Here is a 55,531-nt window from a genome sequence, read left to right as displayed (position 1 = left end):
CCACTTCCTCCCGCTTCATTTGTGCTATTACTGCCATGTTATCTTACATCTTCATATTTGTTGGTGTTGAATAAAGTTACTTTCTGGTGTTTTTATTTCAGCCTGAAGGATTTCTGGTAATATCTCTTCTAGAGCAGACCTGCTAAAAATAAAGTGTCCATGTAAATTTTATATCTGGGAATATCTTTATTTCACTGATATTTTTAAAGAACAATAAGCATACTTAGTTGTATTGTACTTCTCTTTATTGTGTTTGGAGATATTGTGTTTTTACAAATTGAAGGTTTGTAGCAAGCATTTTTGAGGAAATCTATTGTTGCCATTTTTCTGACAGTGTGTGCTCAATTCACATCTCTATGGCACATTTTGGTAATTCTCACAATATTTTAAACTTTTTCATTATTATTGTATCTGTTATGTAGATCTATGATCTGTGAATTTTGATATCACCATTGTAATTGTTTGGGAAGGACCACAAACTGTGTCTGTAATGGTTAGGGTCTGGTATCAGCTTGGCTTAATGATTATCCCCAGCACTTTGCTGCATGGATATTTCATGGCTGATTGATTGAATCATCAACTGATTGCATCTGTGGCTGATTACATCTGTGGTGAACTAAGCATGTCTCCCAAAATGAGATAATCTGATCTGCTGAAGGCTTTTAAGGAAGAAGAGGGACTCTTTTATTGCTTTTCAGCCAGCAAGCCTCTCCTGTGGCTGACATTACTACAATGCCCTGTGATTGAAATCAATGGAAAACTGCAATACCCCAACCTAGATAGGACCACCAGTGGCCCAGGAACTTCAGAAATGAAGGTTTGGGTCACCCCACCCCTGCCCCCACCTGGGCAAAGAACCCTGGCCAGCTTAATTGTATGTTTATTCTTTTGCAGTTGGGTGGAAGGTTTCAAGGTATCAATTAGGTCATATTGTTTGATAGTGTTGTTCAAGTCTTTTATAAACTTGATTTTCTTTCTAAGTGTTGTATCAATTATTGAGATTAGTGTATTGAAGTACCTGAATATAATTATCAAATCATCTGGTTTTCCTTTCAATTCTGTCAGTTTTTGTTTCTGGGACTTTTCTGTTTGTTGCATGTATGTCTAAGCTTTTTCTATCTTGTCCAATTTACCTATTTCAAAGTGATTCTCTTAGTCTCTTATAAAATTTTTGTTCAAGTGCAGTTTCTCTGATATTACTCCAACTCTTTCATGGTCACTCTGCAAGTGTGTCTATTCTTAATTCTTATACACTCCTTTTACTATTTGCATATTTGAATCTAAAGTGTATGTCATGGAGACAACATATAATTGAATGTTTTATTTATTTATTTATTTATTTATTTATTTATTTATTTTGTTTTGGGCGGGCACTGGGAATTGAACGCGGGTCTTGGGCATGGCATGCGAGAACTCTGCTGCTGAGCCACCATGGCCAGCCCAAAATGTTTTATTTTTAACTTGTCTAATAATCTTTTGTTTGTAGTGTTTTATTTATTTGTATGTGCTGTAATTATTGGTGTGGTTTGATTTACATCTACATGTTTGCAATTTAATTTCTACATGTCCTTTAATTTTTTTTGTTCCCTAATTTTTTGTGCCTTTGTTTCTCCTACAATATATATTTTCTGACAGGTAGATATGTTCTAGTGTACTATTCTAATGCCTTTTTTAGTTTTTAAGTATGCTTTTAGAGCTGTTTTCTTTGTGATTGATCTAGGGATTCTAGCATGCATAGTAATTTATCACAGTTTACTTCAGATTACTATTACCTTAATTCCAGTAAAATATATGAACTTTTGCTCTAGCATATCTCCATTTCCTCCAAATTCATTTGTGGTTTTACTGCCATGTTATCTTACATCTTCATGTTTTTTCGTGTTGAATTATTTTCTGGTGCCTTTTCTTTCAACTTGAAGGACTTCCTGATGTATTTCTTATAGAGCAGACCTCCAGCAATGAATTCTCTCCGTATGTATTTATGTGGGAGTATCTTTATTTTACCTTCATTTTAAAGATTACAGACATACCTTGTTTTATTGTGCTTTGCTTTATTCATGCTTTGCAGATATCACTTTTTTACAAATTGAAGACTGTAGCAAGCCTCTGTTGAGCACGTCTATAGGCACCATTTTTCCAGCAGCATATGCTTACTCCATAGCTCTGCATCACATTTTAGCAATTTGCACAATACTTTGAACTTTCTCATTGTTATTAAATCTGTTATGGAGATCATTGGTATGTGATTTTTGAGGTGACTCTTGTAATTGTTTGGGAGCACCATGAACTCTGCCCATATAAGATGGCAAACTTAATCAATAAATACTGGGTTTGTCTGCTGCAACACTGACTGCCCATTCCTCCATTACCTTCTCTATCCTCAGACCTCACTATTACTCATGAAGATACTGTGAACTTTGTTAAAATGACAACAACTGATTTAGAATGTTACATATTCTTTTTGTGAAAGGAAGAGTCGATTGATGTGGCAGAGTTCATTGTTGTCTTATTTTAAAAATTGCCACAGCCACCCCCATCTTCAGCAACCACCACTCTGATCAATCAGTAGCTATTAATATCAAGGCAAGACCCTTTACCAGCAAAAAAGATTATGATTCACTGAAGGCTTAGATAGTGATTAAGTTTTTAAGCAAAGTGTATACATAAATTAAGTATGAACATTTTAAAAAAAATGTAATGCTATTGCACACTTAATGAATTAAAGTATAACATAAACATAACTCTTACATACAATGGGAAACCAGTCTCTTCTGAATCCTCCTTAAAAGTCTTCCAGTGATTAGATTAAGCATCACTCCTTGCAGAAGACACTCCCCTTGGCTGATTACAAATAGAATCAGCTGTGGATGCAGCCAATGTGATCATGATTTAATTCTATGAAATGTCCTCATAGCAACAGACAGGCCAGGACTTGCCCAACCAGACAAACAAGTACCACCACCTGGCCAAGTTGACACATAAACCTGACCATGACACCTGTCAGAGATTTTCACTTTTTGAGAACAAGCTAGATGAGAGATGATATTTCAGTATAGTTCTATTTAACAAATGGAAGTTCTTTTGCATGTAGAGTACCTAGAGATAGACAGAAACTAGAGAGAGGGAGTTGTTACATTACATGTACAGAATTATTAATGAGGATGAAAAATGTTTTGAGAATGGATAGAGGTGATGGTAGCTCATTATTGAGATTATAAATAATAATGCTGTGTTCTGGTGATGTTGATTGAAAGGGATTGTTTAATGTCATGTATGTCACTTATTAATGCTACAAATGTTGCATGAACTACTACAAATGTCTGATACTTATACAAAGAGTTAACTATAGAATGGTATATGGGGAAAATTACCTATTGCAAACTACAAACTATATTTAACGGTAATACCTTAATATTCTTTCATCAACTGTAACAGGCGTACCACAGCAATAGTAGAGGTCCATAACAGAGGGAACAATGGATATAAGGTGTTTAGTGTTTTCCTATTTTGTATTTGTTATTTTTCTCTTTGGAGACATGAAAATAGTGTCTCCAAATTGAGTGTGATGATTGTAAAAATGAAGTGATGATACTGTGAGATACTATATACTTTGGATGGAATACATGTGAATATATCTCAATAAAATCTGCAAATTCTAAAACAAATAAATAAAATTTAATGTGATTTTTTAAAAAGGAAGTACTTAAAATAAAGAATAATCTAGTACTGTTGCCAATGAAATAAAAAATTCTGTTTCTTCTGAGGCAAAAATTATGGACTAATATTTTATTAAAATGAAAAGGGACTGTACAATAATTGGAGATTAGAAAAGAGGCCATAAATGTTCAGGAGATTAAGCAGTCATTAAAGAATGTTATATAAAATCAGAAAACAGATTCATCCAAATGAATTTGTTGATTTCTTAAGAAAGTATAAATTATGAAATTTCCCTAGAAGAGGAAAACTGAAGATGTCAACAACTATGAAAGACATTGGAAGGGAAGTCAAAGGTTTAACCCTATGAAAGTTATAAAGGCACATTCTTATTTATGTACATCTTCCAAACCATCAAAGAACAAATAATACCAGCACAATGACTTCAAAATAGTATAGATTAATTTCACTTTCAAGAATATATGCAAAATCCTAAATTAAAACATTAGTACATCAAATCCAATTTATAATATTTTCATATAATACACCATAATTGAGTAGGGCATATTCTAAGAATGTGAATGTGTTCCATTTGGTGGACTAGTAAAGATGCTTAACATTTATATTAAAAGAGGAATTTAAAATACACTACCATTGCAGAGGATTCGTTACTTTCTGCCAAACTTTTTCATATTTTCCTACTAAGGTACACAATATCACTGATGTTTCAACTCAGTTCTTCTTGAAGTATTTCAGGAATCTTTACATATACAAAAGTTCCCTAACCTATTAGAAGCGCAGTTCAGGTAATTGGCAGCAGGTGAAACACAGGGGAATCTCTCTGGGAGCTGAGGGAAAGCTGGAAGAGGTCTGGCCCTCTGAACTTAAGTCATTCCTTATTCAACAAGCCAGCAAACATATAATGGCAAGAAGTCTCCATGGTACACATCTGTCATCCCATGGTCCTATTTCAACACCCAATCCTGAAAGAAGTGAAGAAAAGATAAAGGAGAAAAGGGTGAAATAGAGAAAAGAAGGAAAGCTGCTTAAGTCAAGATTTGTTTTACCTCTGAAAACAGAGCTCAAAAATATGTATGAATCTGATTCAGCTGTTTTGTAGGAAACTTTCCTTTGAAAGGAACAAAAATTTCAACTTTTTGAAGTCTGCCAATTAATTGAATCAGGTACATTTTATTTATTTTACGTCATCCATTTATTTGCTTCCTTTGCATAAGATTTTCTGTTTGGAAAATGTTAACAAGAACTTTAACTACAGAAAGAGTAACATGGAGAAATGCTTATTATATTTAAACTCATGGTTTTGTACACATAACTTTGTACCCACAAAAAATATTTATATTCATAAATTAGTCTGGTGCATAAAATTTGACTTTGGGTTTGATGGAAAAGAGTTAAAGCATGAATTTCTGTAATATTTGAACTGATGTTTTTTATTCTAAGGTTTTCATTCTGATATGCTGAGTAGATGGGACTCTATCAAAGCATAGTAATGGTCATTGTAGCCCAGCCCAGCAATCGGACAGAAATGGCATTCAGCTGAAATGTGAATGGCATTCACTGTGAGGGTTTCTGAAGTTTTTCTTTCTCCTCCCCCCACACTCCACTAATTTCACTTTTACTTTCACTAAAACACAGTCTTCATTTCCTAAGTGATCAGCCAGGCCAAGAAGAGTTCTATTCTCAATGTTTTAAAACATATGCTTGCTTCTATTGGATGAAAATGTGTGGCCCTACAAGAGAATGCTACAGGAGTGATTCCACCTCAAACCCCAAGTGACAAGGTTTGTATTAAATTTCCTTTCGAATAGTTTATCCTTAGTTATTTTTTCAAGGCATGAAATGTTCACTCATTGTTTTTTTTTTTGTTTTTGTTTTTGTTTTTGCATAGGCAGGCACTGGGAATCGACCTTGTTCTCTCATATGGCAGATGAGAATTCTGCCACTGAGCCACCATTGCACCACCCCTCCCTGATTTTTTTTATGGTCAGTATTTGGAATGGTCTTTGTAAAGCATAATGTAGCAAAAGCCCATTTAGCAGACATTATCAAAGAATAAAGTTTTCCAGCCTAAGATGTCATAAGCTAAAATTTTTTATTTCAAGCAGGATTATTTAATCATTTTAGAAAACCAAATATACATCACCTCATATGTTTTAAAATAGAGATGGTGATTATCACATAGTTCATTTATACTACATTTAGTAATATTTAATGGGGCTTTACATTAACTCCCTAAATTAAACTCTTATTTCCCAATCTGGGTGATTTGTTTAGTGTTATGCTCTATTAAGCCATACCTAAAAGATTCCTTTAGAGACTCCACTTCAGGGCAATGAAAAGAGTCCTGAAGACATGGGATGACATTCTGAATCTGTTACTTGCTGATTGCATAATCTTGAACATATTAGTTAAACCTTCTGCATCTCAATTTCATTATATGTCAAATGGAGAAAATAATTATTCCTCAGAAGATTGTTCTAAAAAAGTTAACGTCCAAATATTGTCTGTAAACGCACCTTAAAGATAAACAGTTTTGCTGAACAATACAATCTTTTTTTCCACCAAATTTTACAAAGTGACACCTATCACCGTTAATTATACCATAGAAAATAAAGAGTGTGAATCTTCTTTCTTAAAAAAAGAAACCAAAAAACTAGCAAACAAACTGCCTTCTTTTCAGATAAGAGATTCTTGTACTTTTGAACACATCTCTGATGAATACTCAAATCAAAATCTCTTTCCGTGGAAGGTTTTACTGTACTGCTCCAAAGAAGCTGCAAAGAAAACACAGGTATGATGAATTATTTTGCAACCTATTGACAAATTGTTTATTGTAACAATTTTTGCTTAAGGAGAAAGCATCATGTTGCTGGATAATTCTGAAAACTCTACCGTATTTTACTCTGCTAGAGAAATCCTAGTCAAAGCCTATAGATTCTATATCCTGGATATAATTGTTTTGTAAGTTTCTGTGCTAATCAATGAAATGTAACAGTGAGTCCTCGAATGATCTACTTTTCAACAACATTGAAATTGGATTTTTGTCTCATGACTATTATCACCTCACCAATAGATATCTGTAATGACATGTTGGTCATCACATTTTTCTAATTCTCATATAGTTTAATGTCAAAACAGCCTTCACTACTTCAGATACAATATGGATTAATTAGACTGCTTTACTGGTTGTAGTTGTGGGGGTTAAGTAATAGACAAAGACAGAGGCAAGAGGAGAGAGAACATAGCAAAAAACCTCAAGGGAAAATTAGGTCTTACCCTTGTAAGTACAGCCTCCTGGGACAGTCTCTAAGAACAGAAGCTGCTTGTAAATGAATGGTTTATGAAAACTGCAAGGCAAAGAATGCAGTACAAGAATCTGGATACCTTAGCACCTCCTCATGACTGGAGTCTTTGCAATGTTGACTTATTATTTGTTTAACTTTGTTACCTTCAAGAAGGTCAGATTTAAGCCACCTCTATATAAAATGGAGTTGCTGATTTTCTACATTTGCATCTCATATCTTTCCTTCATTAGCAAGGATAATTCAGAGAATATATTAGTCAAAATTACAGGTAAGGGCAGGCCCCGGTGGCTGAGCAGGCAGAGTTCTCGCCTGCCATGCTGGAGACCCGGGTTCATTTCCCAGTGCCTGCCCATGTGAAAAACAGAAAGAAAAAATTACAGGTAAAAAAATTCAAATTGGGAAAAATCCTAGAATATTTCAAATTGATATTGATAAGGAACCTTCAGAATTGTGGTCTATTCATCTTACTCTTAATAATAATCAATTAATATATCTCTTTGCAGGTAATTTTCTTATTGTATGAGACCATGGACCAGGAAAATTATTCTAGGGTGGCTGAGTTTGTGTTGCTGGGACTCTCCAATTCCTGGGAGTTCCAGTATTTCCTTTTTGCTTTTTTTAACATCTTGTACATAGCCATTGTGTTAGGGAATCTCCTCATTGTCCTAACAGTGATTTCTGAACCTGCCTTGCACACACCCATGTACATCATGCTCAGTAACCTTTCTATCCTTGATGTATTTCTGGCCACTTATGACACCCCCAAGATGATCCATGATTTCCTTCATGAACCCAAGACCATATCCTTTGAAGGTTGCATGGCCCAGATATTCTTGCTCCATGTTTTTGCAGGTGGTGAGATGGTACTCCTTGTAGTCATGGCTTATGACAGGTATGTAGCCATATGCAAACCTCTCCATTATGCAACCATCATGAACTTGTGCAAGTGCATGGGTTTGATTATTGGCTCTTGGGTCATTGGTGTCATGCACTCCCTGAGCCAGGTGCAGTGCCTGCTGATGCTTGTCCTTGTTTAATAACACTGGTCTCTGAAATCCACCTGCAAGACCAACGAAATTCTTTTCACCACTCTTTCACTGAGGTCCTTCTGGGTAACGTAATTTGTGATTTTTTTTTAACCAGAGACTAAAATTCACTTCTTGTTGTGTGCATTTATTTGGGTTTTGAAGATACTTAGTCATATGTTTACCATGATAGAGTTCCAAATGGAGCAGTTCTATCCCCCAGAAATGTTCCTGACACTGTTCCTATACAGACAAGTTCTCCCCCTTTCCCACAATCTCTGGCAAGCTCTCATCTGTTTTCCCTTCTGCAATTCTGCCTTTTCCAAACTATCACAAAAATGGAATCAACTGCACTTAAAATTTATCCATGTTATTGCCTGATTCAGTACTTCATTCCTCTTTTTGATTAATAGTTTTCCTTTGTATTGGTATACCACAGCTTATTTGTCCATTCTTCTACTTATAGACATTTGAATTGTGACCATATTTCTGGTATTATAAATACAGCTACTATGAATATTTGTGTACAAGTCTTTGCTGCCTTCTTATCTTTTTAGGCCAGAAGAATGGAAGGACTAGATCACATTATAGGTGTTTGTTTAACTTTTTAGGAAACTGGCAAACTGTTTTCCGAAGTGGTTTTATCATTTTACCTTCCCTCATTCCCATGAGAGTTCCAGTTCTTCCACATCTTCACCAAAACTTGATCATAATTAGTCTTTAATTTTAGCCTTTCTGTTTGGTGTGAGGTTGTGTCTCATTGTAGCTTTAGTTAGTGTTCCCCTAATCACTAATTTTGTTGAACATCTTTTCACGAGGTTTTTTTTATTGAAATCTTTATGTATCTTTGGCCAAATGTCTCTTGATATCTTTTGCTCATCTCTTTTATTGGATTGCTTTCTTTATTATTATTGAGTTTCCATAATTCTTTATATTCTGGATACAAGTCCTTTCTCATATATTCTTTGTAAAGATTTTCTCCCTATTTTTGGCTTGATTTTTTATTCAAATAATGTCTTTTGAGAAGCAGAGCATTTACTTTCCAAGAAATTAAATATATCAATTTGTTCTATGGATAGTGAATTTCATGTTGTATTTAAGAAATCCTTGTCTAACTCATTGCCACAAAGCTGTGTTCCTTTATTTTCTTCTGGAAGGTTTATAGAGTTAGGTTTATTGTTAAGTTCATTATGCATCTTTGAATTATTTTTTTGCATATGATGTTAGGTATCAAATAATTTCTTGTGTTTTCCTCTTTTCATGTTTTTTCTGTTGAATATCAAATTGTTCTGGCACCATTTGTAGGAAATAATGTTCTTTCTCTCCTGACTCTTATTTGCATCTATCACTAAAATAAATTGTCCAGATAAAATTATATGGTTCCTGGACTTTATTAAGTTACATTGAATTATTTATCTATTTTTACACCAATATCATACTGTTTTGTTTTACTGTAACTTTGTAGTAAGTAATAAAATCGAATAGTATCGGCCCTCTAAATTTCTTCTCTATATCAAAGTTGCAGCCCCTCTGTGTTCTTCATACCTCCATATGATTTTTAGAATCAGCTTTTCAACTTCTAAGATAAAAAAAGCTTACTCGGATACAGATTAGTATTGTGTTGAAGCTATGGATCAATTTGGAATTAACTGACCTGTTAATAATCATGCATGTTTCAACACATGAATAAGATATATCTTCCCTTTCAGTTACACTCTAATTTCTCTTCTCAATATTTTATAGTTTCTGGTGTACAATTCTTTTACTTCTTTGGTCAGACTTATCCCCAAGTATTTCTCTCTCTCTCTCTCTTTTTTGGTGGTACTTAAATGATATTGTTTCAAAATTCTGGAAATACTGTTGGTTTTTCTATGTTGACATTACACCCTATGACCTTGTTAAAGTCATTTGTTTGTTCTGAGAGCTGTCACAATTTTCCATGTAGACAAGGGATTGGCAAATTCTTTCTGTAGGGTTCAGATAATAAATATAGCTCTAGGCTTTAAAAGCCATACTCAACACAACAAGCAAACTCACTGTCCTCCCCCTGTCTACGTGGGACATGACTCCCAGGGGTGTGGACCTTCCTGGCAACGTGGGACAGAAATACTAGAATGAGCTGAGACTCAGCATCAAGGAATTGAGAAAACCCTTAGAATGAGCTGAGACTCAGAATCAAGGGATTGGGAAAACTTCGACCAAAAAAGGGGAAGAGTGAAATGAGACAAAATAAAGTGTTAGTGGCTGAGAGATTCCAGAGTCGAGAGGCAATCCTGGAGGTTATTCTTACACATTAAACAGATACCACCTTGTTAGTCAAGATGTAGTGGAGAGGCTGGAGGGAACTGCCTGAAAATATAGAGCTGTGTTCCAGTAGCCATGTTTCTTGAAGATGATTGTATAATGATATAGCTTTCACAATGTGACTGTGTCATTGTGAAAACCTTGTGTCTGTTGCTTCTTTTATCTACCTTATCAACAGATGAATAAAACATATGGAATAAAAATAAATAATAGGGGGAACAAATGTTAAACTTAGATTGAAATGCTAGTGATCAATGAAAGGGAGGGGTAAGGGGTATGGTATGTATGAATTTTTTTATGTTGTCTTTTTATTTCTTTTTCTGAATTGATGCAAATGTTCTAAGAAATGATCATGATGATGAATATGCAATTATGTGATGATACTGTGCATTACTGATTATGCATGTAGAATGGAAAGGATCATATGTTAAGAATGTGTTTCTTTCTTGTCATACTTTTAAAAAATTAAAAATTAATAGGAAAATTAAAAAAAGCAGGCAGCTAACAATAGCACAGCCAGAAAACTCAGAGTTTTCTGATTTCAAAGCATCCATTCTTCCCAGCACTTTTATCTTCTTGCATTGATAATTATCACTGTTCTCATTAACAGTTCCACATTGAGAAAATACTTTATCTTACAGAAGAGGAATTACATGGCTTCAGTATAATGTATGTGTGTGTGTATATATATATGTATGTTATATATTTGAGGAAAAAACAAAGACGTCAGAGTGGCATAACCCAAATATACCTAAAGATTGGGTGAAGGATCAATGGGAAGGAGGAGTTATAATAGAGAAGTTAAGATTTAAGAAATGAGTATGACAACTGAATCATTATATTTCTTTTTAGTCTCTAATGTCTGGAAGCAGCTAGCAAAACATATAAAATTGTGGAACTGTAATCCATACGAAAATTTGAAATTTGTTGTATAAATATGTCTTGCAATGTACTTTGAAATTTATTACTTTTTTGCATATATATCATATTTCACAACAAAAAATGTTTTAAGAAATCTTAAAACAAAACAAAAAAAGCCATACTCTGTTTGTGAGTACTATTTACCTCTACTGTTGTTGTACAAAACTGCCATAGACAGTATATAGCAAGTTGTTGTGGTTTTGCTCCAATAGAACTTTATATGTAAAACCATGTGCAGGGCCAGATTTGCACCAAGGACTGAATTTGCCAACCCCTGACATAAATAATCTTCTTGTCACTAAACAGAATTAGCTCAATGTCTTTGTTTCTTCCTGTAGGCCTTTTTCTTTGTTTGCTTTGCCTTATTGCATTGGGTAGGGCTTTCTGGATGCTGTTGGATAAAAGTGTTGTTTTCTTTCTGATCTTAGAAGAAGCCTTCAATCTTTTACCATTATGAGCTGCAGGTTTTTTTAAGTATCTTTTATAAGATTAAGGGATTTCCCTTTTATTCCTAGTTTGTTGAGAATCTTTATCATGAATAGATGTTGAATTTTGTCCAGTGTTTTACTTCTTTTTTTGTGCAGCTATTGAGATAATCATGCTGTGGACCAGCCTTGCTTTCTTCAGATAAATGGAACTTTATCATGATGTATTATTATGTTTATATGTTGCTGAACTATATTTAGTAATATTTTGTTACAGATGCTTGCATATTGATAGCTGGATAAATAGAAAATGCACAATATAATCCTTTAGCTAAAAATGCTGAGAATAGTCTTCAGTAGCTAGAAAAAACCTTTTTTTAATTATCACTTCACTTAAGCAGCCTTGAAGTCATTTTAAGTATAAAAAGCCTTTGTTGAAATAGTTTGCTGTTGGTCTTATCTCAAAAACATACTCCCCTAACCAGAAACTTCCCTTGCTCTTCTTCCAAGAATAAAACATCATATGAACTACTATCAGCACCTTTTTCCCTGATGAAGGACAAGCTAAAAAACCCAAATAGCCAGTAACTAGAGGGTCCTACAGGATAACAGGATATTTAACCAAGCTGTTTTTCCTTTTCTATTTTTTTTCTCTTTTGCTTTCTTCTGGATCCTGGCCATTTCTTTGTCTGTTTGGGGTTATAAAAACCCAAACCACCCTACCCACTCAAAACTAGTCTTCAAAAGTTTTTCTCCTAGTTCCTTAATAATGTATCTTCTATAAACTCCCCTTCTCACCAAATTAAGAGACTTCTTTCTCTAACTGATGCAAAATCAGGTGGACCTAACTATTTAGGACCAGGTTTTCTGATGGTAGCAATGTGTGTTCATGAGGTTTAGTGATCTGTGGTTTACTTTTTTTGTAATGTACTTGTCTTGTTTTTGTGTTGTAATCTTGCCTAATAAAATGAATTGAGAAATGTTCTATCATCTATTCATCATTTGATAATATTTATTAATTCTGCAAATATATTTAGTGGTTTCTGTGTACCAAACACTTGAGTTAAAGAGTTGGTTTACACAGCCCATACCTGAAGGGGATCCCAGGCCATTGAATTATATTTCCTCCTAAACTTTCTCCAAAGTGCCAGAAGATTTTTATTAAAATTAATTCTGTTAAATACCTGGCAAAATCACTTCATGGCACTGATGATGACTTTAAATTGATTAATAGATGAAAAATCAGTACAATATATTAGGGTTTGCTGATTTTTTTTTTCAGAGAGAAAAAGTTTATTATGATGTGAGTGGTAAGAGAGCACATGGTCTAGGGCCCCAAAATCTGTCTCTCCAAATTTAAGGGGTTCAAAGTTTTTAAGGATTTTAGCAAGGTTAGATGAGGTCATTTAGAATACCAATTGCAAAGCAGAAAAAGAGAAAGTGTTATTGTCATTTCAATGGGAGAATAGAAGTTGAAAGGAGGGGAGGCAAAGCTGTCACTTCATAACTAAAAGTGTAAACCAAAAGGAAGGAAGACAAATTATCTTGCAATAGCAGAATCTAGCTGTTACAATTTACAAACATCTGTGACTGATGCTAGTTTATGGCTGACTTTATTAGTATTAGAGCCTTTGCCCTATAAGAAAATGACCACATAAGTAATAGCGCTAATAGTCACAAAGGCACAAGATAAGGGCTTTTACAATCACTTCAGATATCAGGACAGCTTAATTATAGTTTAGGGCTTTCAGGTATACCCTCTGTCTACTCCAACATCCCACAAAGCGAAAAAGAACATCTATATAATGATTCAATAATCAAAATCATCTTTTAAATCCTGATTTCTCAGCTATAATTCCTCCCTCTTGTTTGATGATTATCTCTCAATCATGAGGGATATCTGGGTGATTACTCTTCTAACTGCTTCAAGGCTGAAAAGGAGCATTGTTATTAAGATATAAAGGGATGAACTGATGAAACCAGTTGCTATTCTTGAAGGGTCTGGCATCTCTGGGTTTGAGAGCATCTCTGGCATTGAAGCAATCTGTAGGTTTCAAGTATCTGAAAAACAAACTGAAGAAGTAAAATTTTATAGAGCACAGGATATCTTTTAGGGTTTCCAGGAACACTGTTGGTAGATGTTTACCATATGTGGCATTTTGCAATATCTGGCTGAAACGTCCATAAGAGTGACCTCCAGAATGATCTCTTTACTCGATTTGAAATCTTTTAGCCATTGAAATGCTATTTCTTTTCTCCCTTTTGGTCAGTTCATCCATGATATCAAGGTCAACCTCATCCTTTGAACTTATGTCTGACAATGCCAGGGCCAGTTATGTCCTACAATACCACAGCAAGTTATGTCCCATGATGCCAGTTCCAGACTTATACCCCTGGAGATTATGTCCTACACTGTGGGGGAAGTTGAGAGTTTAGCTTAGAGAGAGACCACATTTGAGCAATTGCAGAGATTTTCTGGAGATGGCTCTTAGGGACTAATCCTAAGTAGATTCAGTTATCTGTTACAGAAATAAGTTTCATAAGGGCAAGCCTCAAAATTGAGGCTGTGGCTTATTAAATTGGGAGCCTCTCTTGCTTAAGAAAAATGTAAGGAATTCCCCAGATGGGGAAGCTTAATAGTTTTATCTTTCCCAGTCATTCAAGGGACTTTGAAAACACTTTTTCAGATTCTGCCCCAAATCCTCTGAAATGCAACATTGTATAACATTATCTTGTATAGAATATTGAGATTTTGTTCCTCATTCCAGGTTCCATATCAAATAAAGCCGAATTAAGTTGTTTAACTGACTAGACACATTAAATTAGGTAGTGCAAATTTTGGACAAAATAACCATTTTTCTTTTATCTCACATGAAACTTAAAGCTTTAAAATATAGACAATATTATTCTTTACCTTGTATAGTTATTTACCTTAGTTTTAACCAGATCAGTTTTATCACATCTTTAATTGGAGTTTGATGTCTTTCAGTTTGTTTGTTTGTTTTCTTAACCATTTCTTTGTGGACCCATGCTCACTTTCAGAGCTGGAGAACCAAAGCTGAGTTTCAGGTGTCAGGGAACTACTGGGCTATACAAAGAGTAAATCACCTCAGAATTTAAAGATAACAGTAAATGCTTGCAATTTGAGCTTTAATTTTTATAAGCATTTTTAAATGAAGCTTCTTTCAGAAATAAAAACATTGGACAGTTCTTTTATATTAATAAGCCATAACAGATGTTTTGTTCTATTTCACTGTTACACATTTACCAGAGTTAAGTTATTTAACAGGTAAAATATAACATGTATATTTGTTCTGCCTTTCCTTTAAAGTTTTTCCTTCTTACAAATAGAGCTCTGACCTGTAGCTGACCACATACACTTTTGAAGAGGTATTAGAGCAAAGCAGTGCAACTGACAATTTGGCTATTTCTATGATCTTTAGTCTTCTAAGAATATCTAAAACCATGACTAACAACTCCAGACTATTGCTTAACATTGCACAGATTAGTATCAGGATATAACATGGACAGTGAGAACATTGTAATATTTTTAGGTATTTGTACAATCTCTAAATATATGAATAATATTTTACCTATGCAAATTTAACCAGCAACAGGATAGAAAATCCCTTTTAACCACTGTAATATTTCCCAAACACCTCTTATGCAATAGGTTAAACTATTTTAACACCTTACTTATACAAGGTGAAAAAACAAAGAAAGTAACAGTTTTTCCTTTAATTGTGAGAACACATGACTTCTGTAATAATGGATAATGCCAACATAAACATTAATAAGCATATTATTCTGATGTCTATGTTATTTTTAACAGGGATAAAACTAAACCTTAGTTTTGTATGAATATTCATCTTAACAACAAAAAGCTTTCTTTTTTTAAAAATATGTGATACACAAAGCTTTTGAACTTGCATACTTCATTCCAATAGCAATATTCATAAAGGGGAGAAAGGGACAGAGATATACAAAATAATGGAAGAAGGAAGAAATATATACTTGGGTTTAGAACACATCCAGGCATCTATATATTTTATACTCAGAACGTACAATGGTTACTTTATCATATGTCTAAAATCTCTCAGTCTATTTCAGCACTACATTCAGAAATCAGAAAAGCCCTGTATATTTCATATAAGTGTAATCAGCTTTCTTTTTATATTTAAGAGATTTATATCCAGGAAAAACCTCAAATTTTTCTCAACATTATTCACAACTCCTAAATAATGCCAGGAATGTGTAGTGCACAAAATTAAGTTATGGCTTTTAAAAACTACTTCAGATATCTAATTGTTTAAATGCTACTTTCTTATTTAAATGTCTTACATGTGTCATCTCTTCTATGAGGACCTCTTAGGTCATTCTTTATCTATCCACTTTTTAAATTCTTCCAGCATTTCTATTCCTTTGTTACTAACGTCTTACACTATGCCTGAGTACATGTATATTCTAAGTAGAATATAAACTCTTTGATGCTAAGACTCATGACATTTTTATTCATTATAGACTGATATTAACAAAGCCACTACAAATTCAAATTCTTACACAGACTGAGGCAACAAATGGCCAAGTAACAAAAAGATTCTTTGAAATGTAGGTAATCAACGCTATAAAAAAATCCATTTATATTTCTTACTGAACTTAACTAAATTCTTAAATAGGATATAGTTGAAGCATCAGCATAATTTAAAATTTATTATACTTTATATAATGTTATTACCAGGTACATTGCTCAGTTTATGTAACTTAACCTAAATCTAGTTAGGTTATTTTAAGAGGAATTTTGAGAATGTATTTATAATATTAGGTAATTTTTTAGTAAGCTTATACGGATTTAGGGATAACACAATCAAGCAGAATAAAATTGCACTTGCTCAATTCAAAATTTATCATAAAATTACTTTTATCTGAGGTTGAAAAAAAGCTCTTTGTTTTAATAATATCTTAAAATACAAACAATTTTAAAAGTACATTGACTATCAAGTTCTGGAAATAAACTGCAATTGTTCAATTTTTCCCAAGTCTAAATTCAGGAAAAGCTTTTCCATGTCTCTCAAAGATCTTTCATTTTATGTATTTTATTCAGTTAGTCTTATCCCATCTATTTATATTTTAATAATAATCCACTTACTACAGTTACCATTGCAAATGTATTTTTGGAAAAAATAATATTAATAAACATAGCCTATTCTGTAACATTTCTTTAAACATTGTTTCAAATATTAACTTCATTGATGTATATATTTTTAAGTATACATGTGGATAACTTGACAAATCTATACTCTTAAGTAAGAACCCTGTCAGGAACATTTCCATCCCGCCACAAAGTTTTCTTGTGCCCTGTTGCAGTCAACGCCACTGCACTTAATTTTTTCTATGTACCTCATTGGTTCTCTTTTTGTTTAATTTTTTAATTTTATAAAAATACAACAACAAACACAAACATTCTTACATATGAGCATTCCATTCTACATATATAATCAGTAATTCACAATTTCATCACATAGTTGTATATTCATCATCATAACTATTTCTTAGAACATTTGCATCAATTCAGAAAAAGAAATAAAAATACAACAGAAAAAAATTCATACATACCATACCCCTTACCCCTCCCTTTCATTATCACTAACATTTAAATTACTAAATTTATTTTAATAATACTTCCCCCTGTTATTTATTTTCATTCCATATGTTTTACTCATCTGTCAATAAGGTAGATAAAAGGAACATCAGACACAAGGTTTTCACAATCACACAGTCATATTGCGTAAGTTATATCATTATACAAACATCTTCAAGAAACATGGCTACTGGAACACAGCTCTACATTTTCAGGCAATTCCCTCCAGCCTCTCCATTACGTCTTAATTAGCAAGGTGATATCTATTTAATGCATAAGAGTAACCTCCAAGATAACATCTCGACTTTGTTTGAAATCTCATAGCTATTGACATTTTATTTTGTCTCATTACAATCTTCCCCCTTTGGTTGAGAAGGTTTTCTCAATCCCTTGATGCTGAGTCTCAGCTCATTCTAGGATTTCTGTCCCATGTTGCCAGGAAGGTCCACACCCCTGAGAGTCATGTTGCATGTGGACAGGGGTAGGGCAGTGAGTTTGCTTGTTGTGTTGGCTGGGAGAGAGAGAGAGGCCATATCTGAGCAATAAAAGAGGTTCTCTTAGGGGTGACTCTTAGACCTAATTTCAAGTAGGCTTAATCTATCCTTTGGGGTGTTAAGTTTCATGTGAACAAATCCCAAGATTGGTGACTCAGCCTATTGCTTTGGTTGTCCCCAATGCTTGTGAGAATATCAAGAATTCTCCACTTGAGGAAGTTGAATTTCCCCCCTTTTCACCATTACCACAAGGGGACTTTGCAAATACTTTTTACTTCACTGTTCAAATTACTCTGTGATTTATTGGGGCATCACTCTGGACAAACGTACAAAGTCTTATGCCCTACTCAAGGTTTCATGTATTTATGGTGTTCAGTGAAACTGTCCACATTAGTTATATTAGGAAATGCACAAGTCAAAATATAAATTTTGTACCAAATAAAAATTTTTGCTTTAGTGTCTTTCACGCATAAGTTAAAATTTTAAAATATTAATTACCATCTATTTTCAACACCCTGCAGTATTGACATTCCTTTGTTCTTCATCACACAAGAACATTTTTAAATTTGTACATTTAGTCACTATCATTATATACTCTAGGCATTCCTAGATTATACTATCTTAGTCTTTATTGTTTATCTTTCTTTCTGATTTCATTTGTGCCTCCAGTCCTCCTCCCTCTATCATTCTCACATTCAGCTTCATTCAGTGTTCTAACATTATTGTATTTCAGTTAGGTAATATTGTTTTATCCATTTCTGAATTTTTACAATCAGTCCTGTTGCACAATCTTCATCTCTTCAGCTCCAATTACCCAATATCTTACCCTATTTCTATCTCCTGATGTTCTCTGTGTAACATTCTTTAAGCTTAGTATTTCTAATCTCCAGGCCCAGTAAAAGGAAAAGGAATTCTAAACCACATATCCCCATGTCTTTCTGTGCCCAGCCCTCACCCACACCTGCTTTAGGTGTTGGTGGTTGGGCCTTAAAGCAGGAATTGGTTGCACAGACACAAAGACATCAGACTTTCTGGGCTTGAAAGTTTTAGGTGAGGACCATGGAATTTTGAGAGTTCCTATCTCTTCTATGAACAATTTCCAATTATTAGATCTATTTTACTAAAAGCTGTGACCATGAACATTGGAAAAGGTCTTTGCTTTTTGCAGAGGCTTCCCTTTGGCCATTTTTGACTGCCTTAAGGAAATTCCAGGGACAGTTTCTTTCTAATGCCCTGGTTTGTTCATAGTAATTACAAAGCTAAGGTTTTGAATCTTGCCATTCACAGAAGTTTTAGTTTTCTCTTTTCACTCTTTTACTTCAGAAGTGTCAATTTGTATATTTATATCAGGCATCTACTTATTTTAAGCAGTTCAAATAGAGCTCATTAACAATTTTCCTATTAATTTGCTATTACCATCTGGAGGTATGAGCATATACAGTGAAAAGGCATACAGACAAATAGAAAAGTAGTTACTCAAAAAACAAAAATAGAAATGCTTTTGAGAGGGGCAAAAAAAAGATTGCATATATTATCTTATCCAGTTTCTGCCTTTTTTGCCAAACAATTCAAATTGTAACTTTAACTATCACTATAATGGTAGTATTTTCATTTTAAGTCATGTTGAGGCCGGATGATGTTACAGAAATAAAATGTTTTTATAGACTCATAACCAAAATCTTTTCTGTTTTCAATACAGTCCAAAGTCTCCCTTTTTAAAAGAATTTCTGTATTCAGAAACCAGTTAGTACCACTTGATCAACACAAATGCAGGAACACACCAATTAATAACTAGACTGATCACACCAGCTAACAAACAGGCATTAAACATTTAACACACTGATTAACAATTAATCAAACATCCACTTTTACTGTACCCAGGTAACACACTGACAAGCATTTAAGCAGGCTTACTTAACTTCTTTAAAGACAAATTAATTGCTGGATAACTCATTTTTTAGAAGTATAGTCAACAGACAATTTTAGACCAGGGCCTCAAACCCTGTACAGAATATACACTGAATACATCAATTAACAATTAAACACATATAAAACACTTATCATACCAATTTAACAATTAACTGATATCTAGGTAACACACTGGCTAACATTCAAATAGCCCATTCAATTTCATTATATACCACTTAGGTCAGGGCTTCAAACCCTGTACATATGGTACCCCGAATCAGAAAGTGTAGAGGTCAGAACAAAGGGGTCATTGTGGAAGCGTGACCCTGGCCTAGGTCAAGGGGGTTGAACCTCCCATTTACTCCCTGATCCATTTCTACCCTGATGACCCACTCACCTGGTCAGATGTCTAGACATGGAACTGGAAACAGTTTCTCTCTTTGAAGCTTTCTTAAGGCACCAAAAGTCTCTGGAGTGCCAGCAGAACATAGAAACCCGGCTGTCAACCTTCTAGACTAAATTCAGTCCAGTGGCCACAGAAGGCTCGGTTACCTGGCTCACCTGCTCTGCTGGGGCGCCAGAGATCCAGGCATTCATCCCCTCTGGATTGCAAGTCGTTACTGGGCAAAGGCTTTGCCTTCTTTTGCCCAACATGCTTGATAACCAATTCCTGAGACACCGGGGTTTAAAAGAGAGAAAGAGTTTGTTGCAATGTACATAGTAGGAGAGCACATGGCCTAGCAGCAGAAAATCTGTCTCTGCTGATTTTTATTTTAAATTTATTTCTGACGTCCACAAAGACGTCAAACCCCAGGTCCTCGGGCATGGCAGGCAAGCACTCTTACCTGCTGAACCACCGTGGCCCACCTATTTCTCAGTCCTCTTGTTACTTAACCTGTCAGTAGTAACTATGATACAGCTGATCACATGCTCCTTCCTTAAACACTCTTCTTCATTTGCTCTTTGAACACTGGTTGCTTCTGGCTTCATTTATATCATTCTGATGATTCCTCCTCAGTCTCTTTTGTAGTCCTGCCTCCTCTCTCTGACCTTTTTTTTTTTGGCTTTTAAAAAGTGGATCTTTTTAATAAGATGCTAGTTTACAATTTTAAGGCTGAGAAAATGCCCCAATTAAAGCAAGTTTATAGAAATGTCCAATCTAAGACATCCAGCGAAAGATACCTTGGTTCAAGAAGGCTGATGACGTTCAACATTTCTCTGTCAGCTGAAAGGGCACATGGCGAACATGGTGGCATCTGCTGGCTTCCTCTCCAGGCCTCTGGTCTCAAGACGCTCCCCAGGAGGTGTTCTCTTTCTTCATCTCCAAAAGTTGCTGGCTGGTAGAGTCTCTGCATCATAGTTCTGCAGTGTTCTGAAGCTTTCTCCAAAATACTTCTTCTTTTACAGGATTCTAGTCAAGACCACATAGAATGGGTGGAGATGTGTCTTCCTCTAATTAAGTTTAATACCCACAACTGATCGAGCCCCATCTCTGTGGAGATGACCTAATCAAGTTTCCAACCTGTAGCACTGAACAGGAATTAGAAGAAACACTTGCTCCCACAAGACTGATTTGGATTAAAATATGGCTTTTCTAGAGTACACAAATCCTTTCAACCCATTACAACATCATAAAATCCACCATTTTAAGGGTACAGTTCAATGGTATCTTGTAAATTATCCAAGTTGTGTAAGCATCATCACAAATCATTTTCCATCACCCCCCAAAATAAACTTCCTGCCCAATTGCAGGCACTCTCTGTTTTCACCTACTGCCCTAAGAAACTGCTAATCTACTTTCCATCTCTATAGTTATGCTTGTTCTGGACATTTCATATAAATGGAATCAAATGATATGTGACCTTTTGTGTCTCCCTTTTTTCACTTAGCATAATGTTTTGGGATGCATAATATTGTACCAGGTTATCAGTACCTTTTTTTTATTAATTAAACAAAAAAAGAAATTAACACAACATTTAGAAATCATTCCATTCTACATATGCAATCAGTAATTCTTAACATCATCACATAGATGCATGATCATCATTTCTTAGTAATTTGCATCGATTTAGGAAAAGAACTAACAAAACAACAGAAAAAGACATAGAATGTTAATATAGAGAAAAAAATTTAAAAAATAATAATAGTAAAAAAAAGAAAAGGAAAAAGAAAAAAAGACACAAGCAAACAAACAAGCAAACAGACAAACAAAAAAAAACCTATAGCTCAGATGCAGATTCATTCAGTGTTTTAACATGATTACTTTACAATTAGGTATTATTGTGCTGTCCATTTTTTAGTTTTTGTATCTAGTCCTGTTGCACAGTCTGTATCCCTTCAGCTCCAATTACCCATTATCTTACCCTGTTTCTAACTCCTGCTGGTCTCTGTTACCAATGACATATTCCAAGTTTATTCTCGAATGTCGGTTCACATCAGTGGGACCATACAGTATTTGTCCTTTAGTTTTTGGCTAGACTCAATCAGCATAATGTTCTCTAGGTCCATCCATGTTATTACATGCTTCATAAGTTTATTCTGTCTTAAAGCTGCATAATATTCCATTGTATGTATATACCACAGTTTGTTTAGCCACTCGTCTGTTGATGGACATTTTGGCTGTTTCCATCTCTTTGCAATTGTAAATAACGCTGCTATAAGCATTGGTGTGCAAATGTCCATTTGTGTCTTTGCCCTTAAGTCCTTTGAGTAGATACCTAGCAATGGTATTGCTGGGTCAAATGGCAATTCTATATTCAGTTTTTTGAGGAATCGCCAAACTGCCTTCCACATCTCTCTGACCTCTTAATGTTAAAGGTCCCCAGGGCTCATCCTTGGGACTCTTATTACTTATCCTTCTCCACTGGTGATCTCCTTTAACTTCATGGCTTTAAATTCTATTCATATTTCAATAGTATTGTAACCTAGATTTATATTTTCAACAGGGCCTTTCCTTTGAACTCCAAACCTCAGTACCTGTCATTACTCAAATTTGTTACTCAATTCATCCTTAACGTGTCAAAAATTGAACTCCTGAGAGGTGTTCAAAAATGTTCCTGCTGTTAATGGAAACTTCCTCAGTTAATGGAAACTTTATCTTCCTAATTGATCAAGTCAAAACCTTGAAGTCAAAATTGATACTTTTTCTTGCACCACTCATTAAATATTTCAGCAAATCTCACTGAATCTATCTGGAAAATACCCTTAGGGTCAGACCACTTGTCATGATCCCTACCACAATGACCTCTATGGAAGCCGTCTATGGGATTTTAACAACAGCCTCCTAATAGGTTTCCTTGCCCAAAATCTTCCAGGTACTTTATCCATTACAAGCACCATAAACTAAAGTCAATATAATGACCTACAATCTCCAACACCTTCTATCCAGAGTCTCCATATCTGATCTCATCTCCAACATTTCCTACCCTTGTTCACCTTGTTCCAGCCATCATGAATTGTTACTGTTACTAGACAGCAATTGTTAAATAGATACTAAAAAAGTCTTGTATATGCAGGCATTTGTCCTATTATGTTGGTATAAAGAAAGACAAAAGAAAATCTAAACACCTTCTCAAATGTTTGCAGCCCTTATCAATGATTGCAAATTTAAAAAATTATTCTGGAAGAGTAGTGATATCCTTGTTCTTTTATGGAGGAAAATTACTTATATTTAAAAAGTGACCACCAATTTTTTTTTTTTTTTTTGCTTTTTAGCTTTTGTTTGTTTGTTTGCTTGTTTTTGCAAGGGAAGGCACCAGGAATCGAACCCAGGTCTCTGGCATGGCAGGCAAGAACTCTGCCTACTGAGCCATGATGGCCCACCCACCACCATTATTTTTTTATACTGCTGCTGGTTGTATAAATCAATCCACTGTGGTGGAAAGGATTGGGCTAACAGTCAGGAGACCCTGGTTGTGTTAAAAAATGTGCTGCAATTTATGGAATCTTCCAGAATGTATTCAACTTCCTTGAATTCCAACTCCACGTGTGTAGAAGAAGGTGTCTGAGATGAATAGTTATTTCTCAAACAAGAAAAAAATAATCACTGGAACACTTTCTAAAGTATGAAATTACCTGAGTAACTATATAAACAGATAAGTGGAAAGCTGCCCTGATGACAGCAGATTGGAGGTGGCTCATTAGGAGACCTCACTTACTTTTAGGAGAATGAGGGGAAGATAAACAACACTTTCAGTACAAATGGATCAAGATTTGAAATTCCCTCTGTTCCTTACCATATCTTTTATATTCTGATTTTCTTGCCTCTTCTTGCCCCTTGCTTGCAATCAGCTGAGTCTGAATTTCTTATCCCTGAAATGTTTACACTTTTATCCCTTCTTTGTCTCTGCTCATCTCATGACTTCAGTTGGTATATAGGGAGCATCTTCAGTAGCCTTCAATTGTATCTGCTCACCTGTAAACTTTCCCAGCTCTAGTCAATTCCACACCACTGTTAGTTACTTATTCCTAAACCATATTCTCTTGCACTGAAACTGTGAATAGCATTCCATGTTCCTACTGATAAAGACAAAATTCCAAGGCCTGTACTTGAGGTCTTTCAAAATACAGTACAATAAAATTTTCTGGCATATAGTCTCTCTAGCCAAGCTGGAGCAGTTATTCTTGGATCACTTCCAATTTTTTTCACTCATACATTTCTTTATTGATCTATATGCACCATGTAAATTTCCTTCACTCATTCTTCTTTTCAAATATCACATCACAGTTAATACTGCTTTTTATCCTCTTCTTTTTCCTTTCTGTTTACATCCTTCTTCATTGTTCTTCCATCTTTCCTGACCAAAAAAATTACCTTTCTTAGCAAACATCACTTGAATGCCTACATCATTTTGTTTGTGCTTCTCATAACACAAATATTATTCTATTTTTCATTGGGTTTCAGCTTATTTTCTTTAATTTGTCTTTGTAAATTACAGACTACTTAAAGATAAGCACTTTGTCCTACCTGTTCCTTGAATTCTTATTCAGTGGTATTGCATATATTAAATACTTAATTTTCAATATTTCTTGAATTAAATTTAATTTGGGAGCTGTAGAAAAACTAGGGCATTTCCTCTTTTGCCAGCTAATTTATAATTTATTATATTGTAATATTTTACTACATCTATATTACAATATTTCTAATGTGGCACAAAACAATGTTTTTCACTGATAATGTTAATGGTAGTGGTTGGGACAGAAATGATCCTGTGGGGAGAATAAAAGATGCTTCATGAGAATTTAATTACAACTCTTGAAAATTACCCATGAATAAATATTTACAGAAATCGAATTCCACATTAACAATACACTTTCAAAATAACAAATGTACAGATAAATTGGAAACCTGATTTTTCCTTGGATGGAAATAATATTTTCTAGGTTATGACTTAAAGGGCTTGTTAGCAATGGTCCCACTGGGACAATATTTACCAATAATGAGAAATTCATCTCCAACTCTACCTCCTAGTATATAACATGCTAAAGTACAAGGAGAAACAAATTGCAAACAAAAAGAATTTGTGCAATCATCATGATGCATCAGACTATTCATGTGGAATCACTGAAATAAAAACAGTAGATGTACATAGTGAGTCTATATGGCATCCCAGCTCTGACTCATGTAAGTTTTAATACTTCTGCAACTTCAAGTAGTTTGCTGTAAGTAGCCTATATTGATATAATTTCTTATTACTAAAATTATGTTTATGATATAGAATTTCATTCACTGTGTTGGGCTCCCATTTAATGTTCTGCAATGAAGTATTTTATTTTCCATATGCCACTAAACTTCCTACCTGTAACAGTGCATTTCTCTTCTACAGACTCAGCCACCTGGATGTTTGAGCTTATATTTACAGTCATATATCATAAATGTAGCACTAAAGTACATTGGCAAATATTTGCTTAAATTAAATTGCATCTTTAGACATGTGGACACATGTATTTTTAATAGCTGCACTTGACTTTGATGCATCTTTTATGCCAACACATTATTTTATAATGATTAGCATATCATTTTTAAAAAGAAATTACAGTTCTGTCACTTATTTGCCATATGGTTTAGGTCAATTACTTAACTTCACTGAGATACTGTAATATAAGCATAATTCTATAGTTTAAGAGTTACCATAAACATTTTAGATTACACGCACACAGACACACATTCACACACACCCTTGCATAATGTCACTTTTAAGTCATTGGATGAAACTAAAGGAGGTTTTCTAAGTAGGCAAATTAGTGAATGAAAAATATCATCCTGTCAAGTTATTTTAGTTGTTTTAATGGCCTTTTGATTATTCTAATAAATTTTTTGATGATCAATTTATGGCTTTTATGGTTCACTATGTCATTCTTAGTTCATAGTGATTTAGAGACATAATTTTTCATTTCATAATTTGAAAGACTTCATGTTATTTGTGCATGGACTTCACAAATGCCTTGCTCTCACTGTTTGGTGGGTGGTATGACCATAATTTAGTGTCAGATAATGTCCCATAGATAAAAAAATCTCAATTTAGCTCTTGCACCTTCGTCCTGTACGTATGAAGGTCTATCTTCAATTTTGCATATGCCTTTCAGTTTGTCTCTTATGAAGTTTTTTGTCCTTCATGTTTCATTTATTTATTTTTGTTCATTGTTCCATTAATATACCTCTATAATACTTTTGGGACAGAAGAACTGTCATTTGAAGTTCCATGATTCATGTTTATTTTATAGGGTGTGGGGCTAATGGAATAATTCAAAATTGAATAGTCAGTGACAGAGATGTAGATTATAATTTGGTTACTGATAACTAGTTTTCTGCCCTAAGTTTTGCATGTCTCCCTGAATAATTATGGGTCTGGATGATCTAGAAATTATTTTTATTAAAATGCTATCTTTTCCCACTTTATTTATAAGTTTACCCAAATTAATAGAATGCAATAATTTTGTGGTATTTTGAGAAATTTCTTTAGAATGGATTCTAAAGTAAAACGTTCTAGGTCCTAATTTTCAGTATCTCTTTTCTGATTTTTAACATATCTCTATTTTATATTTAATGTTACATGATTTCTCATATACATCACAGGAAAATATGTTGATGAATGTTCAGAAAAATGAGTCAATAGAGGTTGGTCTCTATGTTGGAGCATCGAGAACTTTACCAATGCTCAGTAAATTAGTAGAAATTTACTTGCATGTAAGTAATACAATCAGTCTAATGATGTTTATTTTAGAAAATTAATGTATGAGATAATATATTTCCAATATAAAGGGACAAAAATATCAGTTAGAAGAAATAGAAATTTTGTGGTGTGATTTCAGAGTTCATACGAATGTTGCAACACCTTTCTTTATTCTAGTTCAGCACTTAGTTGGTAGTTTTAATATCTATGAGAACTTAATGTTCTTTGGCATTGGGTTTTGGCTTCCAAAGAAATCCCATCTTTCATATTCACCACTTCCCCAGCATTCCCCTTTGTTCAACAGAGGTAGCATGTGAGGATGAAATGTCTCAAACTTTCACTCCCAAGAATTCACTAAATATATTTTTTCATAGACACCATTGCTTAAAAGTTCCATCTCAAACCAGATTTATTAATTAATAAGCCTTTCTCTACACTTTTTGAAATAACACAAACATATTGTTTGTAAAAAGGATTTTTATGTAGAATGACAAAAGCAGAAATCATTTTGGAAAATTATAGATCTGAATTTATTAAGATATTTTAAGCTGTTTCATAGAAAATATAAATAAGATTACGAGGAAAAGAGCAAGCTAAAATATTTGTGGAATACCTGAGAAAAGATTAATACCTTATATGTAAGGTATTCTTATAGCAAATAATAAAAAAAGTGAAGAGCCCAAGAGAAATATGGGCAAAGGTCATGGAAAGGCAATTAATGAGGGAAAAAAATACAAATGGCCATATCATATATGAATAAATTGTCAGCCCCACTAAAAATTATGAAATCCATTAAAACATCAGTAAGGTACATTTTCATATAAGAAGTAAGTAAAGATACTATTGTCAAGCAAGGGTGAAGAAAAAAATGGGCATACTCATGCCTCATTTCAGGTAGATGAGCTTTGGTATAATGAACCAAACATTTCTGAAGTGTGTAATTATCATTCTGAATCCTAGATAAATATTTTGTATACACATAACATTTTAGCTAAAAGTAAATTTATCATAGAACCATTAATATTAAGGAAAACTGAAACCACCCCTATAATAAAATATGAATATTTGTGATATATTGTTAAATAAATTATAAACAATAAGGCATGTACACTTTTAATTAGGAATAGTACATACTTTGATATTTTGTAAACCATGTTAATTTGCATTTGCAAATGTTTAATGGTAGAGGGAACAAAGGCATAAGACTTATCATTATAACCTCTACTGAACACCAACCAATGCCCGGTATGTTATGTTTTATAGTTCTTTTAATCTTTATAACATTCCTATGAGATATAATCCATTATTTCCCCCAATATATGGATCCAAATTGACCCAGAAGAAGTTTAATTTGCCTAGGGTCACAGCACTAAGAATTATAAAATAAAGAATTCAAAATCTGTCAGTCTGACTCTAGAGCTTATCTGTCCTATTTATCTACTTTGGTAAGAATTTTTTTTTATATTTAACGTAATTTTGTTGAGATATATTCACACACAAAACAGTTCATCTAAGGTATGCAATCAATGGTTCACAGTAGCTTACATATTTGTGTAGTCATCAGCATGACATTTTCATAATCTCGTAAAAGGTTTAAAAAGAAAAAAACAAACCAAGTATCCCATTCCACTTACCCCTCCTTATTACTGATGACTAGTATTGCATTGTACACACTTTTAACTCGATTGTTAAATAGAGGTAGGTTAACTAAGATAGTTTAGTATTGACTATAGATTTAGATATAGATACAGATCAGTGGAACAAAACAAAACACTCAGAAGAAGGCCCTTTTTTTAAGAATCTAATTTTACAGTCATTATCAATGATAAGTAATATGAGATTGCAGTGTTTTGACTATTCTTAAACAAAATGTAGTAGAAATATATTTGCATTTTTAAAAATGCTTTTTATTGCTGAATATAGCATATGCACAAAGAAAAGAAAGGAAAAGCAATGATTTTGAAAGCACTTCAACAGTTAGTTACAGAACGAATTTCAGAATTTTTTTATGGATTACCATTCCACTATTTCAGATGTTTCATTTTAGCTGCTCCAAAACACTAGAGTAAATATAGAAATTTTTTCTTTTTTTTGTGAAAAGTAGCATATACAAAAAAGCAATAAATTTCAAAGCACATTGCAACAAGTAGTTGTAGAACAGATTTTAGAGTTTGGTATGGGCTACAATTACACAATTTAAGTTTTCACTTCTAGCTGCCCTGAGATACTGGATACTAAAAAAGATCAATATAAATAATTCATCAATCATACTCATTTGTTAAACCCTGCCTTCCATGTATAACTCCACCATCACATTTGACCTTATTTCCCACTCTTTAGGGTTATTTGGGCTATGAGCATTTTCATTTTTCACATTGGAAGGGGCTGTGGTAATATGGGATACAGGGATGGAACTAGTTGATGTTCTGAAAAGGCTGGCCCCTCTGCATTTCAGGACTGATCTGGTTCTGGGACCCATCTGGAGGCTGTAGGTTTCTGAAAAGTTACCCTAGTGCATGGAACCTTTTAGAGTCTCATATAATGCTTTAGGTTTTCTTTAGGATTGAGAGGAATGGTTTTGGCTGGGGTTTAGCAAGTTATGATAGGTAGCAATGTCTAACTGAAGCTTGCATGAGAATGATCTCCAGAGAAGTCTCTCAATGCTATTTAAACTGTCTCAGTCAATGACACCTTATTTGTTATACTTCTTTTCTCATTTTGGTCAGGATGTTATTGTGGATCCAATGGTGCCAGGGTCAGACTCATCCTTGGGAGCCATCTCCACATCACCAGGATGTCATGTCCCATGTAGTGAGGAGGTCAATGATTTCATATGAAGAGCTGGGCTTAGAGAGAAAGAGGCTACAACTGAGCAATAAAAGAGGACTTCCAGAAGTAATTCTTAGGCATACCCATAGATAGGCTAAGCTTTTCTACTACATAAGCTTCACAAGAGCAAGCTTCAAGATCGAGGGCTTGACCTATTGATTTAGGTGGTCCTTATGTTTGATACAGAATCAGAGGTTTCCCAATGGTAAAGTTTAATATTTCCATATTTTTTCACCATCCCTCAAAGGAGTTTGCCAATACTTCTTGATTACCTGCTTAATATATTCTGAGATGTATCTTAATATTACATTAAACTATTTGGAATTAAAGACCCTCATTCTTATTCTGGGGCCCCTGTGTTTGGATTGCTAGTAGGAATTTTAAAGTGGTTGAGATAAGGGCTAACATATTTTTATAATATAGTTGTCATGCTTTGATGCAAACATGAAAGCGAAGGTTATATAGTAAATGTAAAACAAATGACCACATTCATTGTGTGTTTGGTGTTTAAGAGAATAAAAAACATAAACATATTAAGTGGAATTTGATGAGTGACATTGTTGTACTCATTTAGTCTCACAGCCTCTGATCTTATTTCCATTTCCATTTTACTTATAGGAAAATTTCTGAACCAGAATCAGAAATTGGAAATCATGGAACAAGGAAATAACTCAGGAGTGACTGAATTTGAATTGCATGGTCTTTCAGGTCCTCGAGAGCTTCAACTTTTTTATTTTGCTTTTTTTGCACTTTTCTATTTATCCATTGTGCTGGGGAACCTCCTCATTGTGCTCACAATCATCTCTGACCCTGTGCTACACACACCCATGTACTTCCTCCTCAGTAATCTCTCCCTCATTGACGTGTGTCTGTCCACTTTTGCCACCCCCAAAATGATTGTTGACTTCCTCATGGAGCACAAGACCATCTCTTTTGAGGGATGCATGGCCCAGATATTCTTTCTGCATGTCTTTGCCTGTGGAGAAATGATGCTGTTGGTAGCCATGGCATATGATAGATATGTAGCCATATGTCGACCCCTGCACTATGCAGCCATCATGAGTGTGCACAAGTGCACAGGATTCGTGGTGGGCTCCTGGGTCATTGGGGTTCTGCACTCAGTCAGTCAGCTGGTCTTCACAGTAAACCTTCCATTCTGTGGACCCAATAAAGTGGACAGCTTTTTCTGTGACCTTCCCCTAGTTATCAAACTTGCCTGCACTGACACATATGTCCTCCAGATTCTAATGCTTGCAGACAGTGGTTTAATTGCCATGAGCTCATTTGTGCTGTTGCTGATCTCCTACTCAGTCATCCTGATCACCGTGCGACGTCGTTCCTCTGCTGGCATGGCCAAGGCACGGGCCACCCTGACTGCCCATGTCACAGTGGTGATCCTCTTCTTTGGGCCCTGTATTTTCATTTATGCCTGGCCATTTGGGAACTTCCCAGCAGATAAGGTGCTGTCAATATTCTATACTGTTTTCACCCCTCTCTTAAACCCCTTGATCTATGCTTTAAGAAATAAGGAAGTAATATCAGCAATGAGAAAACTGAGGATTCGACACATCAGTTCTTGACAGTCTGCCAGCTTTCTGTTGGGGTAAATAACAACTTATAATAAAAGCCAGGTTACTGTAACCTCCTTTATGAAGTACTGTTTGTCTGTAATATCATAGGACGCATTTTCTTAGTTTTTGTAACAGAAACAAACCAAGTTAAATAAAAGAGTATGGGACATTTTATCTTCTGCTTTTGAAATTGTCATTGTTTGATTCAGACTAAAATTAATTTTAATAATAAAATTCTTCTTTTTCTGTAAAAATTAGCATTCTAATCGAATTTTCTCTTCTTCCACTCACCTTGAAAATTATAACCATATGGCAGATACTAATGTAAGATATTTAAATTGTATTTTTAAGGTTTCAGAATACTATTTAATTTGCAGATTTTTCTAGTCATTCCATTTGGTGACAGATAATATAAATTATAATGCTTTTTTATGTTGCTCCATTCTCATGATGTTTAGATTGCACAATGCATCTAATTACAGTTCCAAATTTTCCCTTCTTCCTCTGTGTATTTACAAACACACCTACTTCTTTCAACCAAGGATCTAAATGCATTGAGATAATCTTTAATATATATATAGAAATAGTATTTATTGCACCCACATTCTTACTACAAATTATGCAAATTTAAGGATCAAGTAGTGAATAAATTTGTTTGCTGAACTCATTAGATGAGCTCAGAAGGAAAATGGATCTGTATTTTCTATTAACTGTGCTTAAATGGTTGCCCTGTGTCCAAAATTAATATACTTCTGTCTCAGTGAATTAAACAGAAGTTTATAATTTCCACTCAAAGTTAGTGGCTCAATGACTACAGAACAAATGGACATTCTCAACACTACTAAATATGTCTTTTCTCTCTATGTGCCCATACCTATCTCCAGTCTGTGCCCTTTAATTACACCAACCTTTAAATCATAATTGAGAATGCACATTTTTCAGTGCTCTCCAAAGTTCTATTCCTTTGGATTTTCAAAAGAAATCTATATTTTCAAACTTTAGTTTAATAGTTAATAATCACTATTAGTCTAATTCCTGTTTACCAGTTAGGAAACTAAGAGTCAAACAAGTGAGTTGATCACATTCACAATCATCAAGTAAAAAACACAAGGCAAGTATTTTCATCTTCTGACTTCTAGTGTTTGAGAGAGAAAACCTACTATAATCCAAGTTACCCATTTGAAATAGAGTGTATGGAAGAAATGATTGTATGGAATAGAATTAATACCATTAATTATGTTTTCTCCTTCATAATGTCACCATTCTGCAATGTGTGTTGCTTCCTCTCTGAAATATGGAATTAAAAATAACATAATATATGGCTGTTTCATATGATGATGGCAATATGGCCAAACTTATATTCAGTGCTCATTATAGAGTTTAAAAATGTGTCTTCATATAATACTCATTTGCTCTGCACACAATGCCTGTGGATTAAAAAAAAACTTCTATTTCTGAAAGTATTGAGATTCAGATAATCTGAAACCCTTGCAGAAACATATCTACAAATTCTGGTGAATTCTTTAAAATAAAATATGACTTCATGGATGCTCTTGCAGAAGAAAGGGGTTGGCAAGTGACATCAGGTAATGAAAATGATTGGCAATCCAGGTCCATGGAAGAAATTTTGTTTGTCAAGTGTGTGGGGTAGAATTAGAGTCTTCACACCTGGAACCCACATAGCCTATGTCCATAGTGATGCTGTGGACTAGAAGAGTGTCTTCAGAGCACAAAGGATTTTAACCTGGAAAGTCAATATGAAGTATGACCCATACTAGTAATCAGTGAAACTCTTGAATCATTTGGCAAAGGAAAGATTAAAACCTCACTAGAAGGATCTAATATGTTTCCTTTAGAAATTAAGTTGTCTGTCAAATCACAAAACCTAAGATGAGCCTATCCATAATGTACAAGAGTCATATAATCCAGCAGGTAGAAAGAAAAACAATGCTAAAGACATAGCATACAAACATCACTCAAAGAAAGTAAAAGTATAAATCCAGCAGCAGCATACATAAAGGATTATAACCATGATCAACTGGGATTTATCCCAAGAATAACGTGTTTAAAAATACAAAAAATATATCAATAGAATTTGTGAAAAATAAATGATACAGTCAATTGATGTAGAAAAAAATGGACAATTTCTCACATCCATTCATGATAAAATCACATAGCAAACAAAAAAGAGCAACAGAATTGGAGAACTTAAACCTATTGATTTCAAGATTCACCATAAAACTACAGTAATCAAAGAGAGTGGATTCAATTGTGGAAAGAATAGTCTCTTCAACAGATGTTTCTGGAACAACTTGATAAACATCTATACAAGAATGGAGTTGGACCTATGCCACACCACATCTAAAATGAGTTTAGAATGATTCAAGGACCTAACATAAGAGCTAAAACCATAAGAGTCTAAGAAGAAGGCATAAAGGAGAATCTTTGCAGACCTTAGATTTGGTAATGATTTCCTAGAGATGACAACAAAGTATGAGCAATAAAAGAAAACAACACATGACAACAGAAAGGATTGCAATATAAAACCAGATGCATTCATTATGTTGACAGGAAGGTAGACTTGTGGAAATGAGCTTTTTCTTCCATAGAATATTTTTTTAAATATTTTTTCTTTGATACAAGCTTCCAGCTATCAATTTAATGGATGTCGCCCATAGGTCAACTATGTCTTAGTTTCTTTTGCTAGGATTCTTCACTTCCTGGGAGCTGCACTGCCCTGTTCTTGATCTTTTCATTATTCTTTGTGACAACTCTAGTGGGGAATAGTGTGCTAGTCATTGCAATTATAGCTGATTCTCCCCTGCCCTCCCCTATGTATTTTCTGCTCAGCAAAGTTCCCATCATTTATTTGTCTCTTGTTTCCTTTGTCACCACCAAGGTGATTAAAGACTACCTCACTGGAAACAAAACCATCTCTATTTTAATATATTTTTATTGAGAAACATCAACATGCATACAGTCAACCATATTAAACAATCAGTGGTTCACAATATCATCACATAGTTGCATATTCATCATCATAATCATTTCTTAGAACATTTGCATTAATTCAGTAAAAGAAATAAAAAGAAAACAGAAAAAAATCCTACATACCATACCCTTTACCCTTCCCTTTCATTGATCACTAGCATTTCAATCTATTAAATTTATTTTGACATTTGTTCCACCTATTATTTATTTTTATTCCATATGTTTTACTCATCTGTCAATAAGGTAGATAAAAGGAAAATCAGACACAAGGTTTTCACAATCACACAGTCACATTGTGAAAGTTATATCATTATACAACACCATTCATTATACAAGAAACATGGCTACTGGAACACAGCTTTACATTTTCAGGCATTTCCCTCCAACCTCTCTGTTATATCTTAATTAGCAAGATGATATCTATTTAATGCATAAGAATAACCTCCAAGATAATCTCTTGACTCTGCTTGAAATCTCTCAGCTATTGACACTTTATTATGTCTCATTTCACTCTTCCCCCTTTTGGTCAATAAGGTTTTCTCTATCCCTTGATGCTGAGTCCCAGCTCATTCTAGTACTTCTGTCCCATGTTGCCAGGAAGGTCTACAATGCTGGGAGTCATGTTGCATGTAGAGAGGGGGAGGGCAGTGAGTTTGCTGGTTGTGTTGGCTGGGAGAGAGAGAGGCCACATCTGAGCAACAAAAGAGGTTCTCATTCGGGTGACTCTTAGATCTAATTTTAAGTAGGCTTAACCTATCCTTTGGGGGTTAAGTTTCATATGAACAAACCCCAAAATTGTGGGCTCAGCCTATTGCTTTGGTTGTCCCCACTGCTTGTGAGAATATCAAGAATTCTCCACTTGAGGAAGTTGAGTTTTCCCCATTTTTCACCATTCCCCCAAGGGGACTTTGCAAATAATTTTTTATTCATTGTTCAAATCACTCTGGGATTTATTGGGGCATTACTCTGTACAAACATACAAAATCTTATGCCCTACTCATGGTTTCATGTATTTATGGTGTTCAGTTAAGCTGTCCACATAAGTTATATTAGGAAATGCACAAGTCAAAATATAAATTTTGTACCAAATAAACATTTTTTGCTTTAGTGTCTTTCACACATAGGCTAAAATTTAAAAAACATTAATTACCATCTATTTTCAACACCCTGCAGTATTGACATTCCTTTGTTCTTCATCACGCAAGAACATTTTTAAATTTGTACATTTAGTCACTATCATTATATACTCTAGGCATTCCTAGATTATACCATCTTAGTCTTTATTGTCTATCTTTCTTTCTGATTTCATTTGTGCTTCCAGTCCTCCTCCCTCTATCATTCTCACATTCAGCTTCATTCAGTGTTCTAACATTATTATATTACAGTTAGATAGTATTGTCCTATCCACTTCTGAATTTTTACAATCAGTCTTGCTGCACAGTCTGTATCTCTTCAGCTCCGATTACCCAATTTCTTACCGTATTTCTGTCTCCTGATGCTCTCTGTGTAACATTCTTTATGCTTAGCATTTCCAATCTCCAGACCCAGTAAAAAGAAAAGGAATTCTAAACCACATATCCCCATGTTTTTCTGTGCCTAGCCCTCACCCACACCTGCTTTAGGTGGTTGGGCCTTAAAGCAGGAATTGGTTGCACAGACACAAAGACATCAGACTTGCTGTATTTGAAAGTTTTAGGTGAGGACCATGGAATTTTGATAATTCCTATCTCTTCTTTGAACAATTTCCAATTATTAGATTTATTTTACTAAAAGCTGTGACCGTGAACATTGGAAAAGTTCTTTGTTTTTTTCAGAGGCATCTCTTTGGCCATTTTCGACTGCCTCAAGGAAATTCCAGAGACAGATGTTTTCTAATGCTCTGGTTTGTTTACAGTAATTACAAAGCTAAGGCTTTGAATCTTGCCATTCAGAGAAGTTTTAGTTTTCTCTTTTTACTCTTTTACTTCAGAAGTATCAATTTGTATATTTATATCAAGCATCTACTTATTTTAAGCAGTTCAAATAGAGCTCATTAAGAATTTTCTTATTGATTTGCTATTACCAACTGGAGGTATGAGAATATACAATGAAAAGGCATACAGCCAAATAGAAAAGTAGTTACTCAAAAAACAAAAACAGAAATGCTTTTGAGAGGGACCAAAAAAAAGGTTGCATATATTATCTTATCCAGTTTCTGCCTTTTTTGTCAAACAATTTCAACTGTAACTTCAATTATCTCTATAATGGTAGTATTTTCATTTTAAGTCTTATTGAGGCCATATGATGTTACAGAAATAAAATGTTTATAGACTCATGAGCAAAATCTTTTCAATTTTCAATACAGTCCAAAGTTTCCCTTTTTAAAAGAATTTTTGTATTCAGTAACCAGTTAGTACCATTTGATCAACACAAATTCAGGAACACACCAATTAATAACTAGACTGAACACACCAGCTAACAAACAGGCATTAAACATTTAACACACTGATTAACAATTAATCAAACATCAACTTTTACTATACCCAGGTAACACACTGACAAGCACTTAAACAGGCTTACTTAACTTCATTAAAGAGAAATTAATTGCTGAATTACTCATTTTTCAGGAGTATAGTTGTCGCTGATAGCTTCAGCCGGGCCGCGCGACCGGTACACTGGGTGGGTTTGGGGCGAGCTCACGGAAATTAACCTGGGTAAGCCGAAGCCGGCGCTTTCCCCAGCCGGTGGTCACGAGAAAAGTCTTCACTGAGGCCAGATTTAGGTTAACGCTTTTATTGATACACACCAGGATGGGCCACCTGGGAACCCGAGGAGTGAGACGTCTGGGGTCCGAAGACCCCGGGGCTCGGACGACCCAGAGCTCGGAAAGCGCAGGGCTTAAGTACATTCGGGGAAGGGGTGGAGTTTCGGGCTCACACATCAGGAGGTGACAGCCAATCACACAAGCTAGGAGGCAGTTGCTAAGCTTCAGGCAGGTGTGGAGCTAGAATTAGGGGTAGAGAAGGGAGGAGAAAAACAGGAAGGGTTGTGGGTTTGTGGTGAGCTACAGAAATGGGCGGTCTACAACAAGAGGGGGAAGTGGGGAACAGAGAGGGGGGTTACAGGTACGGAGGGCAGAGAGTGAATGTAGAGAGGGAGAGAAGGATTAAAAAATTTTAAGCATGGCTAGGCTCCAGTCCCTGAGAAATATGCCACAGTTCCTCTCCTTTTTCTTTTAAAAGAGCACACTTGTGTGACAAGTGGCGGGCGTGAACCTTTGCTGGGAGGGGTAGGGATGAGATTCCCCTTGCACTTGAGGCTCAGAATTTCAGGGGAAGGGTGTGTGCTGAGCCGACCCTTATGCAAATCTCATGTGCCCCAGAAGAGCCAGAGGAGGCCTGATAGATTGGCCCTCTTCTGCGACTACTTTGTGTTGCACCCAGCGGTGCCCATCTGGTAGCCGTATGGCGGCCCCAGATGCACGTACTCTGGTAACGTGCAGCCCCCGTAGGGGAATGGAGGGAACACAGAAGTGGCGGAAACACACGGTAAGCATGGCCAGAGCTACAACAGCATGATGCAGGCTCCACAAGAGGACCAGTCCTGGGAGCAGCACCAAGACCCCAGGGTGGTCAGTCCTGGGGGTGAGCCACACTGGCCCGCCAAACCTGCACCTGCCGATGGTTGTCCGCATCGGCGAAGGGATTTTGGAGTTTTAGAGCAGCCAAGGCGAGAAGTTGAGTTTGTTGATGTTGTTTAGAGAGACGCTGACATAGACATTTGAGTATGATGAAAAGGAGGATGATAGCTAGAAGCACTATACCGTAGGAAATGAGATTGGAAGGTTTGAAGAAAGAAGTAAACTTGGATAGAAGGTCATTTAAAAGAGAGGCAGAGAGTTTAGGGACCACTGTGCTTTGGAGATTTAGAATGTGAGCTTGAAGCTGGTGTGTATGATTTCAATAGGAGTCATTAAAGGCAGTGAAAATCCACTCACACAGGTTAAGGTGGGGTTGGGAGTGATTGACAGGAACAGGAGTTACGTCTCTTTGCTGCTGCAGATTGAAGACAGCTGCATGCAGAAGATGAATGATGTTTTCTTGGGCGCCGGCTACTTTGGCTGTTGTTTGGGATACTTTGAGAAGGACTTTAGCTGTGGTGGAGGTTTGAGTGAGAGCGATGGCTGCTACTGTACTGGCGGCGACTGCAGCGACGATGGCGGCGGCAATAGCAGCAGAAATGCCGAAGTCGCGTCTGGATCGGTGGTGGGTTTCTGTCCCTAGCGTATAAGGGGTGTAAGGAAGTTGGGGGGCCACCCAGGTGATGGCGTTGACTGGAATCCACAGTAACCTAGGCTGAAGCACAATAAATGCATAGGGAAGAAATATGGGGGTTTGAGAAAAAGGTAGGTAGTTATATTGATGCATTGCTCAATTTTGGGCTCTGGTCGATGGCTGAAAGAGTACTTGGAAGTTTCATTACAGAGACTGCAGTCTTGAAGACAGACTAGAGGGCGGAGATTTAGACATCTATGTTTGCTGCAAGCGAGGTAGGAGGAGAATAGAGGGGTTCTGAAATAAACGTCAGCTGTGGGGCGAGGAGAAGAATGAGAGGCGTCAGACGGGAAATAAGCGCATAATAAGGTGTAACTCGGAGCGGCTTAGGACGATGGCATTTATGCCAGTGAAGTTTTAGAGGAAGCGACTTGGGTTTTCTGACTTTAGCTGGGTGAGGGGAACTACAAGGGGATCCGGGGGGAGAGGAAGGTGTGACATTAGGGGAGGTAGCGTTAGGAGGGACAGGCCACCAGGCGGATTTTAGAAAGATGCCCGGGAGGTTAGTATTGCTTGAGGTACCGTAATTGGAGGAATCTTTCATGTAAAGGTCAGAGCCATTATTAAAGGGAGGAGGACAGGCGGCGGGAGGAGGGGCGGAAGGAATGGGGGAGGGTTTAGGATGTTTTGCCTCCGCGCCCTTAGGGAGGGCGGGGTAAAGGTTGTGACTCTTTTCCGGTCTGGGTAGTGGGGAAGAAGGCGGAAGGGTGGAGTTGGTCTTTCCGCCATTAGCCTCTCCCCCATAGTCCTGTAAGGGCGGGTGCCTCTCGAGTCGCTCTTAGATGGGGCTGCCATTAACTTAAGGGAGAGGCTTCCACAGTGGCTGCATTTACAGGCTTGGATCGGCCGTCTGTGGGAGGCAATGAGCCTTGAAGGCAGGAACGGATGGTGATGAGGGTGGGGAGAAGCCCCGGAGGGAAATGCTTGCCCTCATGCTCCATTCCGTTTGTCACTCTGGCAATAAGCTGGTCATAAGTGGCGGGAGTCCATAAGGGACTCGTCAGCAGCCAGGGGTTAAAGGGCAGCAGAAGGTCCCAATATACTTGAAGCTGCCGGGCAGAAACTTTACATTTATGAGTATCCAACAGGGCGGCTAGGGTGCGAACCTGAGGGACTTGACTCTTAGAGAGGGTGTGACCCATGATAAAATTTGGAGGGGACTACTCACTGCTTGTAAAGACTAGGACTGCGTTTATTTAAGCAGGAGAGTCTAGTAGGCTTACCTTGGTTCAGAAGAGAGGTCCTAGTGTCTCCAGTGTCCAGTCGGGGATGGAAGGTCCCTGTTCGGGCGCCACTTGCCGCTGATAGCTTCAGCCGGGCCGTGCAGCCGGTACACTGGGTGGGTTTGGGGCGAGCTCGCAGGGAATTAACCTGGGTAAGCTGAAGCCGGCGCTTTCCCCAGCCGGCGGTCGCGAGAAAAGTCTTCACTGAGGCCAGATTCGGGTTAACGCTTTTATTGATACACACCGGGATGGGCCACCCGGGAACCTGAGGAGTGAGACGTCTGGGGTCCGAAGACCCCGGGGCTCAGACGACCCAGAGTGGGGTAAGCGTGGGGCTTAAGTACTCTCGGGGAGGGGTGGAGTCTTGGGCGCACACGTCAAGAGGAGGCAGCCACTCACACAAGCTTAGCGGCAGTTGCTAGGCAGAAGGGTATGTTTTGGGGATAGGGAAGTATAGAGAATAACAGGAAGGCCTGTTGTTTTGTGGTGGGCTATGGAAATGGGCGGTCTACGACAAGAGGGGGAAGGGGGGAACAGTGAGCTAGGTTACAGATATGGGGGCAGAGAGTGAACCTAGAGAGGGAGAGAAACATTAAAAAATTTTAAGTTTGGCTAGGCTCCAGTCCCTGAGAAATACGCCACATATAGTCAACAACAATTTTAGACCAGGGCCTCAAACCTGTACAGAACACACCCTGACTACATCAATTAACAATTAAACACATATAAAACACTTATCATATCAATTTAACAAAACCAATACCTAGGTAACACACTGGCTAACACTCAAACAGGCCCATTTAGTTTCATTAAATACAACTTAATTGTTGGGTTAGGTCAGGGCTTCAAACCTTGTGCATATGGTTCCCCAAATCAGAAAGTGTAGAGGTCATAGCAAAGGGGTCATTGTGGAAGCATGAACCTGGCCTAGGTCAAGGGGACTTGAACCTCCCAATTACTCCCTGATCCACTACTACCCTGATGGCCCATTCACCTGGTCAGATTTCTAGACATGGAACTGGAAACAGTTTCTCTCTTTGAAGCTTTCTTAAGGCACCAAAAGTCTCTGGAGTGCCAGCAGAACATAGAAACCCGGCTGTCAACCCTCTAGACTAAATTCAGTCCAGTAGCCACAGAAGGCTCAGTTACCTGGCTCACCTGCTCTGCTGGGGCTCCAGAGATACAGACATTCATCCCTTCTTGGTTGCCAGTTGTTACTGGGTGAGGGCTTTGCATTCTTTTGCCTGACATGCTCAATATCCAATTCCTGAGACACCAAGGTTTAAAAGAGATTGAGAGTTTATTACTGTATGTGTAGTAGGAGAGTGTATGGCCTAGCAGCCCAAAAACTGTCTCTGTTGATTTTTATTTTGAATTTATTTCTGATCTCTTTGTGGACTTTAATTTTCAATTATTTCTTTCCTCTGTCTATAGAGTCAATTTTACTCTTTCCTTTGGATCTTTCTCAGTAGTTTTACCACTAAAAGAGCAACTTTAAAGGTCACCAGTGCCCTGCATATTGTTAAATCCTGAAGTCATTTCTCAGCTCTCTTGCTGCTTAACCTGTCAGTAGTAACTATGATATAGCTGATCGTGCATTCCTACCTGAAGCACTCTTCTTCATTTTGTTTTTAGAATACTGGTTGCTTCTGGCTTCATTTATATCATTCTGGTGATTCCTCCTCAATCTTTTGTAGTCCTGTCTCCTCTCTCTGACCCCTTAATATTAGAGAGTTGCCAATGCTCAGTCCTTGGGACTCTTATTACCTGTCCTTCTCCACTGGTGATCTCCTTTAACTGCAAGGCTTTAAATTGTAATTATATTTCAATAGTATTGAGACATAGATTTTCAACAGGGCCTTTCCTTTCAACTCCAAACATCAGTACCCATCATCACTCAAATTTGTTACTCAATTCATACTTAACATGTCCAAAATTCAACTCCTGAGAGGACTTCAAAAATGTCCCTCAGTTAATGGAATCTTCCTCAGTTGATGGAATCTTTATCTTCCTAATTGATCAGGTCAAAAACTTGAAGTCAAAATTGATAGTTTTTATTACACCACTCATTAAATATTTCAGCAAATCTCACTGACTCTATCTTGGAAATACCCTCAGAGTCGAACCACTTGTCATGATACCTGCCACAATGAGCTCTATGGAAGCCCTCTATGGGATTTTAACAACAGCCTCCTAATATGTTTCCCTCCCCAAACTCTTCCAGGTACATCATCCATTACAAGCACCATAAATTAAAGTCAATATAATGATCTACAAGCTCCAACACCTTCTCTCCAGAGTCTCCATATCTGATCTCATGTCCAGCATTTGTTACCCTTGTTCACCTTGTTCCAGCCATCGTGGATTGTTACTGTTACTAGACAGCAATTGTTAAACCGATGCTAAAAACATCTTGTATATGCAGGTATTTATCCTACTATGTTGGTATAAAGAAAGACAAAAGAAAATCTAAAACCTCCCCAAATGTTTGCAGCCATTTTCAATGATTGCAAATTAAAAAAACATATTCTGGAAGAGTAGTGATATACTTGTTCTTTTATGGAGAAAATTAATTATATTTAAAAAGGGGCCACCGTTTTTTTTGTGTGTGTGTGTGTTAGCTTTTGTTTGTTTGTTTGCTTGTTTTTGCATTGTCGGGCACCAGAAATTGAACCCAGGTCTCTGGCATGGCAGGCAAGAACTTTGCCTACTGAGCCATGATGGCCCACCCACCACCATTATTTTTTATACTGCTGCTGGTTGTATAAATCAATCCACTGTGGTGGAAAGGATCGGACTATCAGTCAGGAGACCCTGGTCATATTCAGAACTGTGCCACAGTTTATGGTATCTTCAGGAATGTATTCCACTTCCTTGAATTCCAACTCCACATGTGTAGAAGAAGGGACTGAGCTGAATAGTTATTTCTCAAACAAGATAAAAATAATCACTGGAACACTTTCTAAAGTATGAAATTACCTGAGTAACTATATAAACAGATAAGTGGAAAGCTGCCCTGATGACAGCAGATTGGAGGTGGGTCATTTGGAACCCTCGCTTACCTTTAGGAGCATGAGGGGCAACTATCAACACTTCCAGTGCAAATGGATCAAGGTTTGAAATTCCCTCTGTTCCTTACCATACCTTATATATTCTGATTTTCTTGCCTCTTCTTGCCCCTTGCTTTCAATCAGTTGATTCTGAATTTCCTATCCCTGAAGTGTTTATACTTTTATCTCTTCTTTGTCTCTGCTCATCTCATGACTTCAGTTGGTTTATAGGGAGGATCTTCAGTAGCTTTCAATAGTATCTGCTCACCTGTAACCTTTCCCAGCTCTAGTCAATTCCACACCACTGTCAGTTACTTATTCCTAAACCATATTCTCTTGCACTGAAACTGTGAATAGTATTCCATGTTCCTACAGATTAAGATGAAATTCCAAGGCCTGTACTTGAGGTCTTTCAAAATATAGTACAATAAAACTTTCTGGCATATACACTCTCTAGACAAGCTGGAGCAGTTACTCTTGGATCACTTCCAATTTTTTTCACTCATACATTACTTTACTTTTATCTATATGTGCCATGTAAATTTCCTTCACTCATTCTTCCTTTCAAATATCACATCTCAGTTAATACTACTTTATATCCTCTTCCTTTTCATTTCTGCTTACCTCCTTCTTCATTGTTCTTCCATCTTTCCTGATTAAAAAAGTTATCTTTCTTAACATACATCACTTGAATGCCTACATCATTTTGTTTGTGCTTCTCATAATACAAATATTATTCTATTTTTCACTGGGTTTCAGCTTATATCTTTAATTGGTCTTTGTAAATTACAGACTACTTAAAGATAAGCACTTTGTACTACCCATTCCTTGAATTCTTATTCAGTGGTATTGCATATAGTAAATACTTAATTTTCAAAATTTTTTGAATTAAATTTAATTTGGGAGCTGTAGAAACACTAGGGCATTTTCTCTTTTGCCAAATGATTTATAATTTATTATATTGTAATATTTTACTACATCCACATTACAATATTTATAATGTGGCGTGAAACAATGTTTTTCACTGGTAATGTTAATGGTAGTGGTTGGGACTAAACTGATCCTATAGAGAGAATAAAAGATGTTTCATGAGAATTCAATTACAACTCTTGAAAATTACTCAAGAATAAATATTTATAGAAAATGAATTCCACATTTAACAATACACTTTCAAAATAACAAATGTACAGATAAATTGGAAATCTGATTTTTCCTTAGATGGAAATAATATTTTCTAGATTATGACTTAAGGGGCTTATTAGCAATGGTCCCACTGGGACAACATTTACCAACAATGAGAGATTCATCTCCAACTCTACCTCCTAATATATAGCATGCATAAAGTTCAAGGAGAAGCAAATTGCAAACAAAAAAGAAGAAACATTTGTGCTATCATCATGATACATCAGATTTTTGTGTGGAATTACTGAAATAAAAACAGCAGGCAACTTTCACCTCACAAGGGATTCTTTATGGCATCCCAGCTCTGACTCATGTAAGTTTTAATACTTCTGCAACTTCAAATAGTTTCACGTGAGTAAGCTACATTGATATAATTTTCTGTTACTCAGATTATGTTAATTACATCGATATTCTTTTGCTGTTTTGAACTCCCATTTAATGTTCTGCAATGAAGTATTTTATTTCCATATGCCACTAAACTTCCTACCTGTAACAGTGCATTTCTCTTCTACAGACTCAGCCACCTGGATGTTTGAGTTTATATTTACAGTTATATAATATAAATGCAGCACTAAAGTAAATGGGCATATATTTACTTAAATTAAATTGCATTTTTAGACATGTTGACACATGAGTTTTTAGTAGTTGCACTTGACCTTGATGCATCTTTTATGCCAACATATTATTTTACAATGATTAGCATATCATTTTAAAAAAGAAATTAGAGTTCTGTCACTTATTTGCCATATGGTTTAGGTCAATTATTTAACTTCACTGAGATACTGTAATATAAGGATAATTCTATACTTTAAGGGTTACCATAAGCATTCTAGATTACACACACACACACACACACACACACACACACACACAACCATGCATCATATCACTTCAAAGTCATTGGATGAAACTAAATGAGGTTTTCTACATAAGCAAATTAGTGAATAAAAAATATTATCCTGTCAAGTTATTTTAGTTGTTTTAATGACCTTTTTGATTATTCTAATAAATTTTTGATGAACAATTTATGGCATTTATGGTCCACTATGTCATTCTTAGTTCATTGTGTTTTGGAGACATAATTTTTCATTTCAGAATTTGAAAGGCTCCATGTTATTTGTGTATGGGCTTCACAAATGTCTTGCTCCCACTACCTGGGGGGTGATGTGTCCAGGAGCATAGAGAACTTTACCAATGCTCAGTAAATTAGTAGAAATACAAGTAAGTAATATAATCAGTCTAATGATGTTTATTTTAGAAAATTAATGTGAGATAATATATTTCCAATATAAAGGGACAAAAGTATCAGCCATTGAATTATATTTCCTCCTAAACTTTCTCCAAAGAGCCAGAAGATTTTTATTAAAATTAATTCTGTTAAATAGTTGGCAGAATCACTTCATGGCACTAATGATGGTGTTAAATTGATGAATAGATGAAAAATCAGTTCAATATGTTAGGGTGGTGCTGATTTTTTTTCTAAGAGAGAGAGTTTATTACTACATGAGTGGTCAGAGTGCACATGGCCTTAGAGCCCAAAATCTGCCTCTTTGAGTTTAAGGGATTCAAAGTTTTTAAGGATTTTAGCAAGGTTAGATGAGGTCACTTAGAATACCAATTTCAAAGCAGAAGAAGAGAAACTGTTATCATTGTCATTTCAATAGGAGAACAGAAGTTGAAAGGAGGGGAGGCAAAGATATCACTTCAGAACTAAAGGTGTAAACCAAAAGGAAGGAAGACAAATTATCTTGCAATAGCAGAATCTAGCTGTTATGATTTACAAATGTCTGGCTCTGATGCTAGTTTATGGCTGACTTCATTAGCATTAGGGCCTTTGCCCTATAAGAAAATGACCACATAAGTAACAGCTCTAATAGCCACAAATGCACAAGTAAGGATTTTTACAATCACTTCAGATATCAGGGCAGCTTAATTATGGTTTAGGGCTTTCAGGTATTCCCCTCTGTCTACTCCAATATCCCAGAAAGCAAAAAAGAACCCCTAAATAGTGATTCAGTAATCAAAATCATCCCTTAAATCCTGATTTCTCAGCTATAATTCCTCCTTCTTGTTTGATAATTATCTCTCAATCTTGAGGGATATCTGGGTGATGACTCTTCTAACTGCTTCAGGGCTGAAAAGGGGCATTGATATCAAGAGGCAAAGAGATGGACTAATGAAACCAGTTGTTATTCTTGAAGGGTCTGGCATCTCTGGGTTTGAGAGCTTCTCTGGCATTGAAGCAATCTATAGGTTTCAAGTATCTGAAAAACAAACTGAAGAAGTAAAATTTTATAGAGCACAGGATATCTTTTAGGGTTTCCAGGAACACTGTTGGTAGATGTTTACCATATGTGGCATTTTGCAATATCTGGCTGAAACGTCCATAAGAGTGACCTCCAGAATGATCTCTTTACTTGATTTGAAATCTTTTAGCCATTGAAATGCTATTTCTTTTCTCCCTTTTGGTCAGTTCATCCATGATGTCTAGGTCAACCCCATCATTGAACTTATGTCTCACAATGCCAGGGCCAGTTATGTCCTACGATGTCATAGCAAGTTATGCCCCCTAGAGCCAGGCTTATACCCCTGGAAATTATGTCCTACACTGGGGGGAAGTTCAGAGTTTAGCTTAATGACTAGAGACCACATTTGAGCAACAGCAGAGATTTTCTAGAGATGGCTCTTAGGCACTAATCCTAAGTAGATTCAGTTATCTGTTACAGAAATAAGTTTCATAAGGGCAAGCCTCAAAATTGAGGCTGGAAAAGGGGTCAATATGGCAGCTTAGTAAGGTACGCGTGTCTTAGTTCCTCCTCCAGAGCAACTACTAGGTGACCAGAAACAGTGCAGAACAGCTCCCGGGGCCATGGCAGGGACTGGGCACACAGCGTACCCCAGTCTGGACTGGCTGAACCATCTGTGAGACTCTGCTCTGGTGAGCTCCCTGAGTGGCACACGCTTCCCCGGGCCACGGCGGCTGGTGGCCGGCACCACTCCCTCCCTCCTTCCAGGAACAGCTGAGAATCCCAAAGAGGCAAGTCTCCCAAGCCATGGTGGCCCATGCCCCTCCTCGTGGGGGGCTTCCCTGACCAGCTACGAGTCTTGGATCAGCGGGCTCCCCAAGCCACGGCGTCTGGTGACCGGTGCCCCTCCCCGTGGGTGGCTGCCTGGAGGGAGAAGAGGGAGTTTCCAACAGTGGCAGGGACTGGGTCCAACCAAACACCAATAGTGGCATTAATAAAGGAGACACAACATCTGTTGCTGGTAGGACCCACAGGCAGACAAGTGCCACATACTGGGCAGGATAAAAAAAACAGCTCAGAGACTTCACAGGAAAATCTTATAACCTGCTGGGTCTCACACTTAGGGAAATCTGATTAAACGTCCAGATGCGAGCAAAAAAATAACAAATCACACCAGGAAAATTGAAGATATGGCCCAGTGAAAGAAACAAACCAATAGTTCAAATGAGATACAGGAGCTGAGACGGCTAATTCTGAATATACGAACAGAAATGAAAAATCTCTTCAAAAACCAAATCAATAAATTGAGGGAGGACATGGAGAAGGCAAAGGATGAACAAAAAGAAGAAATGGAAAGTCTGAAAAAACAAATCACAGAACTTATGGGAATGAAACAGTAGAAGAGATGAAAAAAACAATGGAAACCTACAATGGTAGATTTCAAGACACAGAGGTTAGAATTAGTGAACTGGAGAATGGAACATCTGAAATCCAAAAATAAACAGATACTATAGGGAAAAGAATGGAAAAATTTGAGCAGGGGCTCAGGGAATTGAATGATAATATGAAGCGCCCAAATATACATGTTGTGGGTGTCCCAGAAGGAGAAGAGAAGGGAAAAGGAGGAGAAAAACTAATGGAAGAAATTATTACTGAAAATTTCCCAACTCTTATGAAAGATCTAAAATTACAGATCCAAGAAGTGCAGCGGACCGCAAATAGAATAGATCCAAATAGACATTCTCCAAGACACTTCCTAGTTAGAATGTCAGAGGTCAAAGAGAAAGAGAGGATCTTGAAAGCAGAAAGAGAAAAACAATCCGTCACATACAAGGGAAACCCAATAAGACTATGTGTAGATTTCTCAGCACAAACCATGGAAGCAAGAAGACAGTGAGATGATATATTTAAATTACTAAAAGAGAAAAACTGCCAACCAAGAATTCTATATCCAGCAAAGTTGTCCTTCAAAAATGAGGGACAAATTAAAACATTTTCAGACAAAAAGTCACTGAGAGAATTTGTGACCAAGATAACACTTCTGCAAGAAATACTAAAGGGAACACTAGAGTCAGATATGAAAAGACAGAAGAGAGAGGTGTGGAGAAGAGTGTAGAAAGAAGGAAAATTAGATATGATACATATAATACAAAAGGCAAATAGGTAGGGGAAAGTATTACCCAAACAGTAATAACACTAAATGTTAATGGACTGAATTCCCCAATCAAAAGACATAGACTGGCAGAATGGATTAAAAACCAGGATCCTTCTATATGCTGTCTACAGGAAACACATCTTAGACCCAAAGATAAACATAGGTTGAAAATGAAAGGTTGGGAAAAGATATTTCATGCAAATAACAACCAGAACAGAGCAGGAATAGCTATACTAATATACAACAAATTAGACTTCAAATGTAAAGCAGTTAAAAGAGACAAAGAAGTATACTATCTACTAATAAGAGGAACAATTAAACAAGAAAACATAACAATCATAAATATTTATGCACTGAAACAGAATACCCCAAAATACGTGAAGAATACACTGCAAATACTGAAAAGGGAAATAGACCCATCTACCATAATAGTTGGAGACTTCAATTCCTCACTCTCATCAATGGACAGAACATCTAGACAGAGCATCAATAAAGAAACAGAGAACTTGAATATTACAATAAATGAGCTAGACTTAACAGACATTTATAGAACATTACACCCCACAACAGCAGGATACACCTTTTTCTCAAGTGCTCACGGATCATTCTCAAAGATAGACCATATCCTGGGTCACAAAGCAAGTCTCAACAAATTTTAAAAGATTAAAATCATACACAATACTTTCTCAGATCATAAAGGAATGAAGTTGGAAATCAATAATAGGCAGAGTGCCCGAAACTTCACAAGTATGTGGAGGCTCAACAACACACTCTTAAACAACCAGTGGGTCAAGGAAGAAATTACAAGAGAAATTAGTAAATATCTCAAGGTGAATGAAAATGAAAACACAACATATCAAAACCTATGGGACGCAGCAAAGGCAGTGCTAAGAGGGAAATTTATTGCCCTAAATGCCTATATCAGAAAAGAAGAAAAGGCAAAAATTCAGGAATTAACTGTCCATTTGGAAGAACTGGAAAAGAACAGCAAACTGACCCCAAAGCAAGCAAAAGGAAAGAAATAACAAATATTAGAGCACAAATAAATGAAATTGAGAACATGAAAACAATAGAGAGAACCAATAAGACCAGAAGTTGGTTCTATGAGAAAATCAACAAGATTGATGGGCCCTTAGCAAGATTGACAAAAAGAAGAAGAGAGAGGATGCAAATAAATAAGATCAGAAATGGAAGAGGAGACATAACCACTGACCCCGCAGAAATAAAGGAGGTAATAACAGGATACTATGAACAACTTTATGCTAATAAATACAACAATGTAGATGAAATGTACAAGTTCCTAGAAAGGCATGAACAACCAACTTTGATTCAAGAAGAAATAGATGACCTCAACAAACCAATCACAAGTAAAGAAATTGAATCAGTCATTCAAATCTTCGCCAAAAATAAAAGTAGAGGACCAGATGGCTTCACTTGTGAATTCTACCAAACATTCCAGAATGAATTAGTACCAACTCTCCTCAAACTCTTCAAAAGAATTGAAGTGGAGGGAAAGCTACCTAATTCATTCTATGAAGCCAACATCACCCTCATACCAAAACCAGGCAAAGATATTACAAAAAAAGAAAACTACAGACCAATCTCTCCAATGAATATAGATGCAAAACTCCTCAACAAAATTCTAGCAAATCGAATCCAGCAACACATTAAAAGAATTATACATCATGACCAAGTAGGATTCATCCCAGGCATGCAAGGATGGTTCAACATAAGAAAATCAATTAATGTAATGCACCATATCAACAAATCAAAGCAGAAAAATCACACAATCATCTCCATTGATGCAGAGAAGGCATTTGACAAGATTCAACATCCTTTCCTGTTGAAAAACACTTCAAAGGATAGGAATACAAGGGAACCTCCTTAAAATGATAGAGGGAATATATGAAAAACCCACAGCTAATATCATCCTCAATGGGGAAAAATTGAAATCTTTCCCCCTAAGATCAGGAACAAGACAAGGATGTCCATTATCACCACTGTTATTCAACATCATGTTGGAGGTTCTAGCCAGAGCAATTAGACAAGAAAAAGAAATACAAGGCATCAAAATTGGAAAGGAAGAAGTAAAACTATCACTGTTTGCAGATGATATGATACTATACATCAAAAACCCGGAAAAATCCACAGCAAAACTACTAGAGCTAATAAATGAGTACAGCAAAGTAGCAGGTTACAAGATCAACATTCAAAAATCTGTAGTGTTCCAATACACTAGCAATGAACAAGCTGAGGGGGAAATCAAGAAAAGAATTCCATTTACAATTGCAACTAAAAGAATAAAATACTTAGGAATAAATTTAACTAAAGAGACAAAAGACCTATGCAAAGAAAGCTACAAAAAACTGTTAAAAGAAATCACAGAAAACCTAAATAGATGGAAGGGCATACTGTGTTCATGGATTGGAAGACTAAATATAGTTAAGATGTCAATTCTACCTAAATTGATTTACAGATTCAATGCAATACCAATCAAAATCCCAACAACTTATTTTTCAGAAATAGAAAAACCAATAAGCAAATTTATCTGGAAGGGCAGGGTGACCCGAATTGCTAAAAACATCTTGAGGAAAAAAAACGAAGCTGGAGGTCTTGCACTGCCTGACTTTAAGGCATATTATGAAGCCACAGTGGTCAAAACAGCATGGTACTGGCTTAAAGATTGATATATCGACCAATGGAATCGAATAGAGTGCTCAGATATAGACCCTCTCATCTATGGACATTTGATCTTTGATAAGGCAGTCAAGCCAACTCACCTGGGACAGAACAGTCTCTTCAATAAATGGTGCCTAGAGAACTGGATATCCATATGCAAAAGAATGAAAGAGGACCCGTATCTCACACCCTACACAAAAGTTAACTCAAAATGGATCAAAGATCTAAACATTAGGTCTAAGACCATAAAACAGTTAGAGGAAAATGTAGGGAGATATCTTATGAAACTTACAATTGAAGGCGGTTTTATGGACCTTAAGCCTAAAGCAAGAGCACTGAAGAAATAAATAAATAAATGGGAGCTCCTCAAAATTAAACACTTTTATGCATCAAAGAACATCATCAAGAAAGTAGAAAGACAGCCTACACAATGGGAGATAATATTTGGAAACGACATATCAGATAAAGGTCTAGTATCCAGAATTTATAATGAGATTGTTCAACTCAACAACAAAAAGACAGCCAACCCAATTACAAAATGTGAAAAAGACTTGAACAGACACCTCTCAGAAGAGGAAATACAAATGGACAAAAGGCACATGAAGAGATGCTCAATGTCCCTGGCCATTAGAGAAATGCAAATCAAAAACACAATGAGATATCATCGCACACCCACCAGAATGGCCATTATCAACAAAACAGAAAATGACAAGTGCTGGAGAGGAAGGGGAGAAAGAGGCACACTTATCCACTGTTGGTGGGAATGTCAAATGGTGCAACCACTGTGGAAGGCAGTTTGGCGGTTCCTCAAAACCTGAATATAGAATTGCCATACGACCTAGCAATACTACTGCTAGGTATCTACTCAGAGGACTTAAGGGCAAAGACACAAACAGACATTTGCACATCAATGTTTATAGCAGCATTATTTACAATTGCAAAGAGATGGAAACAGCCAAAATGTCCATCAACAGACGAGTGGCTAAACAAACTGTGGTATATACATACGATGGAATATTATGAAGCTTTAAGACAGAATAAACTTATGAAGTATGTAATAACATGGATGGACCTAGAGAACATTATGCTGAGTGAGACTAGCCAAAAACTAAAGGACAAATACTGTATGGTCCCACTGATGTGAACCGACATTAGAGAATAAACTTGGAATATGCCATTGGTAACAGAGACCACCAGGAGATAGAAATAGGGTAAGATAAGAGGTAATTGGAGCTGAAGGGATACAGACTGTGCAACAGGACTGGATACAAAAACTCAGAAATGGACAGCACAATACTACCTGATTGTAATGTAATTATGTTAAAACACTGAATGAAGCTGCATCTGAGGTATAGTTAATTTTTTTATTTATTTTTATTTTTTTCTCTCTATTATCATTTTATTTCTTTTTCTGTTGTCTTTCCATTTTTTTCTAAATCGATGCAAATGTACTAAGAAACGATGAATATGTACCTATGTGATGATATTAAGAATTACTGATTGTATATGTAGAATGGAATGATTTCTAAATGTTTTGTTAGTTAATTTTTTTAATTAATTAAAAAAAAGAAAAAAAATTGAGGCTGTGCCTTTTTAAATTGGGAGCCTCTTTTGCTTAAGAAAAATGTAAGGAATTCCCCAGATGGGGAAGCTTAATAGTTTTATCTTTCCCAGTCCTTCAAGGGACTTTGAAAGCACTTTTTCATATTCTGCCCCAAATCCTCTGAAATGCATCATTTTTATAACATTAATTTGTACAGAACATTAAGACTTTGTTCTTTATTCCAGGTTCCATATCATATAAAACTGAATTAGGTTGTTTAACTGACTAGATACATTAAATTAGATAGTGCAAAATTTGGACAAAATAATCATTTTTCTTTTATCTCACACAAAAGTTAAAGCTTTAAAATATAGACATATTATTCTTTACCTTGTATAGCTATTTACCTTAGATTTAACCAGATCAGTTTCATTATATCTTTAATTGGAGTTTGATATCTTTCAGGTTTTTGGTTTGTTTGTTTGTTTTCTTAAACCACCGCTGTGTGGACCCATGCTCACTTTCAGAGATGGAGAACCAAATCTGAGTTTCAGGTGTCGGGGAACTACTGGGCTATGCAAAGCATAACTCACCTCAGAATTTAATGATAACAGTTAATGCTTACAATCTGAGCTTTGATTTATGTAAGCATTTTTAAATGAAGCTTATTTCAGAAATAAAAACATTAGACAGTTCTTTTATATTAAGAATCCATGGCAGATGTTTTGTTCTGTATCACTTTGACACATTTACCAAAGTTAAGTTATTTAACAGGTAAAATATTACATGTATATTTGTTATGTCTTTCTTTTAAAGTTTTTCCTTGTTACAAATAGAGTTGTGACCTTAGCTGACCACATATCACTTTTAGAGAGGTATTAGAGCAAAGCCGTGCAATTGACAATCTGGCTATTTCAGTGATCTGTAGCCTTCTAAGAATAACTAAAACCATGACTAACAACTCCAGACCATTGCTTAACATTGCACAGATTAGTATCAGGATATAATGTGGATAGAGAAAATATTATAATATTTTAAGGAATTTATACAATCTCTAAATATATAAATAGTATTTTACCTATACAAATTTAACCAGCAATAGGATAAAAAATCCCTTTTAACCTTTTTGGGAAGGTGTTTGATACTTCCCAAAAACCTCTTACGTGATAGGTTAAACTCTTTTAGAAACATAGTTATACAAGGTGAAAGAACAAAGAAAGTAACAGCTTTTCCTTTAACAATAAGAACACGTGTCTTCTGTAATAAAGGATAATGGCAACATAAACATTAATAAGAATATTATTCTGATGTCTACTTTATTTTAACAGGGAGAAACCAAAACTTTAATTTTGAATGAATATTCACCTTAACAATAAAAATCTTTCTTTTTTAAAAATATGTGATACACAAAGCTTTTGAACTTGCATTCTTCCTTTCAATAGCAGTATTCATGAAAAGGGAAAGGGATAGAGATATACAAAATAATGGAAGAAGGAAGAAATATATACTTGGGTTTAGAACATATCCAGGCATCTATATACTTTATACTCAGAATGCACAAATGGTTACTTTATAATATATCTAAAATCCCTCAGTCTATTTCAGCAGTACCTTCAGAAGCCATGAAAGCCCTTTATATTTCACATAAGTATAATCAGCTTTTTTTATATTTAAGGGATTTATATCCAGAAAAAAACCTCAGATTTTTCTCAACATTATTCCCAACTCTTAAATAATGTCAGCAATGTGTTAGTGCACAAAATTAAGTTATGGTTTTTAAAAACTACTTCAGAGTGCTAATTGTTTAAATGCTACTTTCTTATTTATGATCTTACATGTGTCATCTGTTCTATGAGGACTTCTTAGGTCATTCTTTATCTATCTGCTTTTTAAATTCTTCCAGCATTTTTTTCCCTTTGTTACTAATACTTTATACTGTGCCTTAGTACATATATATTCTAACTAGAATATAAACTCTTTGAGGCTAAGACTTATGTCATTTTTTATTCCAGGCAAACTGGCATTAACAAAGCCACTACAAATTCAAATTCTTTCACATACTGAGGTAATAATGTCCAAGTAACAAAAAGATTCTTTGAAATTTAGGTAATCAAGTTTATAAAAAATCCACTTATATTTCTTACTAAACTTAACTGATTTCTTAAATAGGGCATAGTTGAAGCATCAGCATAATTTAAATTTTATTATACTTTATGTGATGTTATTACCAGGTACATTGCTCAGTTTATGTAACTTAACCTGCATCTACTTAGGTTATTTTAAGAGGAATTTTGAGAATGTTTTTATAATATTATCTGATTTTTTTAGCTGGCTTATATGGATTTAAGGAGAACACACCCAAGCAGAATAAAATTGCATTAGTTCAATTCAAAATTTGTCATAAAATTCCTTTTATCTGAGATTGAAAAACAGCTCCTTGTTTTAATAATATCTTGAAATACAAACAATTTTAAAATTACATTGACTATAAAGTTCTGGAAAATAAACTGCAATTGTTTAATTTTTCCCAAGTCTAAATTCAGGAAAATCTTTTCCATTTCTCTCAAAGATCTCTCATTTTATGTATTGAAATTTGATAATTGTATTTATTCAGTTAGTCTTGTTCCAAGCCTATTTATATTTTAATAATAATCTACTTACTTACTACAGTTACCACTGCAAATGCATTTTTGGAAAAAATAATATTAATAAACATGGCCTATTCTGTAATATTTTAAAACTTTTTTCAAATATTAACTTTAATGATTTGTATATTTTTAAGTATACGTGTGGATGATTTGACAAATCTATATTCTTAAGTAACAACCCCACCATGAACATTTCCGTCTCCCCACAAAGTTTTCTTGTTCCCTGTTGCAGTC

The 55,531-nt window shown here is 35.8% G+C and overlaps 1 protein-coding gene across 1 annotated transcript; it reads left to right on the top strand.

Annotated features, from left to right (window-relative positions):
- Window positions 1–30,349: 30,349 nt before the first annotated feature.
- LOC143654997 (olfactory receptor 4K15-like) lies at window positions 30,350–31,276 on the top strand. Its single transcript, XM_077126580.1, has one exon. The coding sequence runs from the start codon at window positions 30,350–30,352 to the stop codon at window positions 31,274–31,276; it is 927 nt and encodes a 308-aa protein (XP_076982695.1).
- Window positions 31,277–55,531: the final 24,255 nt, after the last annotated feature.

Source organism: Tamandua tetradactyla, chromosome 14 (genome assembly GCF_023851605.1).
Source record: "Tamandua tetradactyla isolate mTamTet1 chromosome 14, mTamTet1.pri, whole genome shotgun sequence".
NCBI lineage: Eukaryota > Metazoa > Chordata > Mammalia > Pilosa > Myrmecophagidae > Tamandua > Tamandua tetradactyla.
Note: the sequence above shows the minus strand (reverse complement) of the source record. Positions and strands in the feature narration are given on the sequence as shown.

Coding starts and splice junctions, on each gene's coding strand:
- LOC143654997 (XM_077126580.1), top strand. CDS start 30,350: ATGGAACAAGGAAATAACTCAGGAGTGACTGAATTTGAATTGCATGGT.